Source organism: Muscardinus avellanarius (genome assembly GCF_963383645.1).
Source record: "Muscardinus avellanarius genome assembly, chromosome: 10".
In the NCBI taxonomy this organism is placed as follows: domain Eukaryota; kingdom Metazoa; phylum Chordata; class Mammalia; order Rodentia; family Gliridae; genus Muscardinus; species Muscardinus avellanarius.
This window is the reverse complement of record NC_137796.1, coordinates 53,201,665-53,272,080: the sequence shown is the minus strand read 5'-3', so window position 1 is coordinate 53,272,080 and position 70,416 is coordinate 53,201,665. Positions and strand designations below refer to the sequence as shown.

The 70,416-nt window shown below is 49.1% G+C and overlaps 3 protein-coding genes across 4 annotated transcripts in view; 1 reads left to right on the top strand and 2 right to left on the bottom strand.

Moving 5' to 3' along the window:
- Positions 1–11,835, bottom strand: part of LOC308267977 (uncharacterized protein C19orf47) — a gene marked incomplete at both ends in the record, with an annotated part of 22,634 nt that extends 10,799 nt beyond the window's left edge. The window contains 5 exons of the mRNA XM_080702946.1: positions 2,364–2,445; positions 4,791–4,905; positions 5,013–5,100; positions 8,754–8,805; positions 11,791–11,835. Coding sequence (XP_080559072.1) covers positions 2,364–2,445; positions 4,791–4,905; positions 5,013–5,100; positions 8,754–8,805; positions 11,791–11,835 — 382 coding nt within the window. The remainder of the gene's footprint in view (positions 1–2,363; positions 2,446–4,790; positions 4,906–5,012; positions 5,101–8,753; positions 8,806–11,790) is intronic.
- A 29,939-nt stretch (positions 11,836–41,774) lies between these two features.
- PLD3 (phospholipase D family member 3) lies at positions 41,775–55,321 on the top strand (the record flags this gene model as incomplete). 2 transcript variants are annotated; one of them, XM_080702082.1, is made up of 12 exons in its annotated part: positions 41,775–41,832; positions 42,427–42,507; positions 42,637–42,711; positions 42,796–42,938; positions 43,439–43,622; positions 46,123–46,243; positions 46,319–46,446; positions 47,840–48,040; positions 50,524–50,663; positions 54,397–54,562; positions 54,931–55,030; positions 55,134–55,321. In XM_080702082.1, 11 exons carry the CDS (start codon positions 42,481–42,483, stop codon positions 55,319–55,321), a joined length of 1,473 nt encoding a protein of 490 aa, XP_080558208.1. The 2 variants fall into 2 exon arrangements, with proteins under 2 accessions (XP_080558208.1, XP_080558207.1); XM_080702081.1 differs by lacking the exons at positions 41,775–41,832; positions 42,427–42,507; positions 42,796–42,938 and having other exon boundaries at positions 42,680–42,711.
- Positions 55,322–56,522: 1,201 nt separating this feature from the next.
- HIPK4 (homeodomain interacting protein kinase 4) lies at positions 56,523–69,883 on the bottom strand (the record flags this gene model as incomplete). The annotated part of the gene is made up of 4 exons (XM_080704257.1): positions 69,042–69,883; positions 60,689–61,045; positions 57,665–58,513; positions 56,523–56,702 (listed from the first exon to the last, which is right to left on the bottom strand). The coding sequence occupies exons 1-4, from the start codon at positions 69,504–69,506 to the stop codon at positions 56,523–56,525; spliced, it is 1,851 nt and encodes a 616-aa protein (XP_080560383.1). The 5' UTR covers positions 69,507–69,883.
- Between the last annotated feature and the right edge of the window lie 533 nt (positions 69,884–70,416).

Genomic DNA, 70,416 nt, shown 5'->3' with positions numbered 1-70,416 from the left:
AGCTTTCATAATACAGAAAAGTGTTCTTTCCACCATCTATTAAATTTAGTGCAACAAATGTCTCTTTTTCACATGTGTGCCGGGGGGGGGGGTGTATTGGGGACTGAACCCAGAGACATTCTACCTCTAAGCTACAATCCCAGCTCTATTTTATTTATTTATTTATTTATTTATTTATTTATTTATTTATTTATTTAGTACTAGAGAGAGAATCCAAGGGCATTTGACCTCCGAGCTATACCCCCTGCCCTATTTTTTATTCTTTACTTTTTTTTTTTTTTTTTTTTTTTTTTTTTTTGGTGGTACTGGGGTTTCTGGAAGCCCTTCTACCTCTGGGCTACATTCCCAGACCTATTTTGTATTTTTATTTGGAAACAGGGTCCAGCGCGCGTGGCTGGCTTCAAACCTGCGCGATCCTCCTGTCTCTGCCTCCCAAGCGCGGGGATTACAAGCGTGCGCCACCACGCCCAGCTATTCTCTACTTTTGAAACCGGGTCTCATTGAGTTGCAGAGGGCCTCACGAGTAGCTGAGGCTGTCCACAAACCATGATCCTTAGGTCTCAGCCTCCCGAATGCTGGGATTACAAGCGTGCGCCACCACGCCTGGCGTTACTTTATTTTGAAACAGGGTCTCAGTACTTGCAGAGGCTTCCCTAAATTGCTAAGGCTAAGCTGGGTGTGGTGGTGCATGCTTGTAATCCCAGCATTTGGGAAGCTGAGACAGGAGGATCACGATTTGCAGACAGTCTAAGCTACTAAGTTAGGCCCTCTGCAACTTAGTGAGATACTGTTTCAAGATAAAGAATTAAAAATAGGGCAGGGGGTGTAGCTTGGAGGTCGAATGTCCTTGGGTTCCAGCCCCAGCCAGAAAAAAAAAAAATTCCAGTATTTGGGAGGCTGAAACAGAAGGATCACAGTTCACAGCCAGCCTCAGCTACTTAGTGAGGTGCTTTGCAACTCAGTGAGACCTGTTTCAAAATGAAGAATAAGCCAGGCGTGGTGATGCACTCTTGTAATCCCCGTGCTTGGGAGGGTAAAACAGGAGGATTGCACAGGTTCAAAGCCAGCCTCAGTTACTTAGTGAGGCTCTCTGCAACTTAGTGATATCCTGTTTCCAAATAAAATATAAGACAGATCTGGGAGTAGAGCTCAGAGGTAGAAAGCCCCTAGGTTCCACCCCCAGTACCACCAAAAAAAGAAAGAAAGGGAAAAGGAAAAAAAGAAAGAATAAAAATAGGGCTGGGTGTGTAGCTCAGAGATAGAGAGATAGAATGCCCTTGGGTTCCATCTCCAGTACCACCAAAAAAAAAAAAAATGAGGTATAGTGCTGTTGGCTGTGAGTTCAATGTCAATGAGTCAATGGTATATAGTAAATAGAAACACGTATCCAGGGCACAGTGGCCCACACCTGTAATCCCAGCAATTTAGGAGGCTGAGACAGAAAGATCAAAAGTTCAAGATCAGAGCCAGGAGTAGCAGTGCATGCTTGCCATCCCAGCATTTGGGAGGCTGAGACAGGAAGATCAGGGTTCGCAGCCAGCCTCGGCTACTTAGTGAGGTCTTTTGCAACTCAGTGAGACCATTTCAAAATAAAGAATAAAGCCGGGCGTGGTGGTGCACGCCTGTAATCCCTGCACTTGGGAGGCTGAGACAGGAGGATTGCACGGGTTCGAAGCCAGCCTCAGCTACTTAGTGAGGCTTTCAGCAACTTAGTGAGACCATGTTTCCAAATAAAATATAAAAAAGGTCTGGGAGTACAGCCTGGAGGTAGAAAGCCTCTGGGTTCTACCCCCAGTACCACCAAAAAATAAAAAAATAAAAAAAATAAAAAATAGGGGGTGGGTGTGTAGCTCAGAGGTAGAATGCCCCTGGGTTCCATCCCCAGTACTACAAAAAAAAAAAAAAAAAAAAAAAGTTCAAGATCAGCCTGGCAACTTAGTGAGACTCTGTCTCAAAAATAAAAAAATAGAAAGACCTGGGGTATACCTCAGTGTAGAGCTGGGTTCAGTAGTGTGCTTAATCCCTAGTGCGAAGGAGGAGGGGTATAGATGACTTTGCTCTCACCTCTACAAACTACAGGAGGGATGGGCCAGGAATGGTGGGTATGCCTATATTCCCAATACTTGGGAGGCTGAGACAGGAGGAGTGCAGGTTCGAGGCCAGCCTCAGCACTTAGACCCTGTTTCAAAATAAGAAAATAAAAAGGGCTAGTGGTATCACTCAAAGGTAGAATACCTTTGGATTCAATTCCTAGTACACAACAAACAAATAACCTCCAAAACTCAAGGAGGAGTGGGATGGCCAAGTGTGTCCCCTTTGCTGACAGTGTGACGACAGAAGGGGCCTGCACGGAGGAGACTCACCTCTAGAAGCACCACGGCGGAGCTCGCCCGGGAGGGGACTGGGACCACAGGGCACCGACTCAGTGGCAGCTTTGCACATGTCCTGTAAAAATAGGCACCTGTTTACCCCAACACAGAGAGGAAATGTACCTGACTGCTAGAGAAGAGATATTTAAACATTTCATTCCTAGCCAGGCGTGGTGGCGCTCACTTGTAATTCCCGCGCTTAGGAGGCTGAGACAGGAGGATCACACAGGTTCAAAGCCAGCTACTTAGTGAGGCTCTCAGCAACTTAGTGAGACCCAGTTTCCAAATAAAGTATAAAATAGGTCTGGGAGTAGAGCCCGGAGGTAGAAAAGCCCCTGGGTTTCCACCCCCAGTAATACAAAAAATAAAACATTTCATTCCTGACTAGGAGAAAGCATCAGGCACACCCAAACTGGGGGACAGCCTACAATACCTAGCCAGTATTCTTTAAAACTGTCAAGGAGCCGGGTGTGGTAGCGCACGCTTATAATCCCGGCATTTGGGAGGCTGAGACAGGAGGATCCCAGTGCACAGACAACCTCAGTTACATAGTGAGGCCCTCTGCAACTCAGTGAGACCCTGTTTCAAAATAAAGAATAAAAAATAGGGCTGGGGGTGTAGCTCGGAGGTCGAATGCCCCTGGGTTCCATGCCCAGTAACACACACACACACACACACACACACACACACACACACACACACACACCTGTCAAGGATAAGCTGGGCACAGTGACACGCACCTGTAACCCCAATACTTAGAAAGCTGAGACAGGATGATTATGATTTCGAGGACAGCCTCAGCAACTTATTGAGACTCTTAGCAACCTAGCAAGAACCTGTTTCAAAGTAAAAAATAAAAAGGTGCTGGGAAGTCAGGCACAATGGTGCACACCTGGAATCCTAGTACTTGGGAGGTTGAGACAGGAGGAGTACGCATTCAAGGCCAACCACTGCAGCTTACTGAGAAACTGTTTTTTTGTTTTGTTTTTGTGGTACTAGGGATGGAAAGCACGGGCCTTCTATCTTCGGGCTACACTCCCAGACCTATTTTATATTTTGTCTGGAAACAGGGTCTCACTAAGTTACTGAGAGCCTCACTCAGTAGCTGAGGCTGGCTTTGAACCTGTGCGATCCTCCTGTCTCAGCCTCCCAAGCACCAGGATTACAAGCATGCGCCACCATGCCCAGCTCGAGAAACTGTTTTAAAATAAATAAAATAGGCTGGGGGTATAACCCAGAAGTAGAATGCCTCTGGGTTTAATCCCCAGTGCCATAAAAAAAAAAGTGGGGGAGGCTAGGGTTATAGCTCAGAGCTAGAATGCCCCAGAGTTTAATCCCCAGTATCAAAACTAAAAACACTATTAAGGATAAGGGCTGGAGGTGTACCTCAGGGGCAGAGAGCTTGCTTAGCATGCAGAAGTCCCTGGGTTCAGTCCCTAGCACTAAAAAGAAAAGAAAAGAAAAGAGAAAAGGAGCCAGGTATAGTGGTACACTCCTATAATCCCAATACTTGGGAGGCAAAAACAGGAAGATCACAGGTTTGAGGCCAGCCTCAGCAACTTAGTGAGACCCAGTTTCAATTTTTTTGTGTGTGTGGAAACCCTTCTACTTCCGGGTTACACTCCCAGACACCTATTTTTTATATTTTTATTTGGAAACAGGGTCTCTTAAGCCATCGCGGCTGGCTTCGAACCTGAGTGATCCTGTCTCCGCCTCCCAAGCGCGGGGATTACAAGGGTGCACCACCACGCCCGGCCAATTTTTTTTTAAAGGGTTGGGGGTGTGTAGCTGGGAGGTATAATGCTCATGAGTTCAATCCTTAGAAATACACATGCGCGCGTGCACACACACACACACACACACACACACACACACACACAGCTCCTCTGTACCCTCAGGTACAGAGGGATGATAATTATGATGATGAGAATTCACAACAAGCCGGGCGTGGTGGCACACGCTTATAATCCCAGCATTTGGGAGGCTGAGACTGGAGGATCGTGGTTCGTGGACAGCCTCAGCTATTTAGTGAGGCCCTCTGCAACTCAGTGAGACTCTGTTTCAAAATAAAGAATAAAAAATTAGGCAGGGGAAGTAGCTCGGAGGTAGAATGTCCGTGGGTTCCATCCCCAGACCCGCAAGAAAAAAACCATTTTTCACAACAACAAAAATGGTTCCAGAGAGACTACAATGAGAATCTACTTCAGGCAGCTTACAGTAGGCTATCTTGATACCTTTCTGCTTTTTAGAAGCAGAGAACATAAGGCTCAGAGAGGCTGGGCCACATGGCACACAGCAAATGTCTGAACCAGCCTCGAGACCCAGGTCTACCTGCCTTTGCCACCAGGTGCCGAGCTGGCTCTGCAACTGCCCTGCCACTGCTACACTAAAGCCAGGGACGAGGCAAGGCAGAGCACCCACCTGGCGGTGCACCACCTTGGCGTGCTTGAGGATGGCAATGATGTCGCCCACCACGGTCACGCCCAGCTCGTTCATGATTTCCTTGTTGAGATCCAGCAGCATGCTCTTCTGGATCCTGAAAGGGAGAGTTGGCAGTGAAGCCCCAGGTAAGCCAGGGTGGGTGGGCCAGCCAGCTCTCCGCTTCCCCGGCCCAGGCCGAGCCCTGTCCCTGGGTCACCTCACCTGTTATCCACAAACATCACGGCGTAATTAACGGCAGGCCCGGGAGGAATGCCGGCTTCCTTAAAGAACTGGATCCACTCGGAGGTGGCTGGGGAGTTGGACAGGGCTTGTTATTCACATCCTTCTCTCCAGGGAATGAATAGCAGTAGCAAAACCTCCACAGCAGGGACTCCCACAGATTAGGTGCTCATCAAGTCAGGCCGTGGGCACTCACACCAAGGAAGGAAGCCCTCTGACCATCCTGGAGGTAAGCGGTACTGAGGAAACTGAGGCAGAGATAGGCTGGGCAACTCCCACAGCACGATGCTAACAGGGGCAGAGCTTCCAGATGCTTAACCTTCTCCTTCCAGTTTTAACATTATTCCACTTAGCCAATGACTGATTTGAGAAAACGTCTACTCTGTTCTTTCTGCCCTGGCCTCGACAGGAAGCCCAGGTACAGAGGAAGGGTCACAGAGCCAGTCCACGGGCTGCCGAGTAGCACCCCTGCCTCAGAGGCCCAAAAGTAACTAACATAGGCCAGGCATGTGTTATCCCAGCATTCACGAGGCTGAGACAGGAGGATTGTGGTTCGCAGACAGCCTCAGCTACTTAGCGAGGCCCTTTGCAACTCAGTGAGACCCTGTTTCAAAATAAAGAATAAAAAAAAGGGCTGGGGTGTAGCTTGAAGGTAGAATGCCCCTGGGTTCCATCCCCAGTACTGAAAAAACAAATTTTAAAAAGAAACATGCTTTGAAACCTGGGTTCAAAATCAAACCAAAACAGCAATAACAGCTGGGCGTAGTGGCGCACGCTTGTAATCCCCGCGCTTGGGTGGCTGAGACAGGAGGATCGCACAGGTTTAAAGCCAGACTCAGCTACTTAGCGAGGCCGCAACTTAGTAAGACCTTGTTTCAAAATAAATAAACATAGGGCTGGGGGTGTAGCTCAGAGGTAGAATGTCCCTGGGTTCAATCCCCCCACTGCAAAAAATAAATAAAAAGAAAATATGTGGCCAATTAAACTAGCATAAGCCACTGGTTAAGATGTAGCCCACTTCAGAAATGTTAACGTTGTGCAACAGTGTGTCTTAGATCAGTGAGATGGGGTTTGCTGTGCATCCCAGGGAGATTCACAAGTGTATTCACTCCAGCATGTCTATCTGAGCCTCAACTCAGAGCAAAGCAGTATCAGCCGGTTGTAGGCTTATAGTGGCATGTGCCTGTAATCCCAGTATTTGGGAGGTTAAGACAGAAGAATCACAGGTTCAAGGACATCCTCGGCAATGTAGTGGACAGCCTAGCAAGACCCTGGTTCAAACAAAAATAACAAAAGCTGGGGATGTAGCTCCGAGGTAGAATGCCCCTGGGTCCAGTCCCCGTATACCACATGTACTCATATTTATACACACACACAAAGAGAGAGAAGAAGAAAAAAGGAGGAGGAGGAGAAGAGAAAGAGAAGAAGAGGAGAAGGAGGAGGAGGAGGAGAAGAAGGAGAAAAAAGAGAAGAGGAAGAGGAAGAGAAGGAGAAGAGGTAGAGAAGGAGGAGAAGAGAAGATGAGAAAAGATGAGAAAAGAAGAGAAAGGAGGAGGAGAAAGAAGAGGAGGAGGAGAAAGGAGAAGGAGGAGGAAGAGGAAGAGGAAAAAGAGGAAGGGAAGAAGAGGAAGAGAAAGAAGATAATGAGGAGGAAGAGGAGGAGGAGGAGGAGGAGGAGGAGGAATGCAAAACAAGGTATGATAGCACACACTTGTAATCCCAGTAGTTGGGAGGCTGAGACAGAAGGATCACAGGTTCGCAGTCAGCCTCAGCTATTTAGTGAGGCCCTCCGCAATTTAGTGAGATCCTGTTTCAAAATAAAGAATAAAAGCTGGGCATGGTGGCACGGGCTTTTAATCCCAGTGCTTGGGAGGCTGAGACAGAAGGATCCCACAGGTTCGAAATCAGTCTCAGCTACTTAGTGAGGCTCTCATCAACTTAGTGAGACCCTGTTTGCAAATAAAGTATAAAATAGGTCTGGGAGAACCAAATGTGGTGGTGCGTGTTTGTAATCCCAGCATTTGGGAGACTGAGACAGGATTGTGCAGATTTGAAGCCAGCCTCAGCTACTTAGTGAGGTCCTTTGCAACTCAGTGAGACCCTGTTTCAAAATAAAGAATAAAAAATAGGGCTGGGGATGTCACTCAGAGGTAGAATGCCCCTGGGTTCCATCCTTAGTACCGCAAAAAAAAAAAAAAAGTAGGTCTGGGAATATAGCCCTGAGGTAGAAAAACCCCTGGGTTCCACCCCCAGTACCACACACACACACAAATAGGGCTGGGGATATAACACCGAGGTAAAATGCCTCTGGGTTCAATTCCAGTACTACAAAAATACATACATACATACATACATACATACATACATACATACATACAAACAAACAAAATAGAGCTGGGCGCGGAGCTCAAAGGTGAATGCCCCTGGGTCCAATCCCCAGTGCCACACACATGTGCAATATTCCTGGACAGATTGTGTCACTCACTTGGTGGCATACTATATAGCAGTGAAAAGAAAAAACAACAGCTATACATGACCACAGAGTGGTACAAAAGAAACCAGACACAAAAGGACACATGGCAGGATTTTATTTGTATAAATTCAAAATCCAAGTCTTAGCCGGACATGGTGGCACATGTCTGTAATCCCAGTACTTGGGAGGCTGAGACAAAAGGAATACAGGTTCAAGGCCAGCCTCAGCAATTTAGTGAGCCCCTATTTCAAAATAAGAAATAAAAAGGGTTTGGGGTGTAGGTGGAAGTTAAAATGCCCCTGGGTTTAATCTCCAGTACCACAGGGAGGGAAAAAAAAAAAAAGAGTTGGAGATGCTCCTGGGTTCCATCCCCAGTACTACAAAAGAAAGAAAGAAAGAAAGAAAGAAAGAAAGAAAGAAAGAAAGAAAGAAAGAAAGAAAGAAAGAAAAGGTTGGTTGGTTTTGCTTTGCTTCTGTGCTGTATATAAATGTGATTATAAAGGAAATACTCAGATGTTTGCTTTATAGTTGTCCTTAAAAATCATGCATATACATTTTAGGTACTTTGCTATTTATACAATACATCTCAAAATTCTCCAAAGTGATCAATTAATTTCTGTACCTTTCTTGTTGTACGACCCTCCCCTGCCCCTCCCAGGGTTCTGTAAAAGAAGAACTGCAAAAACCACTAGGACTCTGACTCTCGTTCTCTCACATTCTTGAGGTGGCCTGTGTTCTCCCTTGAACATGTCTTCACTTTTCTAAATAAACCTGTCTTTTTCTCTGAAAAATCTAAATAACTAATTTCTGTACCTTGGCAATCCTGAAATATCTAAAGAAAGGCTGGTAAGATCACAATAACCTTATCATGACAAGGCTCATGAAAACCATGGATAGTAAACATTTATCAAGAATGATGCCCAAGCTTTCACAGGCAGCAACCTCCATGATGCCACTATTAAGAGCTCCATTTTGCAGGTGAGAAAACCAAGGCTGAGAGGCTGTGTGGGAGCTGTGCAGGGCTTCAGAGCTCAAGTTCTTCATGGCTAAAGTGCGCAATCAGGAGGCCCAGATACAGAGGGGCAGGTGGCCTTGAGCAGGCCCCAGCCCCACCCCTACCTCCATCCGTCAGAGCACAGCTGTTCCTGCCAGTGTCCAGTCCTCCCTTCCCGGGCCCCATTTTCCCCCACCAAGGTCATACCTCAGGAAAGGGCAGTGGAAAGGGGCCCTGCCCAGAGGGCCAGACTCACCCATAGTCACCGAGACCATCGTCTCCCTGGCCCTGACCCTGCTCCCCGGAGCCTGGAAGAGAAAACGAAAGGAGAAGGCCCATAAGTCGCGACTGCCGAGAGCGTGTCCGTCTCCCTGTGCCTATCTGTCTGCCAGAGGAGCATTCCTGGGCTAGGGGATCACCAGCCAGGAATAGACAGGAGCAGCTGGCAGGACACATCAGCCTAGGACAGAGCTGCCACCACAGCTATCGCTGCTGCTGGGGACAAGTCACAGGGATGGCAAATGTCCACAGCTCCCATCCCACATGCCCCAAAGGGTCTGGCTGAAACAGGAATGGGATGGTAAAAAGACGCTTCCTGCCCAAACTTCCACCATGAATACCCACCCGTGCCTTCACCCACTTGTCCACTATCTAATAAGTGCCTGATATGTGTGAGGCATTTAGGGATACCGGGGGAACAAAACAAGGGGCGCCAGCATGTAGTCGGAAAAGGGAAACGGAGACAGAGAGGAGACAGCCAAACACGGTGCGTGTGTTACAAACTGTGTCTCAAAGAAAATATGCTGGGCCTTAGAAGGGAGGATGACAGTTTTCAACAGGGTAATCCAGCTGACGTGTGCAGCTATAATCCAGGTAACTCAGGAGGAGACTGATGCAGGATGATCAAAAGTTGAAGGGCAGCCTGGCAACTTAGCAAGACCCTGGCTCGAAGTAAAAAATTAAAAAGGCTGGGAAGCCAGGGATGGTGGCACCTGTCTGTAATCCCAATACTTGGCAGGCTGACAAGAAGATCACAGGTTGGAGGCCAGCCTCAGCAATACAGTAAGATCCTCAGATACTCAGTGAGACTGTTTCAAAACAAAAAATAAAAGAGGGTGGAGGTGTAGCTAGGAAGTAGAACCCCCCAAGTTAAAAAAAAAAAGTGGGGGCTGAGATATAGCTTAGAGTGCCCCTGGTTCAATCCCCAGTATCAAAAGATTAAAAAAAAAAAAAAAAGTGGTCAAGGAAAACCTAAAGTGACGTGTAGAGACCAAAGGGGGGAAGGAGGGAGGCGTGTGCTTTTACAGAAGGTACAGCAAGTCCAGCTCCCTGAGCCAGGAGCTCCCCTGGCATGTGTACAGCCAATGAGGAGCCAGAGAGGCTGCAGTGGAATAAGTGAGCGAGGAGGGCAGGGCAAGACAGGTCAGAGACATGGGGAACAGATCAGGAGGGGCCCCAGAAGAAAAGGAAATTCCACTTAGAGAGGATGAACAGATGCTGGGAGGCAGAAAAGACAGCAGCACCCGCGGGAACGTCTCCAGACAGGAGCGGAGGAGATGAAGGAGCACTAAAGGACTGGTGGCCTCTCTCCACCTCCCTGCCCTCTCCTTTACTTGTCGTCTCCCACCAGACCCAGGCCCGCCCCGGTGCTGACCTTTCTCTCTTCCCTGCCCAGCCCCTCCACAGGGTGCAGAGGCCCTTGCTCCCAGAACCTTTTGTTTACTATCCCATAAGATCTGCCCCACCCCTCGGCCCATTTTGATGGTTTAACAGAAGGGCTAAGAGCATGGACTCTGGCTGGGTGTGGTGGTGCACACTTGTAATCCCAGTATTTGGAAGGCTTTCACAGGAGGGTCACAGTTTGAGGACAGCCTCAGCTACTTAGTGAGGCCTTATTTCAAAAAAAAGAATAAAAAATTCAGCTGGGGGTAAGCTGGGCATGGTGACGCACACTGATAATCTCAGTACTTGGAAGGCTGAGACAGGAGGATCGCAGGTTCGCAGCCAACCTCAGCAACTTGTGAGGCCCTTTGTAACCTAGTAAGAACCTGTTTTAAAATAAAGAATAAAAAATAGGGCTGGGAATGGAGCTCAGAGGTAGAATGCCCCTAGGTTCTATTTTTGATACCACACACACAAAAAAAGAGTATGGACTCTGGAGCCAGGTATAGAGGCATATACCTATAATCTCAGCCTCTCAGGAGGCTGAGGCAGGAAGATTCCAAATTTGAAGCTAACCTGGGCAACTTATGGAGACTCTATCTCAAAATAAAAAAAGCTGGGGATATAGCTCAGTGGCAGAATACTCCTGGGTTCAATCCACAATACAAAGGGGGGAAGAAAGAGTAAGACTCTGGAACTAAACTGCAGGGTTCAATCCAGCTCTACCACTTACTAACCATGTGACCTTGACCAGTCCAACCTCTGTGTCCCCATCTGTGAATTGATACGGTATAGACATTACTGACCTTGGAAGACTGCCATGAGAGCAGGTGAGTTTCTTTGTATGCAGTGCGTGGAGCATACTATGTAGGCTAGAAATGTTACACATGGCCTCATCCCCAGGCCTCCCTCCCACCCAACCTTTCTGCTCCATCAGGTCCTCTGCCTGCCTCTCAGCTTTGTTTTGTTTGAAATAGGGTCTCAGCCAGGCGTGGTGGTGCACGCTTGTAATCCCCGCGCTTGGGAGGCTGAGACAGGAGGATCGCACAGGTTCGAAGCCAGCCTCAGCTACTTAGTGAGGCTCTCAGCAACTTAGTGAGACCTGTTTCCAAATAAAATATAAAAACAGGTCTGGGAGTATAGCCCGGAAGTAGAAAGTCTAGCCTCTGGGTTTCACCCCCAGTACCACCAAAAAAAAAAAAAGGTCTCAAACCTAGCGTGATGAAGTATGCGTGCTATCCCAGTATGTGGGAGGCTGAGACAGGAGGATCGCTTTTCACAGTCAGACTCAGCTACTTAGTGAGACCCTGTTTCAAAATAAAGAATAAAAAATAGGCCTGGGAAGCCTATGCTTGACACTCTGAGATTCACTTTTCCGTCTGGATTATACTGCTGGACAAAAACAATACAAACGGCATTTCTCAAAGAGCAAGGCATGGAGAGGCTTTAGTATGTCAGACAGAAGAGGAACTCACAGACCAAGCACCAACTCTGCACCAGGACCAGAGCCAATGGTCATGAGTAAAGACCATTATTATGTGTGAAGACTATTATTAGCCCCATTTTAATCAATAAAAAACCTGACTCACTGAGGAACAGTCATTTGTCAAATGTCACATCTAGCAACTCACCTTACTGGGATTCAAAAACAAGTTCTCCCTGATTCTGATGCCCATGGAGTAGGCCCTTTTGAGTGTTTACCACATGCCAGGAACTGAGTATGTACAGTTTTCAGTGACTTTTCACAACCAACCTGGGAAAAAAGTAAAAATGAGCAAAGTTAAAACAGGTAAGAATAGCAGGTTCAAGGTCATGCAGCAAATAACAGCAGAGCCAGGACTTGAACTCAAGTCATTCTGATGACTGTGGTGAATGCTGAGTGAGGGATTACTATGAGCTGGGGACAGTGGCCAGTTTTTGCAAGGTCTCAGCTATTGCTTATTAGAATCCTTTAAGTACTAAGCCAGGCGTGATGGGGCACACTTTTGTAATCCCAGCATTTGGGAGGCTGAGACCGGAGGATCGCAGTTCATGGACAGCCTCAGCTACTTAGGCCCTTCGAAACTCAGTAAGACCCTGTTTCAAAAATAAAAAGACGAAGCCGGGTGTGGTGGCGCACGCTTGTAATCCCAGCATTCGGGAATCTGAGACCTGGAGGATCGCGGTTCGTGGACAGCCTCAGCTACTTAGTGAGGCCCTCTGCAACTCAGTGAGACCTGGTTTCAAAATAAAGAACAAAAAATAGGGCAGGGGGAGTAGCTCGGAGGTCAAATGCCCCTGGGTTCCATCCCCAGACCCGCAAAAAAATAAAAATTAAAAATAAATAAATAAAAAGATGATAAAAACAGGGCTGGGGGTGTAGCTCGGAGATACAATGCCCCTGGGTTCCATTCTCAGTACCATAAAAAAAAAAAAAATCCTTTAAGTACTGATATTTTTCTCCACTGCTGGGCTCAATTGCCTTTTTCTACCACTTGAAAGCCCATCGCCAAGACTAGAGATAAAGCTTAGTGATAAGAATGATTGTCTAGCATGCTCCTAACCCTGGACCTAATTCCTAGCAATGCAAGCAAAAAATAAATAAATAGCTGGGCCATTATGGTGAAGGCCTATAATCACAGTACTTGGGAAGCCAAAACAGGATTATAGGTTCAAAGCCAGACTCAGAAATTTAGCAAGGCTCTTAGAAACTTAGCGAGACCCTAAATAAAAAATGAATTTCCAAATAAAAAATAAAATAGGGCTGGGGGGCTTAGATCAGAGATAGAATTCCCCTGGTTTCAATCCCCAGTACCACACAAAAAAAGGGGCCACTCCCAAATCTCAAGTAATTACTATTTAATGTATCAGAGGCTGTGCATCAAATCCTTAGAAGACTTGGATCCAATATCAGTTTTTCCACTTCCTATCCCTGACCCTGTGTAAGTGGCTTAAGCTTTCTGGAACTCATTTCCCTCAATTGTACAGTAAGAATAATAAAGCCAGGCATGGTGGTGCACACCTGAAATCCCAGTACTTGGGAGGCTGAGACAGAAGGATCACAAGTTCCTGGCCAGCCTTGGTAACTTAGCGAGACCTGGTTTCAAAAATAAAAAATAGGCTGGGCATGGTGGCGCATGCTTGAAATCCCAGCATTTGAAAGGCTGAGACCAGAGGATAGTGGTTCACGGACAGCCTCAGCTACTTAGTGAGACCCTTTGCAACTCTGTAAGACCCTGTTTCAAAATAAAGAATAAAAATATTGGTCTGGGCATGTAGCTCAGAGGTAGAATGCCCCTGGGTTTCATCCCCGGGTCCACACACACAAACAAACAAACAAACAAAAAAACCAAAAAACAACACCACCAAAAAAAAAAACCACTCGATGTGGTGGCACACACTTGTAATCCCAATTCTTGGGAGGCTGAGACAGGAGGATTGCAGGTTCACAGCTAGCCTCAGCAAATTAGTGAGACCCTCTGTAACTTAGTGAGACCCTGTTTCAGAATAAAGAATAAAAAATAGGACTGGGGGTATAGCTCAGAGGTAGAATGTCCCTGGGTTCAATTCCCAAGCACCACAAAAATAAAAATAAAAAGGGCTGAGGGATTAGCAGGGCATGGTGGCACAAGGGGGGACAATCACTGAATTAGTCAATGACATGCCACATGCGGTGGGAAGCAAGTGTAAGACTGTAAGCTCAGGGAGGAGGATCACAAGTTTAAGACCAGCTTGGGCAACTGAACTGACTCAAAATAAAAACAAAAAAGGCTCTCAGTGTAGATCAGTGGTAGAGTGCCTTCCGACCACGTGCGATACCCTGGGTTCAATCCCCAGCACTGCCAAGAAAAAAATATTATATTTGATGGCATCCATGGGATTTGACAATAAATTATATATATAAATTATATATAAATTATAATATATATATATTATCTCCTTTTCAATATATATAAATTATCTCCTTTTCAATTATCTTTCATTTACTATCTCCTATTTAGTGGACTGTTCTGTTTCCATTGTATTTCAGAGAAAGTTTTCCTTCTCGTGGCAAGCAACGTTAGTTTCCATTGGAACAGCAATGTAAATATTCCTTTTCAAATTAATTGACTAAGGTACATGCACCAGTCGTTTTCAAGAAAAAGAAAAATCAGCCGGGTGTGGTGTCGCATGCTTGTAATCTCAGCGCTTGGGACGCTGAGACAGGAGGATCGCATAGATTCAAAGCCATCCTCAGCTACTTAGTGAGGCTCTCAGCAACTTAGTGAGACCTTGTTTCCAAATAAATTATATTAAAAAAAAAAAAGGTTGGGAGTGTAATACGGGGGTAGAAAGTCCCTGAGTTCCACCCCCAAGTACCACAAAAAAAAAAAAAAAGAAAAGAAAAGAAAGAAAAATTGATACTATGAGATTCAGCAAAAATGGCCAAATAGTGGCAGGCTGTCGATTCTGGGATCCAATTCCGTTTTTCCTACTGCTGTCTCTGGGCTTCCTCTCCCTTCTACTTTCTGGTAATTCTCAGCAACACCAACCATTCTCGGAATTATTACCATTGTAGTTCCAATCTGTTGAGCTCTTGCTATTCTAAAAGCTTTACATACACATTTCTTCAGAATCCATACAATGACCGTATGATATTCAGACTATCAGCCCTCACTGTAAAGATGAGGAAACGAAGCCGGGCGTGGTGGCGCACGCTTGTAACACTCCCAGTACTTGGGAGGCTGAGACAGGAAGATCGCAGGTTCTCGGCCATCCTCGGCTACTTAGTGAGGCCCTCCGCAACTTAGTGAGATCTGTTTCAAAATAAAGAATAAAATAACAGAGGTGGGGTGTAACTCAGAAGTAGAATGGCCCTGAGTGCAACCCCCAGTACCACAACCATAGGGCCGGGGGAGGGGTGTAACTCAGAGGTACAATGCCCTTAGGTTCACTCCCTAGTAACACACACACACACCACCTCCCCCAAAAAAGACTAGGAAACCGAGGTTCAGAGAGGTGAAGGCACAGGCTCACTGGGGCACACTGAAGATGGGACCTGAACCCCAATCTGTCGGCCTCCACGCCCAACAATCTCTCAGCCCAGCGCCAGTACCATCAATGGTAACAATAATGGGACGGAAACTCAGCGAGCACTAAGTACAGGTACTGAGCTAGGGGCTGCGACGTGCACGAGCTGACTCCTCATTCAACCCGTGAAGGGAGCTACGGTTGGATTTTGACCCCCATTCTAGAGAGGAGGAAACTGAGGCTGGGAGACTGAAATGGCTCGTCGGGAGCCTCGCAGCAGAGCCAGGACTGTGTCTCCAAAGCCCCGGACGCCCCCCGACCCCACCACACCGGCCCAGGCCCGCCTCCCCGGCCCTCGCCTCACCTAGCACGCGGGACCCGCGCCCATTCGCGCTGCCCGCTCGCCCGCCCTCCCTGGGCGCCAACTGTCAGACACTCCTCCTCCGCCCCGGCCGCCCGCCCCGGAAGCACCACCCACCGCACCGGAAGCCGACTGCCCGCCGCGCCGCTCTAGCCCGCCGGCCTCCACCAGCGAGAGCGCGTTCACGTGACCTCTCCGTTCCCGGAGCCGGCCAATGAGAAGCGCGCAGGCCTGGCCCGAGCGGCCCGCGGGCCCGCCGGAGTGCGCCTGCGCGCAGGTGGGCAGGAGGCGGGGCCTCAGCCGAGAAGGTGGCTGCGGCTGGGTCCTGGAGTGGGAGACTTTCGGTGCAGGTACTGTGCGGTGTTGGGGCGTGGCGCATTGGCTGCTCTCCTAGAGCCACCCTCTCGTCCTTGGTCCATTTATGTCGCTTATTTCTCCTCTTACGTCGTATCCACTTAAATCACCACCGCACCTTTTCTGTCGCGGTCATCCTCCTTCGTTCGCCATCAGTCCCTTTAATTGGCTTTCGTTCCCCGTAAGTCTTTATTGCCATCATAGTCGCAGTTGCCTTCTGTAAGTCTCCATCATCGTTTGTCGCCTGCACCCCTCTTTTGTTGCCATTTGTCTTTAATGAAACAATTTCTCTTAAATCGTCATACCCACCGTCACCACGTCTCCCCCTAGACCAAGCTGAAGCTCTCCTTGTGTCATTACGTATCGTCCTCGTCCCTCCCCTGTCACCATTGCTCCTCTGACAGTCGCCACCAGTGCGTCTTGCTCTCACCGTCACCGTGCGGGACGCCAGGGCCCATTTCCTGGGCTGTGTCAGTATCCTGGCTCCACTTCTCAGCCCTGACTACCTTGTCACCTCAGGGATGAGTGTGAAGACTCTGAACTTGTTCTGGCTCCTGGCTCAGCCTGGCGGGGCGTTTGGGGCTACTGTTATTAACCATGCCACCCTCATCCTCGCCCAGCCACCTTCATCAGCGCCTCATAGTCACTGCCCCCTTCCAAGCTGTGCTTATCATTCCTGCGAGTGTCACGACACCCTCTAGCAACAGCTGCCACCCCACTCCAGGATCGCCATGTTGCCCTCACCTCTGCCATGTTACCACACCTGAGGGTGTGGCCCGTCGGCTATCTTGAACCCTGCATCTGTTGTCCTTGAACCTGTGATCCTCCTGTCTCAGCCTCCCAAGTACTGATATTACAAGCATGCAGCCTCAGAGATCCCAGTTCTAGGGAGGCTGAGCAACTTATCAAGACTGTTTCGTGCCGGGCATAGTGGCACATGCTTGTAACCCCCGCGCTTGGGAGGCTGAGACAGGAGGATCGCACAGGTTCAAAGCCAGCCTCAGCTACTTAGTGAGGCTCTCAGCAACTTAGTGAGACCCTGTTTCCAAATAAAATATAAAAAAGGTCTGGGAGTATTGCCCGGAGGTAGAAAGCCTCTGGGTTTCACCCCCAGTACCACACACACAAAAAAACTGTTTCAAAATAAAAAGGAAGCCGGAGCTGGGCGTGGTGGCGCACGCTTGTAATCTCAGCATTCAGGAGGCTGAGACCAGAGGATCGCAGTTCCCCGACAGCCTCAGCTACTTAGTGAGGCCTTTCACAACTTACTGAGACCTAGTTTAAAAAATAAAGAATAAAAAATAGGCCTGGAGGTGTAGCTTGGAGGTAGAATGGCCCTGGGTTCTATCCCCAGTACCACAAAAAAAGAAGGAGGAGGAGGAGGAGGAGGAGGAGGAGGGTGTGGTGGCCCACACTTATATCCCAGCATTTGAGAAAATGAGACTGGAGGATATTGGTTGACAGCCAGCCTCAGCTACTTAGTGAGGCCTTAGTGAGACTGTTTCAAAATAGCTCAGAGGTCAAATGCCCCTGGGTTCCATCCCCAGACCCACAAAAAAATAAAATAAAATGGGCTAGGGGTATAACTGAATGGTAGACCACCCTGGGTTTAATCCCCAGAACTACAAAAAACTAAATAAATAAGAAGTGCTTCGAGGAAAGCCTGGTTCAATAGGCATAGGAGCCTCTCCTCTCACTCCGTGTCCTACACCTTGACAGACTCACACCTCCCTCCGAGTGGCTGGGTCCTCACAAGAGGTAATGAAAGAAGACCTGCTCATGAATTGTTTCAACAGTGTACTATCCTGGAACAGGACTGAGCTCTGGGATTGAATTCCCAGCTGGCCACCCAATGCTATGTTACCTCAGCAGGTGGCTTCCCAGACACCCAGCTGAAAAATGGAGGATGATAATATTTCAGAATTGCGCACTCTCGCGCGCTCTCTCTCTCTCTCTCTCTCTCTCTCTCTCTCTCTCTCTCTCTCTCTCTCTCCCCCCGTGTGTGTGCGCGCGTGCACGTGAGTGCATGTGTAATGTGTATGCGTGTATGTGTGTATGTGTATGTGTGTATGTGTATGTGTGTGTGTTTTACTGAGAATTGGACCCAGAAGAAGCATTCTACCTCCAAGCAAGCCCCCAGCCCCATATACATACATGTGTATACATACATATATATGAAAAACTATACAGTATACTCATTTATTGTCTAATTGCCCCAGGAGAATGTCATTGTTAGAAGGGACATTTTTTCTGTTCTACCTTGTATCCCCAGTTTATAGACCAGAGCTTGTCAACCAGTAGTCACTGAGTAAGCTGAGTTGGATGGACGGGCCCCTGGGCACCTGGCTTGTGGGTCCCACGCTTAGTGCTACTGGGGTGCAGAGGTGACTGAGACAGCCTGGCCATTCCCTCAGAGAGCTCACAGCCCAGGAAGAAAAACGGAATTGTCACCAGACAGCAACACAGTCCAGAGACATTGAGGCTGAGATGAGGGAGGTGCAGGCAGAAGACTGGGGGTGAGGGGTAGGAACGCTGAGGACTGTGGAACCCCAGAGCAGATGCCTAAACCAGCCGGGGAGGTCAAGGAGGGCTTCGTGGAGAAAATAGCCTGTGCTCTAAGGCAGAGGAGAAATACAGAGAGGGAGGAACTGAGCAGGAGAAGCAACCACGAGAGGGTTTGGTGATGGATGTGTGGTTTGGGTTCAAGGAACTGAAAGACATTGAGCATGTCTGGGTTTGTGTAAAGGATGAGAGAGTTAGCAGAAGAGGTCATTGGGGAAGGTCATGCAAGTCCCTGGGAGCACAGTAAGAAGCTGGGACTTTGTTCAAGAGGACACTTTGAGTGCAGAAGGACAAGTCAAATTCAGATGGAGGGAGGATTGGAAGGTGTAATGAAAGCTGGGAGCTGAGGGAGGCGGCTGGAGTGATGCCCCAGGTGGGAGAGGCCGGATAGGAGAGGGGTCAGCGGGGAGGTCCTCTGGAGGCCAAAGTGGACAAGTTGTGGAGGCTCAGGGCTCAAAAAATCAGGTGGTGTTTTTTTTTGTTTTTTTTTTTTTTTTTTTACATACTGGTATGGAACCCAGGGGCATTCTACCTACAAGTGACACTCTCAGCCCTATTTATTTATTTATTTATTTATTTATTTATTTATTGGTGGTACTAGGGATGGAACCCTTCTACGTCTGGGCTACACTCCCAGATCTATTTTTATATTTTATTTGGAAACAGGGTCTCTTAAGCCAGCGTGGCTGGCTTCGAACCTGCATGATCCTCCTGTCTCCGCCTCCCAAGCGCGGGGATTACAAGTGTGCGCCACCACACTTGGCTCACCCCTATATTTTATTCTTTATTTTGAAACAGGGTCTCACCGAGTTGCAAGGGCCTCGCTATGTAGCTGAGGCTGTCCGCGAACCGTGATCCTCCTGTCTCAGCCTCCCAAATGCTGGGATTACAAGTGTACACCACCAAGCCTGGTTTTAGGGAGGGCTTTCTGAGGGAGGTTGCACTTAGACTGAGATTTGAGAATGGGTGAAATAGCTGGGTTTTTTTTTTTTTTTTTTTTTGTACTGAGTATGGAATTCAGGGGCATTCTACCTCCAAGCTACACTCCCAGGCCCCTATTTTTTAGTCTTTTTATTTTTGTTTTTTGAGGGTCTGGGGGTTGAACACAGGGGCATTCTACTTCCGAACTACACCCCCTGCCCTATTTTTTATTCTTTAATTTGAAACAGGGTCTCACTAAGTAGCTGAGGCTGTCCTTGAACCAGGATCCTGAGGTCTCAGCCTCCCAAATGTTGGGATTACAAACATACACCACCATGGTCGGCTAGTCTTTTTATTTATTTATTTATTTATTTATTTATTTATTTATTTATTTTATTTAATTTATTGTGGTACTGAGGATGGAACCCAGGGACTTTCTACCTCCTCATTATACTCCCAGATCTATTTTAATACTTTATTTGGAAACAGGATCTCACTAAGTTGCTGAGAGCCTCACTCAGTAGCTGAGGCTGGCTTCGAACCTGTGTGATCCTCCTGTCTCAACCTCCCAAGCTCTGGGATTATAAACTTGCACCACCGTGCCTGACTAGTCTTTTTATTTTTGATAACAAGATCTCACTGAGTTGCAAAGGGCCTTGCTAAGTAGCTGAGGCTGTCCTGGAACCGTGATCCTCAGGTCTCAGCCTCCAAAGGCTGGTATTACAAGCATGTGCCACTACTCTAGGCTCTTTTTTCTCTTTTTTGGGGGGTCTGGGGATGGAACCCAGGGGCATTCGACCTCCGAATAACAGCCTCTGCCCTATTTTTTACCCTTTATTAATTTTTATTTATTTATTTATTTGGTGGTATTGAGGTGGAACCCAAAGGCTTTCTACCTCCGGGCTATACTTCCAGACTTATTTTATAATTTATTCAGAAACAGGGTCTCACTAAGTTGCTGAGAGCCTCACTAAGTAGCTGAGGCTGGCTTCCAACCTGTGCGATCCTCCTGTCTCAGCCTCCCAAGCACGGGGATTACAAGCATGTGCCACCACACCCGGCTTTTTACCCTTTATTTTGAAACCGGGTCTCACTGAGTTGTGGAGGGCCTCACTAAGTAGCTAAGGCTGTCCGCGAACTGCGATCCTACGGTCTCAGACTCCCAAAAGGCTCTTTATTTTTTGAAACAGGGTCTCACTGAGTTGCAAAGGGCCTCACTAAGTAGCTCAGACTGGCTGAGAACTGCGATTCTCCTGTCTCAGCCTCCCAAATGCTAGGATTATAAGTATGTGCCACCATGCCCAGTTCCACAGCTGTCTTTAAAATGGGGACCTGAAGCCGGGCGTGGTAGTGCACGCTTGTAATCTCAACATTTGGGAGGATGAGACCTGAGGATCACGGTTCGCAGACAGCCTCAGCTACTTAGTGAGGCCCTTTGCCAATTAGTGAGACCCTGTTTCAAGATAAAGAATAAAAATAGGGCAGGGGGTATAGCTCGGAGGCTGAATGCCCCTGAGTTCCATTCCCAGAGCCCCCCCCCCAAATAAAATAAAATAAAATAAAATGGGGACCTGAGCCAGGCATAGTGGCACACTCTTGTAATCCCAATATTTGGGAATGCTGAGACCTGAGAATCACAGTTCACGGACAGCCTCAGCTACTTAGTGAGGCCCTCCACAACTTAGTGAGACCGATATTTCAAAGTAAAGAATAAAAACTAGGGCAGGGGTATAGCTTGGAGGTTGAATGCCCCTGGGTTCCACCCCCAGACCTATAAAACAATAAAAATAAAATAGAATAAAATGGGAACCTGAGCCAGACGTGGTAGAACACACTTGTAAACCCAGAACTTGGGAGACTGAGACAGGAGGATCACAGGTTCACGGCAGCCTCAGCTACTTAGTGAGGCCCTCTGCAATTCAGTGAGCCACTGTTAGAAACTAAAGAATATAAGCCAGGTATGATGGCGCATGCTTGTAATCCCAGTACTTGGGAGGCTGAAATAGGACCACAGGTTCACTGCTAGTCTCAGCTACCTAGTGAGGCCTTCTGCAACTTAGCCAGACCCTGTTTCAAAATAAAGAATAAAAACTAGGGCTAGGGGTGTAGCTAGGAGGTAGAATGCCCCTGGGTTCCATCCCCAGTACCACAAAAAAGAAAGAAAGAAAGAAAGAAAGAAAGAAAGAAAGAAAGAAAGAAAGAAAGAAAGAAAGAAAGAGGAAAAAAGAATAGTCAGGTGAGCTGGGTGTGGTGACACATGCATCTGTAATCCCAGTATGTGGGAGTCTGAAACAGGAGGATTGCAGGTTCACAGGCAGCCTCAGCTATTTAGTGAGGCCCTCCACAAATTAGTGAGACCTTGTTTCAAAATAAAGAATAAGCTGGGTGTGGTGGCGCACACGTGTCATCCCAGCATTTGGGAGGCTGTCGCGTTTCGTGGACAGCCTCAGCTACTTAGGCCCTCCGCAACTCAGTGAGACCCTGTTTCAAAATAAAGAATAAAAAATTGGGCAGGGGGTCTAGCTCGGAGGTCAAATGCCTCTAGGTTCCATCCCCAGACCCGCAAAAAAAAAAAAAAAAAAAAAAGCCAGCTGGGCGTGGTGGTGCACGCTTATAGTCCCAGTACCTGGGAGGCTGAGACAGGAGGAACGTGCAGGTTCAGAGCCAACCTCAGCTACTGAGTGAGGCTCTCAGCAACTTAGTGAGACCCTGTTTCCAAATAAAATATAAAAATAGGTCTGGGAGTGTAACCTGGAGGTAGAAAGCCCTTGGGCTTCATCCCTAGTACCACACACATACACACATACACACACACACACACACACACACACACACACACACACACACAAAATCCTATACATGGTGGCAAACACTTGTAATGTCAGTACTTGGGAATCTGAGACAGGAGGATCTTAGGTTCAGAACCAGCCTCAGCTACTTAGTGAGGGCCTCTGCAACTTAGTGAGACCCTGTTTCAAATAAAAGAATAGAATAGCCAGGTGTGGTGGTACACACTTGTAATCCCACTATTTGGGAGGCTGAGAGAGGAGGCTCGCGGTTCACAGTCAGCCTCAGCTACTACTTAGGCCCTTTGTAGCTCAGTGAGATCCTGTTTCAAAATAAAGAGTAGAGCCGGGCGTGGTGGCACATGTTTGTAATCCCAGCGCCTAGGAGGCTGAGACAGGAGGATTGTACAGGTTTGAAGCCAGCCTCAGCTACTGAGTGAGGCTCTTAGCAATTTAGTGAGACCCTGTTTCCAAATAAAGTATAAACTGGGTCTGGGAGAGCCAGGCATGGTGGTGCACACTTGTAATCCCAGCATTTGGGAACTCAACTCATATATATGCACCACCATGCCCAGATGACAATCCTGTTTTAAACCAACTGGAAAGCCAGGCGTGGTGGCCCACGCTCGTAATCCTAGCATTTGAGAGGCTGAGACCGGAGGATCATGGTTCATGGACAGCCTCAGCTACTTAGTGAGGCCCTCTGCAACTTAGTGAGACCCTGTTTCAAAATAAAGAATAAAAATTATATAAATTGTTGGGCGTGGTGGCGCACGCTTGTAATCCCTGCACTTGGGAGGCAGAGACAGGAGGATCACGCAGGTTCGAAGCCAGCCACGCGCACTGGCTTAGGAGACCCTATTTCCAAATAAAAATGTAAAAATAGGACTGGGAGTGTAGCCCGGAGGTAGAAGGGCTTCCAGGAACCCTAGTACCACCAAAAAAAAAAAAAAAAAAATATATATATATATATATATATATATATATATATATACCAACTAGAAGAGCCAATCATAGTGGTGTGTGCCTATAATCCTAGTACTTAGGAGGCTGAGACAGGAAGATTATAAGTTCAAGGATAGCATCATCAACTTAGTGAGACCCTCAGCAACTTAGACTTTGTTTCAAAATAAAAAATAAAGTAGGGCTGGGGGTATAGCTCAGAGGTAGAATGCCCCAGAATTTAATCCCCAGTACCACAAAACAATAACAAGAACAACAAAAAAAAAAGTGTGTGTGTGTGTGTGTGTGTGTGTGTGTGTGTGTGTTTTGTGTGTGTGATGCTAGGGATTGGACCCAGGGGCATTCTACCTTGAAGCTGTATGCCCAGCCAGCCTTTTTTATTTTTTATTTGGAAACAGTCTCGCTAAATTGCTAAGGACCTTAGTAAGCTGCTGAGGCTGGCCATGAACCTGTGATCCTTCTGTGTCAGCCTCCTAAGTACTGGGATTATAGGCGTGCACCACCAGGCCCAGCTGGCCTCAGACTATTGGTTGATCAGTCCAAAAGGGATGCTGCGCCACACTTCACCTGTGTTTAGAAGGTACACTTCACCTGTGTTTAGCAGCACCCCACTGTGCATTCTCTGATGGCTGAATCCACCTTGAATTCCCCGCTCAGTCCCTACTCTCAGGCTGCCACGCCATTATCTGCACTCACCAGATCTGCTTTGGGATTGGAACACTAGTTGGTTACCATTGTGAATAAAACAAGAGTTACTAGGTTTAGAGCGACCGCTAAGAAGGTCTTTTCTCAAGCTTTCCGTTCTGCTGCTGTATTTATTTCTAGACATCTGTGGAGTGATCCCATTGTACGAGGCACTAAAGTAGAGGAATCAGTCACACACAGACTTGAGCAATTTGAGGGTCACATGGGAGTGTACTGTCTGCCACCGACGTGTGCACTGGGGGCCACGCAGTCACTAACCAGCATGTGCTGGTGGTTTACTGGGCTCCGTGCCCACTGTAGATGATCTCGCTGACTCTTCCCAGCAAATATGTCATTCATTGGTTGGTTGGTTGGTTGGTTGGTTAGCTGATCTTCCCATTGCTCAGAGAACGAAAGTGGGACTCAGAGGAGGGGTGCGTCTTCCCCAGAGCAGCACTCTGAAACCGGGAGGGCTCTGCAACTCACCCACATAGCCATGCAGAGAAGTAAAGCCCGTGCCTGAGGTTGCTCAGCAAGGAAGCCGCAGAGGGAGGAATTGATCCAGTACAAAGCGCTGCTGGTGAAGAACAGTCAGATCTTCCCCCACCGCCCTCACCTGGAGATGGGGTGTTGAGGAAGCCCGTGTCTCAAATGCGCACCAGGTTTTGCTTCCTCGTTTTCTGTGGGCTGCGGTATCACACCCAAGGCAGGCATGACCACAAACCAAGGACATGAGGGTACTCTGTGGGCTGGGAGGGGGGTGCTTCCTGGCCGAGGTGTGCTCCACATTCTCAAGAAAGCAGAGCAGAAACATCAGCTTGAGTGGTTTTGCTGGAGCCTTGGGGCGGGGCGATGCTAGGGTCCAGTGAACACAGGCAGGGAGATGGGCTGGGGCGCAATGCCAGCACTAGCTGGCGTCTACCTCCTTTTTTTTTGTTTTGTTGATGTTGATGTTGTTTGTTACTGGGATGGAAGCCAGAGGCATTGTACCTCCAAGCTACACACCCAGCCTGCTTTTTACTTCTTATTTGGAGGCGGTTTCACTAGGTTCCCGAGAGCTCCTCTACATTGCCAAGGCTGGCTTTGAACCTATGATCCTTCTGTCTCAGCCTCCCAAGAACTGGGATTACAAGTGTGCACCACCACACCCTGCAAACCCAGAGGCATTCTACCTCCAAATTGTTTTTTTTAATTTTTATTTTTTTGCTTTGAAACAGGGTCTTGCCAGGTTGCTGAGAATCTTGTTATGTTGCTGAGGCTGAGCTAGAACCTGGGCTGAACCTCCTGTCTCAGCCTCCCAAGTACTGGGATTATAGGCATGCACTGCCACACCTGGCTCCCTCTACCCCCCACCCTGTATTTGGTGGTACTGGGTATTGACCCAAGGGGCATTCAACCTCTGAGCCCTATTTTTTATTCTTTATTTTTGCATTAAGTTGCAAAGGGCCTCACTAAGTAGCTGAGGCTGGCTGCAAACCTGCGATCCTCCTATCTCAGCTTTTCAAGTAATAGGATTAAAGGTATGCCTGCCAGCAAGGTCTAACTAGGTTGCTGAGTGTCTTGCTAAATTGCTGTGCTGAGGTTGGCCTTGAACCCGCAATCCTCCTCTCTCAACCTCCCAAGTACTAAAATTATATACCTATGTCACCATGCCTAGAGTATTATTGGCTACTCCATTCACTTGCTCTTTTTTCTTTTTCCTCTTTCTTGGCATGCCAGGAATCTAACCCAGGGACTCATGCATGTTAGGAAAGTGCTCTATACCCCCTGCCCCGACATGTTCTGTGTTAATTCCTTTATTTAATCATGTCAAATTTTGTATGTTCAGAACCGTGCTCCTGATCTTTTCCTCAAACATGCTTCCCCCTCAGTCTTTTCCAGACAAGCTGTCAGTGCCTCTGACCTGGTCCTGGCATGGAATCATCCTCGACACCTGTCCTGTTCTCAAACCCACATCCAACCTAGAAATCCTGACCACTCCATCTTCAAAATGTATCTGGAAAGCTGGGGGTGGTGGTGCAAACTTGTAATCCCAGCATTTGGGAGGCTAAGGGGAGGATCATGGTTCGAGGACAGCCTCCTCTATAGTAACTGTAGTGGAAGCTCTTCCGGGGGCCCTGTTGGGCTCCTGAAAGTGTTGCAGTGAGATGTATAGCCGCAGGTTCTTGTTCTGAGTGAGGTATAGAAAACACTAGCCCAGCCAGGCGTGGTGGCGCACGCTTGTAATCCCCGCGCTCGGGAGGCAGAGACAGGAGGATCGCGCAGGTTCGAAGCCAGCCTCGCTGGCTTAAGAGACCCTGTTTTCAAATAAAAATATATATAAAATAGGTCTGGGAGTGTAGCCCAGAGGTAGAAGGGCTTCCAGGAACCCCAGTACCACCAAAAAAAGAAAAGAAAAGACTAGCCCGAACTCTATAAGCTTAAACAATTTTATTATTACAAAGAAGGAAAGATAGGACAGAGTAAAGCACTATGCCATAAAGGGTAACATGTCGCTTGAAAAGTAATCACCCAAGTCTTTCGGAAACAGAGTATCTTTATACCTAGTCTTCTGACCTGACTAGATCCTCCCTTTCTCCAGGGCAGGTCTTTTGAGGTGGAGATTCCTTCCTGTAGACCTGCCCTGTCTCCCACACAGACCTCAAGTTGCTGGTTATACCCCAAAAGGTGTTAGTTGATTATCAGAGGCTCATGGGATCCCCCACATCCTTTCATTTACCTTTAAAATGTAAAAGACCCTGGGCTTTGGGGCTTCCTCTATTCTCTTGCTAATTACCCTTGGTGCCTGGAATACTGCAGCCCTTTCCCTGAAGCTTCTGGCTTTTTTTTAATACAGAAGTTATTGATACATTTTGAAACCATTTCCCAATACTGGTACATTCATACATTTTAAAGCCCTTTTCCAGTACTGGCACATGAATACATTTTGAAGCCATTTCCCAATACTGGTACATGTACTACTTAGTGAGGCCCTTTGCAACTCAGTGAGACCCTGTTTCAAAATAAAGAATAAAAAATAGGGCTGTAGGTGTAGCTCAGAGGTAGAATGCCACTGGTTCCATCCCCTGTTGCGGGGGATAGGTTGAGGGGGGAATGTGCGTGGGGAGAAGTAATTCCCCCCCCCACCACCACACACACAGACAGACAAACAGAAAAACCGTGGATTCTTGTCCTAAGCTAAGAATAAGTATTCATTGCTTGGACAGTTGCTGAAGATTTAAAGAAGTTTATTAGAAAGATAGAAATAGAGAAAATAGAAATACAGCCCCATGCCAAGATGGCATGAGGGGATGACTCGAATGAGTACACCAAAGGGCTTACACGTGGACCAGACTTTTTATATCCATGACCTCCATCTTGTTTGCGTGGCTCTGACGTAGTGAACGTCCCTGTAAGGTACCTCCCCTTGCACGGTGTGGTGAGGTGTCTCCTTTCATGGAGGGCAAGGCCAAACCCTGCCCCATCCCCCCTAGATCATGTAGATCTGTCTTTAGAAAGAGGAAGCCCTAGCTCTTCTGGACTTGTTAAGTACTTTGAGCTAGGTTGATTTACACTGGAATAGCTGCCTGTTGTTAGGCCGAAACCAAGTCCTTTCTTTATCCATGTCTGCCTCCATTTTGACACAACTATTTTGAAATATACCAATTATTTTCTTTTGAAATATATTAATCAGAGCTTCCCCAAATCTTCCTAGGTCATTCCCCATACTGGCACATCCCCAGTACCTCAAAAAATATGTATCTGGAACCTGACCATGCGTCTCACTTGGTTGCCCCCACCCTGGTCCCAGGCACCCTCATCTCTTGCCTGGGTGCCCCTAGTAACCTCCTCCCAAAGCCCTCCCAGTTTCTTCCCCACACAACCAGGAGAGCTGCAAACACCTGTGCCAGTGTCCTCAGGCTGGCCTAACCAAAAACTCGGCAACTGAAGACAACAGAAATATATTCCCCCAGGGTTGTTTTGTTTGTGTGTTTTTGTTTTTTTGGTACTAGGGGTTGAACCCAAGGGCATTTTACTTTCCTTTTTTTTTTTTTTTTTTTTTTTTTGGTGGTACTGGGGGTGGAACCCAGTGGCTTTCTACCTCCGGGCTATACTCCCAGACCTTTTTTTATATTTTATTTGGAAACAGGGTCCACTAAGTTGCTGAAAGCCTCACTGGATAGCTGAGGCTGGCTTCCAACCTGTGTGATCCTCCTGTCTCAGCCTCCCAAGTGCTGGGATTACAAGCGTGCGCCACCACACCCGGCTTACTTTCCTTTTTATTTATTTATTTATTTGAGGAACTGGAGATTGAACCCAGGGGCATTCGACCTCCAAGCTACACCCCCAGCCCTATTTTTTATTCTTTACTTTGAAATAGGGTCGCACTAAGTTGCAGAGGGCCTCACTAAGTAGCTGAGGCTGGTTGTGAACCTGCAATCCTCCTGTCTCAGCTTCCCAAGTCCTGGGATTACAAATGTGTACCACCACGCCTGGCTCTTATTTTTTATTTTTTAAACAGGATGTTACTAAGTTGCTGAGGCTGCCCTTGAAATTAATCTTCCTGTCTCAGCCTCCCAAGTACTGGGATTTAAGGCACAAGCCACATAGGTCTTTGTTGTTACTGGTTTGGGGTTTTTGTTTTGTTTTTGGTACTGAGATTGAACCCAAGGGCATTCTGCTTCCAAACTACATCCCCAGTCCTATTTTATTTTTTTTATTTTGAAACAGGGTCTTGCTAAATCTCACTAAATTACTGAGGCTGGCCTAGAACCTGTAATCCTCCTGTCTTAGCCTCACAAGTACTGAGACTGTAGGTGGTCACCGTGGCACCTGCTTCTCTCTCAGTTCTGGCGGCCAGAGTCTCCGCTCAAGGTGGGGCTGGCAGGGCCACACTCCTACCAGAGGCTTTGGGGGAGATCCCAGTCCTCGCTTCTCTCAGCTTCTGGTGCTCCAGGCATTCCTGAGCTAGGGGCCATGCCACCTCACTCCAGTCTCAGCCTCCCAGGTCTTGGGGCCTTCTATGTATCTTCTCTTTTTAAGGACACTTGTCTTTGTGTTTAGGGCCTACCCAGATACTACAGGGTGATCTCAAGATCCTAAATTTAATTACTTCTGCTCACGTACACAAATTCCTGAGGTTAAGCCTCACTAGAGGATTCTTTTTCTGAGGCCTCCTTTCAAGCCATCACCACGCCCAAGGTCACTCTCCTGCTGTGCTAGGAACTGGCCTGTGACTGTCCTCTCACCCCACTGTAGACACTGGCCTCCTGGAACTTCCCATCCACACTGGACAAAGTCCTGCCTCTAGGGCCTTTGTGTTGGTTCTTTCTACCCCAGAAGTCCAGATAGCTCCCTCCCTTCCCTTCTCGAAGTTTTCCTCTGGTGTCTCCTTAGCCAGCCAGTCCCTGACTTTTTTGTTTGTTTGTTTGTTTGTTTGTTTGTTGTTTTTTTGCAAGTCTGGGGATGGAACCCAGGGCCATTCGACCTTGAAGCTACAGCCCCTGCTCTATTTTATTTTATTTTATTTTATTTTGTACTGGAGGGTGGAACCCAGGGGCTTTCCACCTCTAGGCTACACACCCAGCCCTATTTTATAATTTATTCGCAAACAGGGTCTCACTACATTGCTGAGAGCCTTACCCAGTAGCTGTGGCTGGCTTTGAACCTATGTGATCCTCCTGTCTCTGCCTCCCAAGTGCTGGGATTACAATTGTGCACCAGCACTGTGGCTGGCTTCTTATTTAAAATTGCAAACCAGCCTGGTGTGGTGGTGCACGCTTGTAATCACCGCACTTGGGAGGCGGAGACAGGAGGATCGCGCAGGTTCAAAGCCAGCCTCACTGGTTTAGGAGACCCTGTTTCCAAATTTAAAAAAATAAAAAAATAGGTCTGGGAGTGTAGCCCGGAGGTAGAAGGGTTTCCAGGAATCCCAGTACCACCACCACCACCCAAAAAAAAAAGCAAACCAAGGTGGGGGGGTATGGTGGTACAGGCTTATAATCCCAGTACTAGTACTTGAGAGGCTGAGACCAAAGGATCCAGGTTTTTGGCCTCAGCTACTTAGTGAGGCTCTCTGCAACTTAGTAAGACCCTGTTTCCAAAAATAAGAGTAAGCAGGGCATGGTGGCACACACTTGTAATCCCAGCATTCGGGAGGCTGAAACAGATAGTGGTTTGCAGACAGCCTCAGCAACTTAGTGAGGCCCTTTGCAACTCAGTGAGACCCTGTTTCAAAATAAAGAATAAAAAATAAGGCTGAAAGTATAGTTTGGAGGTAGAATGTCCCTGAGTTCATCCTAGTACTGCAGAAATATATAAAATAAAGTACTATTTGCATATAATCCACTTACATCTCAAGAGACATTACCTATTACAAGGTAAATACTATGTAAATAGTTGTTGCATACTATATTGCTTAGGAAATAATGATAAAAAGCCTACATGATCAGTGCAGGTGTCATTTTTTGTAATTTTCTCAGTTCACAGTTGTTTGGAGGTTGGATCTACAGATGAATATGGACAGCTGAGTTACTATTACTGAAACGGGGGTTTCTTCTGAGCCCCCCAAGATAAAACAGGGGTTTCCTGAGAAGAAACCTGGAGTTTCATCATAGATGAAACAGAGTTTCTTGAGAAGAAACTCAGCATCTCCTTACAGGGTTCTTGTCTACGGTGAGCGAAGAATGATACCCGCAGACCTCAGGAAGGAGAGTAAAGGTTTATTGGAAGCAGCAGGGAATGGGGAAGGGTGGCTGAACACCCCAAAGGAGCTGGAACTCAGTCCAGCAGCTGCCTTCAGGATAATACTTGAGAGTAGCCCAAGCTGAATTGCCTTCAGTTGCAGGCTGCTTTCTTCCAGAGTCCACACGATCTGCCAGAAGAGAATAGGAAAAGAGGCAGAATACCACTCGGGCTGTTGGGTCTTCTGGTGTCCAGTAGTTGCCTTTAGGTCATTACCCGAGTGTCGCCCGAGCCAAGTGCCGTCAGTCGCAAACTACTTTCTCCCAGAGTCCACACGATCTGCCAGAAAAGAGGTGCAGGTCACCCCTAGGGGCCCTGGTCAGCCTTGATGTCCAGCAGAGGCCTTCAGGTCACTACCCAAGAGTAGCCTAAGCCACGTGTCCTCAGATGCACTCTGCCTTCTCTCAGGGCTAACACGACCTGCGAGAGAGAGAACAGCTCCCCAAAAGGGGAGGGGATCCTGAGAGGGAAAAGCCCCAATTTGCCTTCTGACTAAAGCAAAGGCCTGACCATTTGCAACCTCTTTTGGTTAGGGTGACTTTGGGAATTCTGGGAAGCAGCTCTCAGGATTTGCATAGGGTATTTGCAAGTCCTTGAAGAATCTCCTTTCAGCAGTTAGGTGGGTTTGTTGATTAGTAAACAGATGGCTTTGTGAAGCTCTGGTCCTTTTTATCTCTGAGCCTTTGGAATTTCAGGTATTTGTCGCCCCTCAGGAAACTCAGGAAATTAACATTTTCTACTGAGGCCTTTTCCCTATCTGCCTATTTCCTTTCTATCTCCTCACTACCTTATTTATTATGTTTTCTCTTGAGTCTGGTTTTTTGTTTGTTTGTTTGCAGTACTGGGGGTCGAACCCAGGGGCATTCTACCCCTGAGCTACACCCCCAACCCTGTTATTTATTTATTTATTTATTTATTTATTTATTTATTTATTTATGTGTGTGTGTGGTACTGGGAGTGGAACCCAGACAGGGGCTTTTCTACCTCCGGGCTATACTCCCAGACCTGTTTTATATTTTATTTGGAAACAGGGTCTCACTAATTTGCTGAGAGCCTCACTAAGTAGCTGAGGCTGGCTTCGAAACTGTGCGATCCTCCTGTCTCAGCCTCCCAAGTGCGGGGGTTATAAACCTTTGCCATCGCTCCTGGCTGGTCTTTTACATTTTATTTTTATTTTTTATTTATTTTGTGTGTGGGTGGGTCTGGGGATGGAACCCAGGGGCATTTGACCTCTGAGCTACACCCCCGGCCCTATTTTTTATTCTTTATTTTGAAACCAGGTCTCATTGAGTTGCAGAGGGCCTCACTCAATAGCTGAGGCTGTCCGCAAACCGTGATCCTCCAGTCTCAGCCTCCCTAATGCTGGGATTACAAGCGTGCGCCACCACCATGCCGAGCTGGTCTTTTACATTTTAAAGACAAGCAAAATTCCCCAAGAATGTGGGAGGATGCTGTAAGCCTTCAAGAGATCCCAGACTTCTGATTATCAAATAACAAAAGGCTTGGGGTCTGTACCAGAGACAGGGCAGGCCTACAGGAAGGAATCCCCACACCCAAAAGACCTGCCATAGAAGGGGCGGATCTAGTCGGGTCAGAAGGTGATTGATATAAAACTGTTCTGTATCCAACAACTTCAGTGACTTATTTTCAAGTCACTCCCCTATACTTTCTGGTATAGGACTTTATTAACTTATCCTTTCCTTCTGTCTTCATAATAACAAAATTGCTTAAGCTTACAGGCAAAAAAGAGGAGTTCTGGCTATTGATTTCTACACATAGCTAAGAACAAGAACCATAGCTACATCTCACTGTTAAACTTAGTGAGGCCCTCCTCAACATAGTGAGCCCCTGTTTCAAAATACAGAATAAACTAGCCGGACATAGTGGTGCACGCTTGTAATCCCAGCGCTTGGGAGGCGGAGACAGGAGGATCGCGCTGGTTCAAAGCCAGCTTTGCTGGCTTAAGAGATCCTGTCTCCAAATAAAAATGTAAAATAGGTCTGGGAGTGTAGCCCGGAGGTAGAAGGGTTTTCAGGAACCCCAGTACCACCAAAAAAAAAAAAAAAAAAAAAGAAGCCAGGCGTGGTGGCACATGCTTGTAATCCCTGCGCTTAGGAGGCTGAGACAGGAGGATCGTGCAGGTTCGAAGCCAGCCTCAGCTACTAAGTTAGTGAGACCTGTTTCCAAATAAAATATAAAAAAATAGGTCTGGGAGTATAGCCTGGAGGCAGAAAGCCTCTGGATTCCACCCCCAGTACCACCACACACACACAAAAAAAGAATAAAATAGGCATGGTGGTGCATGTTTGTAATCCTAACATGAGGCAGTAGGGTCTCAGGTTCGAGGACAACCTCAGCTACTACTTAGTGAGGACCTTTGCAACTCAGTGAGATTCTGTTTCAAAATATAGAATAAAAAATAGGGCTGGGAGTGGAGCTCAGAGATAGAATGCCCCTGGGTTCCTTCCCCAGTACTAAAAAAAAAAAAAAAAAGAAAGAATAAAAACAGAGGTGGGTATACAACTTGGAGGTAGAATGCCTCTGGGTTAGATCTCTACTACACCACACGCATGCGTGCTCACACGCGCGCGCGCGCACGCACACACACACACACACACACACACACAAATGCTGGGGGTAGCTCAGAGGTAGAACACCCCTGGGTTCCATCTGCAGAACCCACACACACAGATACATACATATGTAACTAAGACCCATCTTTACAGACCTGCAATCACTGTACAGTGAGAGGCGAAAGTCATACAATTTGAACGGCTCATCCATTTCTATCTGCTCTTGGCTTATGTGAGCTATCCCAGTTCTCCAGCCTCCACACCCGTCTACTTATATCTTCACACCCTTCTGCTGTATTTTTATTCCTCTTGGCTCCCTGATTTTTTTTTCTTTTCTCAGTACTGACTGAGGCTGGTACCCAGGGGCAATCTTCTAGAACGCTGAGCTACCCCCAGCCCTATTTTTAGTCTTTATTTTGACAAAGGGTCTCACTGAGTTGCGGAGAGCTTCACTAAGTAGCTGAGGTTCAGCCTCATATTCTTAAATGAAACCTTTCTGACCAAGGCCTTCAAAAAAAAAAAAAAAAAAGCCAAATGTCTCCTGCCTCCCCTGCCAGCCCTCCAGGCAACGCCCTTTCTCACACTGTTATCTTCTGCTTTAGATCTCAGGGGCTCCAGATAACCTTGATCTGTTGTCCTTTCTTGCTGGGCCCTTTTTACCCATGCCTGTTTTCTTGCAATGAAAGGAAGAAACCTGGCTTGCTCTGCATTCCAGTATCTGGGATTAGATTGTGGTAGGGATTTCCATTATCTCTCTTGATTTGGGCTGGAACCTGGAGTGAGCAGAGAACCTAGCTACCTCTTGAGATTTTCTTTCTTTCTATCTTTCTTTCTTTCTTTCTTTCTTTCTTTCTTTCTTTCTTTTTTTTTTTGGGTGGTACTGGGGTTCCTGGAAACCCTTCTACTTCCGGGCTACACTCCCAGACCTAATATATACACACACACACACACACACACACATATATTTTTTGAAACAGGGTCTCTTAAGCCAGTGCGGCTGGCTTCGAACCTGCGTGATCCTTCTGTCTCCGCCTCCCAAGTGTGGGGATTATAAGCGTGTGCCACTACGTCCGGTGAGATTTTCTTCTTTAAAACAAAATTATTGCCGGTGTTTAATCCCCAGGCTTGGGAGGCTGAGACAGGAGGATCACACAGGTTCGAAGCCAGCCTCAGCTACTTAGACCCTGTTTCCAAATAAAGTATAAAATAGGTCAGGGAGTATACCCCAGAGGTATAAAAGCCCCTGGGTTCCACCCCCAGTACCACACACACACACACAAATTATTGAGTCAGGCATGGTGGCACACACTTGTAATCCCAGCACTTGGGAGGCTGAGACAGGAGGATTGTGCAGGTTCGAAGCCAGCCTCAGCTACTTAGTGTAGCTGACCCTGTTTCCAAATAAAATATAAAATAGGTCTGGGAGTAGAGCCCAGGGGTAGAAAGCCCCTGAGTTCCATCCATCCCTAGTACCACACACACACACACACACACACACACACACACACACACACACTTATTAGCCAGGCGTGGTGGCGCAAGCTTGTAATCCCACCATTCGGGAGGAGAGTGGTTTGCGGACAGCCTCTACTACTTAAGGCCTTCACAAAAAAGTGAGACCCTGTTTCAAAAACAAAAAGACTAAAAACTAGGGCTGGGAGTGTACCTTGGAGGTACAATGCCCCTGGGTTCCATCCCCATACCGCAAAAAATAAAATAAAAATAAAAAACAGGAGCCGAGCATGGTGGCGCACGTTTGTAATCTCAGCATTTAGAGGCTGAGACAGGAGGATCCAGGTTCTCAGTCAGCCTCAGCTACTTAGTGGGTCCTCTGCAACTCAGTGAGACCCGGTTTCAAAATAAAAGAATAAAAAATAAGGCAGGGGTGTAGCTCGGAGGTTGAATGCCCCTGGGTTCCACCCCCAGACTCGCAAAAAAAAAAAAAAAGAACATAAAATAGAGCTGAAGGTGTAGCTCCAAGGTAGAATACCTCTGTACTTTCCAGTACCCACCACCCAATTTATAGTAATTTTTATGTGTGTGTGTGTGGTGGGGGGGGGGTTCAGTACTGAGGACAGAACACAAGGGCATTCTACCTCTAAGCAATGCTCCCAGCCCTATTTTATTCTTTTTTTATTTACTTATTTACTTACTTATTTATTTATTTGGTACTGGGGGTGAAACCCAGGGGCTTTCTACTTCCGGGCTATCCTCCCAGACCTATTTTATATTTTATTTGGAAACAGGGTCTCACTAAGTTGCTGAGAGCCTCACTCAGTAGCTGAGGCTGGCTTCGAACCTCTGCGATCCTCCTGTCTCAGCCTCCCAAGCGCTGGGATTACAAGCATGCGCCACCACACCTGGCTTTTTTTTTTTTTTTTTTGGTGGTACTGGGGGTGGAACCCAGAGGCTTTCTACCTCCGGGCTATACTCCCAGACCTTTTTTATATTTTATTTGGAAACAGGGTCTCACTAAGTTGCTGAGAGCCTCACTAAGTAGCTGAGGCTGGCTTCGAACCCGTGAAATCCTCCTGTCTCAGCCTCCCAAGCGCGGGGATTACAAGCGTATGCCACCATGCCCAGCTTTTTTTTTTTTTTTTTTTTTCGGGTCTGGGGATGGAACCCAGGGGCATTTGACCTCCAAGCTATACCCCCAGCCCCATTTTTTATACTTTTTTTTTTTTTGGTGCACTGTATTCATACATCATAGTGGGATACAAACTTTTGTAGATATACATGCACACATCGCCCAGTCAGCCCCCACCCGATCCCCACCCCATTCTCTCCCCATCCCTCCCTCCCATGCTTGGCTTAGTGGTTGACATCTAGTATTATAGCAATTTATCCAAAATTAAAAATTATAATCTCACATAACAGTTTCATTTGTCTGATACCAAGCTTTTGATGGCTTAAAGATAACATTTCAATATTTCTTTTTACTTTCTTTCTTACCAGAGAATATTTTTTTTCTATTTTTTTAGGTGAAACTATCATATATTTATATATTTATTTTTCAGAAAAAAAAACTCTATCCTAATATAGAATATGGACTCTAGATACCCAAAACGATCTTGAAAAAGAACTAAGCTAGAAGATATTTTTCTGATTTCAAACCATATAAAGCTACAATAATTGAAACAGTGTAGTACTATTCTAAAGGCAGATATATAAACCATTGGAGTTAAATAAAAGCCTAGAGCTAAATTCTTCCCTATATTGTCAAGTTATTTTTGACAAGGTTTCCACGAACATTTGGTGGTAGAAATAATAATATTTTAACTAAATATTGTTGAAACATATTACATGGAAAAGAATAAAGTTGGACCCTTACCTAATCCCATATACAAATATTAACTCAAAATAGATAAAAGACCTAAATATAAATCTTAAGACTATAAACTTTTAGGAGAAAATCTGGGTCATAAAACCTCACAACATTGAAATTGGCAGTGATTTCTTGGATATGATTTCAATGGCACAGGCAACAGAAGAGTATACAAACTCCCTAAAAAATAAAAAAAAAATTGTATATCCAAAGACAATGTAAACAGAGTTAACAGTTACTAATAGAATGGGATAAAATATTTCCAAATGCTATATCTGAAGGTATATTAATATTCCAACTAGAAATCCTAAAAATTAACAACAATAAAGGCAAACAATACCATTTAGAGATAGGTAAAAGACTAACATAAGTAATGAATCTCCACAGATAACCAATCTTAGTTGACTGTTGGATGGAAACTCTTGTTTCTCTGGTTCTGGTGTGTGTTACCTATTTCTTCTTTGTAGTTAATCTCTTTGAGTATTTTCTCTAGTGCTGGTTTTGAAGACAAAAATTCCTTCAGTTTCTGTTTGTCATGGAAGCTTCTTATTTCCCCATCTAATTTGATAGAAAGTTTTGCTGGGTAGGAAATTTTTGGCTGGAAGTTGTTTTCTTTCAGAGTTTGAAATATGTTACTCCAAGCCCTTCTGGCTCTCATGACTTGGTTTGGGAAGTCTGAAGTGATTCTAATTGGCTTGCCTCTGAATGTCACTTGGCCCTTTGTTTTTGTTGCCTTTAAGATTCTCTGCTTGGCTTCCACATTGGTCATTTTGACAATTATGTGGCGTGGGGATCCTCTTCTCCAATCCTGTCTAAAGGGAGTTCTATAAGTTTCCTGGACCTGTGTATCAACCTCTTGCTCTATGTTTGGAAAATTTTCTGCTATTACTTCCTTGAAGAGATTGTTGATCCCTTTGGTTTCACTTTCTTTTCCCTCCTCTATTCCAATTATTCTTAGGTTAGCTCTCTTAAAATGGGCCCATATTTCTTCAATATCAGATTCCTGCTGTCAGATATTTTTTCCTAGATTAGAAACTATGCGTTCATTTTTGGAATGATCATCTTCTAAGAGCGAGATTCTGTTCTCCATGTGGTCTAATCGGTTGTTTGTGCTTTGAATTGAGGGATTTACTTCATTAATTGCATCCTTTATCTCTTTTTGGCTCTCTCTGAGTTCTTTTCGAAGCACCTCTATTATTTCTACAGTTATTTTTCTGATTTGATCTTCTAGAAATCTCTGATTTTCTGTTTTATCGGGTTTTGATGTTGTGGGGTTGTGGGCATTCATTGCTCCAGTATTATTCCTCTTTCCCATGATTTCGGAAGTTTGTGCCTTCTCTGGGTTCTTCCCTTGGGTCACTATGACTTCACTTAAGGTGTTCTGGATCTCGAGTCAGTAGTATCTCAGACCCCACTACTCCTTTACTGGGTTGTATCACAGAGTCTCCAACCCAGAGAGTCGATAGAGGCTGCTTTAGACTGTGGGGGGTGCCAGGTTGCACGTTCTCCTATGGTGTGATATCTCTGCCACCGCCCCTCCCCCACTGGGTCAAGTCCCAGGGAGTACAGTACTGGGATTTCTCCTCTGTGGCCCGCAATTTGACTCACTGTTCTTGAGTACGCAGATGTAGCTGTACTGGATTCGGTGAATTCTCTGCTGCTGCCGCCGGTGGCAATATGGCGCCGCTGCCACGCCCTCGGCCGTGAGGCTGGCGTATTTCTTCTTGGTTTTGATTTCCACTCTGAATCTCTGCGGCGTGTGCTGAGCTCAGCCACTGGGAGCTTTAGATTTTACCTGCGGCGAGAAATCCTGCCTGGCTGTCCCGCAGCGGCTCACCTCAGCTTGCTGTAGCCGTCTGGTGAATTCGCCGCTGCCGCCGGCAGTATGGTGCTGCTGCCGCGTCCTCGGGCGTGAGGCCGGTTATCTCCTCTGTGGCTCTGAGCTCTGTTCTCAGTCTGCTTTCTCTCTGGAGCCTGGTGATTTTTTTGTTTCTCTGGTGATGGTGTTTTCTGGCTATGAAAGGCGCTGATTTTGTGGTAATGGAGATTGGTTGTTAGCGGGGCTCTTAAGCCCCGCTTTTCTCCGTCACCATCTTCCCGGAAGTCTTATACTTTATTTTTAAACCGGGTCTCACTGAGTTGCAGAGGGCCTCACTAAGTAGCTGAGACTGTCCGCGAACTGTGATCCTCCGGTCCCAGTCTCCCGAATGCCAGGATTACAAGTGTGCGCCCACCAGCCCTATTTTATTCTTTATTTTGAAACAGATCTCACTAAGTTGCAGAGGGCCTCACAAGTTGCTAAGGTTGGCTGCAAACCTGCGATGCTCCTGTCTCAGCTTCCCAAGTACCGGGATTACAAATTACAAACCTGCGCCACCAGGCTCAGCCCCTGATTTTTTTTTTAGTTGACATAACTAGCAACACCTGTATTTGCTTTATAGTTATTTCTTAACCAGCACTGAGATGTTTTCTATACTTATCGGTAAGTAGCTTCTGTTTCACAATTAAAAAAAAAAAAAAAGAGCCGCCAGACTAGGTGGCGTGTGTTTGTAATCCCAGTACTTGGGAGACTATGACAGGAGGATCACAGGTGTTCACAGGTGAGGTCCTCTGCAACTTAGTGAGACCTGTTTTATTTTTTATTTTTATTTATTTATTTTGGTGGTACTGGGGTTCCTGGAAGCCCTTCTCCCTCCGGGCTACACTCCCAGACCTATTTTATATTTTTTTATTTGGAAGCAGGGTCTCTTAAGCCAGCGTGCATGGCTGGCTCTGAACCAGCTCGGTCCTCCTGTCTCTGCCTGCCGAGCACGGGAATTACAAGCATGCTCCACCGTGCTCGGCTGTGAGACCTGTTTTAAAATAAAGAATAAAAAATAGGCCTGGTGGCGTTCAGGGGTAGAATGCCCTTGGGTTCAATCCCCATTAGAGGAAAAAATAATAACAGGCCAACTCTGGTCACATATGGCTGTAATCCTAACAGGACTCTGGAGTCTGAGCCAGGAGTATTAACAATGGGACCCTGCCTCAGACTTAAAAAGGGCTGGAAGCTGGGTGTGGTGGTGCACCCTTGTAATCCCCGTGCTTGGGAGGTGGAAACAGGAGGATCGCGCAGGTTCGAAGCCAGCCATGCTTAAGTGACCCTGTTTCCAATTTTTAAAAAATTTACAAAATAGGTCTGGGAGTGTAGCCCTGAGGTAGAAGGGTTTACAGGAACCCCAGTACTACCAAAAAATAAAAATAAAATAAAAAGGGCTGGAGTCGGGCGTGGTGGCGCACACTTGTAATCCCAGCATGTGTGAAGCTGAGACAAGAGGATCATGGTTGAGGACAGCCTCCGCTACTACTTAGTGAGGCCCTTGAAACTCAGTGAGACCCTGTTTTAAATTAAAGACTAAAAAATAGGTCTAGGTGTATAACTTGGAGGTAGCACGGCCCTGCATTTCATCCCCAGTACTGTGTTAAAAAAAAAAAAAAAGAAATTAAGAAGGCTTATGGCAAAAAGCAATTCTGAACTCCTCCTCCACTTCTACTCCTATTAGGCAACCACTGTGTGCCTGTGTGTGTTTCTTTTTTACTAGGAATGGAACCCAGGGGCCTTCCACCTCTAATCTATACCCCTAGACCCTAGACCTATTTTATTTCTTATTTGCAAACAGAGTCTCACTAATATGTTCAGGCTGGCTTTGAACCTGTGATCCTGTCTCCGCCTCCTAAATACTGGGATTACAAGTGTGGACCACCATGCCTAGCTAGGCAACCCTTTTTTTTTTTTTTTTTCTTTTCAGTACTGGGGACAGAACCCAAGGGCATTCTACCTGCAACCTACACCCCTAGCCCTATCTATTTTTTATCTTTATTTTGAAACAAGGTCTCACTGAGTTGCAAAGTAGCTGAGGCCATCCGTGAACTGGGATCCTCCTGTCTCAGCCTCCCAAGTACTAGGATTACAAACGTTCACCACCATGCCCAGCTTAAGCCTTTTTAGTTTTGAAACAGGGTCTTACTGGTTGAGAAGGACCTCTGCTAAGTAGCTGAGGCGTTCCCCAAACTGCTGCAATCCTCTGGTCCTCCCCTGCCAAATGCTGGGATTCCAAGGGTGCACCACCACACCTGGCAATTAAGCAACCCCTTCTGATGCTGCCACTTCTCTCAACAATATTCTTTTCTGCAGGTCATCTGTTGGCCTCCTGTGTGTTTGGGTGCTGGGATTGAGGGAAGAGAGCAGAAGGGGAGAGGAGGAAGTCTCTGATTTATTTCTCCAGTTATGGCTTTAAATCTTGCTTAGGAGATATGAAATGGTATCCAGAAGCTTAGTTTTTAAAAAATTATTTTTTAGGGGGGATTGGGCATGGTGGCAGACACCTGTATTCTCAGCACTTGGGAAGCTGAAACAGGAGGATCCAGGTTCAGGGACAGCCTCTGTTACTTATTGAGGCTTTCTGTAACTTAGTGATACCTTGGTTCAAAACAAGAATAAACCAGGCCTGGTGGCACACACTTGTAATCCCAACACTTGGGAGGCTGAGACAGGAGGATCGCACAGGTTCGAAGCCAGCCTCAGCTACTTAGTGAGGCTCTCAGCAACTTTGTGAGACCCTGTTTCCAAATAAAACTATAAAATAGGTCTGGGAGTATAGCCCAGAGGTAGAAGGCCTCTGGGTTCCACCCCCAGTACCACCAAAAATAAATAAATAAATAAATAAATAAATAAATAAATAATAGCGCTGGGGTGTAGCTCCTGGGTTTCATCCTAGTACTGGGGGGGAGGGGGAGGAGACGGGGTGTAGCTCAGAAGAAGGACCCAGCGTTATTTAACCCAGAGATTTCGCCAGTACCACCAAAAAAATTTTTTTCTCTTAATCTCTATCAAAATATCAGTTGTCTTTAAAAAAAAATCAAATACAGTAATCCAAGTAAATTCCAACAGAAAAGTCACTGTCCCCTCCCCACCTCCCATCCCAGTGCGGGGGCTGTGTCTTCTGCTGATTTTGTCGATTCATCTCTACATTATGTTATCCAACCTTGATCTCCTTGTCTTATTTTATAAGCGTTTTAATTAACTTCACTTATGTATTTGTCTTTGAATAGGTAATGCATGCCCATGGTACAAAAATTCACAAGGTGTGTAGACCAGAAAAGATGTGGAGTTCCTTTTTTATCTGTGAGCCTCCTTGCCCCTAATCGGGGACCTGGGGTGAAATGTGACAAAGCCCATCCCCCAGCCCTGTACTCCCCGAACCCCGCCAGGTGGGCGGATGATATTTAGGGGAGCCGACCCCCCTTCTGCAGTGAGCTGGGGCTGACAGGCACACTGCGCAGACTCCCCGCTGCAGTGGGCGGGGCCCTGCAGGACCCGCCCTCCCGCCCCTGCTCAGCCTGTTGGGGCAGAAGCTGGGGCCTCGCGGAGGTAGCAGCAACCGCCTGCCGGAGTGAGGCCGAGGTCTTCTGGGGAAGGGTGTCTGGGTGGGGGATGGGGCGAGGGGGGATGGGCGAGGGGGAGCGGGGAGGCCCGGGTGGCCCTGGGCTCCGAGCCTTGAGGCCGCGCATCTGGTGTGCACCTGAGGGTGAGAGTGAGGGCAGAGGAGCCACCTGGAAATTGCCCCCAATAGTCCCAGAGCATAGGAAAAAAAAAAAAAAAAACAGGCCCAGAGAGTCGCGGCTCCGTTCACCCCGCGCGAGCTGTCTTGTGGGGAATGTGTGGATAGCCCGGTGGAGAGCCACAGGAAGGTGCTAATGGGGAACAGCGTGGGTGCTAATGAGGGCCTGGGGTGAGCGCTGAGGGGGCGGGGTGCTGGCCAGTGATGTGAAGGAAGCAGAGGGCTGGAGCTTAAGGGATTTCGAAATCCTTGCTGACCAGCAACCAGCTTCCTCCTTTGGGGTGCAGGCACAGTGCCAAGGCCCCCCGTGATCAGGGGCATGAGGAATCGGTGGGTCCCATAGCCCAAGACTACTCTGCTTTCTGTGCTGTCCCTCCCGAGCCCAGAACACCCCACACAGTGCCTGCTTTTGTTCCCCCAGTTCAGCGACCCTGACACACCCACTCTCCGGCTCTGCACATCCCCCAGCCACCAGGCAAGATGAAGCCTAAACTGATGTACCAAGAGGTAGGTGGATGGGCCACGCCAAGGAAGGACAGATGAGAGAGGGAGGGAGGGAGGGGCTGGGCACAGGGGAGGGCAGGAGACCCGGGGAGCCCCCCAGTGGCCCCTAACATCCCTTTCCCCATCTCCCAGCTGAAGGTGCCTGTGGAGGAGCCAGCCAGTGAGCTCCCTGTGAATGAGATTGAGGCATGGAAGGCTGCAGAGAAGGTAGGAGCCCTCCACCACCCTTCCTCTATCTCAGGGCCCTTGGCTGCCCCCCTTGGGCAAGCTGACCACCCCCTCCTCCCACAGAAAGCCCGCTGGGTTCTGCTGGTCCTCATCCTGGCGGTGGTGGGCTTCGGCGCCCTGATGACTCAGCTCTTTCTTTGGGAATATGGGGACTTGCATCTCTTTGGACCCAACCAGCGCCCGGCCCCCTGCTATGACCCCTGCGAGTAAGTGGAAGGGGAGCTGGACGATGGGGGACTGCTGAGCCAGGGACACTTAAACACACAAGGGGCTGGGGGCACTCAGCCACACCCTGTAGGGTGGCCCAAGAAGAAGGTTGCAGGCACTCAAGTGCATGCCCACCCCCATTCTCACCCCCCCCATATTGTTGCCATGGCAGCCATAGCGTCATCTCCTGTGCAGGTCTCTGAACAAATAGATGCAGGCATGGTATCTTCCGTCCATCTGCATCTGTGGGCTGACACACGCGCATCCACACACGACCTTCCTACCATGCTCTGGACAGGTTCATGCGTGTGCATACACACATACACACACACACACACACACACACACACACACACACACAGAATCCAGAGCAGAGGCTGCCACACAAACATGCCCAGCCTCCAGCCTTCCATCCACGTTCATGGACAGGCAGGTGAGCACTCACGTCCCAGCCGGTCCTCTCCAGCCTCCTGTGGCTGATACTGCCCCCTGTCCCCAGAGCAGTACTGGTGGAGAGCATTCCTGAGGGCCTGGACTTCCCCAATGCCACTGTGAGCAACCCCTCCACCAGCCAGGCCTGGCTGGGCCTGCTCGCCGGTGCTCACAGCAGTCTGGACATCGCCTCTTTCTACTGGACCCTCACCAACAATGACACCCACACGCAGGAGCCCTCTGCCCAGCAGGTACCTGGCAGCCTGGGCCCTGGAGGGTAATGGAGGGGCTGGTGGCGATGGGGTGGGGGAGGAGTCAGGGGGCTTCCCCTGCAGCCCTGGAGCTGGGGACAGGCAGGTGGGCATGTCTCATGTAGCAGATGGTCACACGTGTTTGGAAGCAGCTGTCTTCATACCCTCAGGACCAAGGGCGTTTGTCATGATCACCTGGAAGCCTCTGAATGTCAGGGCACGGGTTTGGTTACTAGAGAGGGATTAGACTGGCAGATAGATGTGCTTGCCCACAAGCTGCCCTGACCCCGTCACACAAAGAGATGGAAGGGAGGAGTGTGTAACCATCCAGCCTTGAGCCAGGCTGCCACTTCCCAGCTGTGCGACCTTGTGTAGGTCGCTGTCCTCTCAGGCCTTAGTTTCCTTATTTGAAGTGGGGCCAACATATGGCACTTACCCTGCAAATTTTAGCATGGTGCCTGGGCTGTACTCCCAGACCTATTTTATACTTTATTTGGAAACAGGGTCTCACTAAGTTGCTGACAGTCTCACTTAGTAGCTGAGGCTGGCTTCGAACCTGTGCAATCCTCCTGTCTCAGCCTCCCGAGAGCTGGGATTACAAGCGTGAGCCACCACGCCCAACACAAGATGTCCTTCTTGTGGTTTACAGGTGTGTGTGTGTGTGTGTGTGTGTGTGTGTGTGTGTGTGTGTGGCTGGGGATTGAACCCAGGGGCATGCTCCCTCCAAGCTACTTCCTCGGCCTTATTTGTTTTATATTTGAAACAGGGTCTCACTAAGTTGCTGAGATTTGTTTTGAACCGGTGGTCTTCCTGTCTCAACCTCCCAAATACTAGGATTACAGACATGCACCACCTGCTCAGCCTGCAGAAGACTAACTTAAAATACAAACATTTCATAATTTGAAAAGGAACACAGTTGGGCATAGGGGTATACACGTGTAATCCCAGCATTTGGGAGGCTGGGACAGGAGGATCGCAGTTCCCAGACAGCCTCAGCTACTTAGTGAAACCCTTTGCAACTTAGTGAGACCCTGTTTCAAAATAAAGAATAAGCCGGGCGTGGTGACGCACGCTTGTAATCCCCGCGCTTGGGAGGCGGAGACAGGAGGATCGCGCAGGTTCGAAGCCAGCCACGCGCGCTGGCTTAGGAGACCCTGTTTCTAAATAAAAATATAAAAATAGGTCTGGGAGTGTAGCCCAGAGGTAGAAGGGCTTCCAGGAACCCCAGTACCACCAAAAAATAAATAAATAAATAAATAAAAATAAAGAATAAAAAATAGGGCTAGGGGTGCAGCTTGGAGGTACAATGCCCCTGGGTTCCATCCCCAGTACTGCAAAAAAAAAAAAAAAAAAAAAAAAAAAACAGAAAAAAAGAAAAAGAAAAGAAAGAAAGGAAATGCCTAGGTAAATAATTCTGCCATTAAAAAATAGGATGAAGTGGGGTGTGGTGGCACATCCTTGTAATCCCAGCATTCGGGAGGCTGAGACTGGAGGATCGCGGTTTGTGGACAGCCTCAGCTACTTAAGTGAGGCCCTCCGCAACTTAGACCCTGTTTCAAAAAAAAAAGAAAGAAAGAAAGAAAGAAAAAATAGGGCAGAGGGTGAGAAAGAAAGAAAGAAAAAATAGGGCAGAGGGTGTAGCTCAGAGGTTGAATGGCCCTAGGTTCCATCCCCAGACACACACACACACACACACCCTAAAACCACATGAACTCACATCACTTGCAGGTTCCCACAGAAGGGATAAAAATGCCAGCATAGGGAGGAGCCGCCGGGGTTCCAGTCTCCTTACACCATGAGCTCTCCAACCCTAGTTTTCTTATGTGCACCATGGGGCCTGTATCAGCCCTGCCTCGTAGGGTTGAGACTTCAGTGCGTTCAGGTGTGAAGGGGCCTAGCACAGGACCTGGCACACAGTAGGTACCAGGGAATTATTGGCTCTTAACAGTTATTGGTGTTGTGACTCACTCCATACCTTCCTGGGCTCCAAGGGTTACCTGGAGGCCTCTGCATTGACAGTCAGTCTCTGGAGGGGCAGAAGGGGCGGAATCCTGAAAGGGCAACCAATCCTGAGAACAACCAATTATTCCACAGGTTAAAGTTTAAAACAGATAAAGAGCCAGGTGTGGTGGCGCATGCCTGTAATCCCAGTACTTGGGAGGCTAAAACAGGAGGATCGCAGGTTCGAAGCCAGCCTTAGCAACTTAGCAAGACTCTCATTAACATAGTGAGACCCTGTTTCAAAATATAAAGGGCTTAGGGTGCAGCTTGGAGGTAGGATACCCCTGGGTTCAATCTCCACTGCCAAAACAAAACTAGATAAAAGGTTTTAGCAACTTAATTTGTAAAACCTTTAATCTATAAAGAAGTAGTGTAAACCCTGTTTGTTCTTAATCATGTCACAAAGCCAAGTCTCAAAACCCCCCTTTGAGGTGCCTGGGGCGGGGGGGGGTTGGGGCCTGGCTGGTCCAGCCCCTCCAAAGTCCTTTCCTCCCTTTAGGGTGAGGAGGTCCTCCAGCAGCTGCAGAGCCTGGCTCCCCGAGGTGTGCAGGTGCGCATCGCCATGAGCAAGCCCAGTGGGCCGCAGCCACAGGCAGACCTGCAGGGCCTGCTGCAGAGCGGTGAGTTGGGGTGGCAGGGGTGGAGCCTTGGGGCTGCCCAAGTTGGCCTCTCACCGCTGCCTCTGTCGGTCACAGGTGCCCAGGTCCGCATGGTGGACATGCAGAAGCTGACCCATGGAGTCCTGCACACCAAGTTCTGGGTCGTGGACCAGACCCATTTCTACCTGGGCAGTGCCAACATGGACTGGCGCTCGCTGACCCAGGTCTGCCTGCCCCTGCCCGCCATCCCTCCAGGCCACTCCCTGCTTCACAGAGCATTCGGCCACCAGCTGCACTCCTCGACCTGTTCTCTGCAGTAGTTTCCTTCCTGCCTGCTACCAGGACTCCCTACACATCCCCAAGCCAGTCCTCTGTTGCCTTCCCACATTCATGGGAGCCTGGGGTTCCCTCTGATCCCTGACAGCAGCTGCCCTGTCCATCCGTCTGGCCCTCAACATACGTTCCCTGCCTCCCTGTTCTAAACCCAGCTCTGTCCTGAGTGACGCTGGGAATGTGGTAGTAACAGGTGGGCTTCCCTGGAGCGCCTAGTTCATTGTGCAGCCTGGCCTTTCAGCAGGCTGTGGCAGCCCAGAGAGTCAGGGCTGGGACAGGGGGAAGATAGTGGGCTGTGGAAGTCCAAAGGAGACATACCAACTGGGCGTGGTGGCACACACATGTAATCCCAGTACTTGGGAGGCTGAGACAGGAGGATCACAGGTTTGAGGACAGTCTCAGCAATGTAGTAGACTCTCATCAACCTAGTGAGTCCCTGTTTCAAAACAAAAATAAAATATGGCTAGGGGTGTAAGACACCTGAAGGCTCCACCGGAATTAGCACCAGATAGGGAGGGCCGGGCCTGGTGATGCACCCCTGTAATGACAGTACTTGGGAGGCTGAGAAAGGAGGATAGCAGGGTCAAGGCCAGTCTCAGCAAAATAGTAAGATCCTGTTTCACAATAAAAAGTGAAATAGAACCAGGGGTATAATTTAGAGATTGAATGCCCCTGAATCCGCAGTACCAAAAAATTTAAAAAGATGGGGAAGAGGGAACAGCTGAGCACTAATGTGAAGGTAAGAGAGGACAGGACATTGACTCATTGATTCATTTCAACAGATACTTTCCCAAACCCCTAGTCTCACCTGTTCTTCAGAGAGATGCTGAGATACAGCTGTGGCTGAGACATCCCCGGTGCCTGTCCCCCCGCCCAATGGGTAGATGGGTTTGTCACCAGAGAGAATGATAAGGGAAGCCCAAGGGTGCTATGAGAGCCTGGGAGGATTCCTGCCACCGTGCAGAAGGGAGGATGCCCGGAGGAGGAAACGCATCGGCTTAGACCTAACAATGAACAGGAGCCAGCTTGGTGCAGGGTAGAAGCTACAGGGTACGCAAAGGTTCAAGAAACCTAAAGATTTGGAGTAATGATTTCCTCGAAACCCGAGTCCAGCTCATGCCCATGAACGTAAGCTTCAGCTCTAGGACATTAGGTATGTAGGGCAGGGGTGGAAGACAGACAGAGGGGCAGGAAGGAAGTAGACCAAGGGGTAGAGAGAGGGACTGGGGTCCTTGCCATTGGCTTCCTGGCTGCAAGCCTCACCTCAGAACTGTGGTCCCACAGGTCAAGGAGCTGGGTGTGGTCATGTACAACTGCAGCTGCCTGGCCCGAGACCTGACCAAGATCTTTGAGGCCTACTGGTTCCTGGGCCAAGCAGGCAGCTCCATCCCGTCAACCTGGCCCCGGCCCTATGACACCCGCTACAATCAAGAGACACCAATGGAGATCTGCCTCAATGGCACCCCGGCTCTGGCCTACCTGGCGGTGAGTCTGGGGAAGGCAGGGCCTGTCAGTCCGGGTTGTATGCTTCACCCACGGCTTCCATCCAGCCCTGCAGGGCAGTTGCTGGGGAGGGGCATTTGATCACCAGCCCTCACTCCGCTACCTCTTGCTTGGTCAGCGGCCTAGGCTGTCTCAACCTCCCTAGGCCTCGATTTTACCCAGAAAAAAAATGGATATCCTAATAGTCCCACTATCTGGTTGAAGTACAGCCAGGGTCACATATTGGCATTTTCCAGAATAACCACTACGATTCTTTCCATTCAATTAAAATGAAACAGCTAGAGCCGGGTGTGGTGGCGCACACTTGTCATCCCACGCTTGGGAGGCTGAGACAGGAGGATCACACAGGTTTGAAGCCAGCCTCAGCTACTTAGTGAGGCTCTCAGCAACTTAGTGAGACCCTGTTTCCAAATAAAGTATAAAATAGGACTGGTAGTATAGCCCAGAGATAGAAAAGCCCCTGGGTTCCACCTCCAGTACCACCAAAAAAAAAAAAAAAAAATATTAAACAGCTAGGCATGGTGGCACAGGCCACTGGTCACTTGGGAGACTGAGATAAGAGGATCACTGATAAGAGGGTTGAGGACAGTCTCAACAAGTAGTGAAACTCATTAACCTAGTGAGATCCTGTTTCAAAGTAAAAGTAAAATATGGCTGGGGATAGATCTCAGAGGTTAAATGCCTCTGGGTTTAATCCTCAGTACCACAAAAATTAAAATTAAAAATGGTAGAAGCTGGGTACAGTGGCACATGCCTATAATCCTAGTACTTGAAAAGCTGAGACAGGAGAACACTGTATGTTTGAAGCCAGCTTCAGCAACTTAGAGACATCCTGTTTCAAAATAAAGGGCTAGGTTTAGCTGAAGATAGAATGCTCGTGGGTTTAATCACCAATATCAAAAGATAAAGAAGGGCTAGGCATGGTGGCGTACACTTGCTCCCAAATCCCAGCATTTGGGAAGCTGAGAAGGAGGATCGTGTTTGCAGACAGCTTCAGCTACTTAAGCCCTTTGCAACTCAGTGAGACCCTTTTTCAAAATAAAAAATAAAAGGCTGAGTGTAGCTTGGAGGTAGAATGCCTCTGGGTTCCATTCCCCAGTACTGAAAGAAAAAAAAAGAAAAAGAAAGGAAAGAAAAATAAGGAAGGTGTGGAGCCGGGCATGGTGGTTCATGCCTGTAATCTCAGTTCTTGGGAGACTGAGACAGGAGGATTGCAGGTTTGAGGTCAGTGCATAGTAACGTAGAACTTGTTTCAAATAAAAAGTAAAACAGGGCTGGGGGTATATAGCTCAGTGGTAGAGCAGCCAGGGGATCAGTTCCAGCAACACACACACACACACACACACACACACACACACACACACACACACACAGCTCATATAGCGTGAATGACTCAGATCCTGTCGCACCAGCCACACTAAAGGCCGAGTAGCCACAGGGGGAGAGTGGTGGCCACATTTCTGTCACTGCAAAGGCTGTCTCCAGGAGCTGACTCTCTGGCAGACGCTGAGTGCTTGAGGTAAGGTACTGCTCTTTGTAGCTGTTGCCATTAGACTGGTGTTGGGCCACCGACTCCCACACTGTCACCTGGCCAGGCCTGGAATAGATGCCCCTAAGCCACGGTGCAGGGAAGCATGGCTCTGTGGGGTCCCACAGGGGCCACCGGCTTCCCCCCGACCATGTCCCCTTTCAGAGCCTCAGTTTCCTCATCTGTCCTGAGGATTGAAGGGGCTGGGGCGGGGCCTGGTGGAACACTGGACACCTGTGAGTGAGGCGGGGAGGAATGTGAGCCGAGCAGAGGCCCTCGAACCTGAGTGTGCCTCGTGATCAGCTGGAGGGCTTTTTAGAACCCAGATTCCTGGGCTCTGCCCCAGCATTCTGCTTGGGGTACTGTGTACAATGGGACACAAGAATTTGGCATTTCTCACAAGCTCCAGCTGGTGCTGTTATTACTAGATCAGAGTACTGCTGGGTTAGAGCGTAAATTCTTTTCTTGTTTTGGTGGTACTGGGAGTGGAACCCAAGGGCTTTTCTACCTCCGGGCTACACTCCCAGACCCATTTTATATTTTATTTGGAAACAGGGTCTCACTAAGTTGCTGAGAGCCTCACTAAGTAGCTGAGGCTGGCTTCGAACCCGTGCGATCCTCCTGTCTCAGCCTCCCAAGTGCAGGGATTACAAGTGTGCGCCACCACGCCCGGCTAGAGTGTAAATTCTATAGCCTTACAGCCTAGGTTCAAGTCCTAGCTCCATCTGTCAGCTCTGTGGCCTGGAGCAAGTTGCTTACCCTCCCTGCGCCTGTTTCCTCGCCTGCAATGGACATGGGGATTGTCCCTCCCCTGTATGAAGGCTGAGGGTTGAGCAGGATCCACAGGACCTGGCTCACGGTGAGCTGTCCATTCGTGGGGTCCACTGTGAAGGTGCCCCTGGCAGGGCGTTTGGCTTGACTCTCCCCTCACCCCCAGAGTGCACCCCCATCTCTGTGTCCGAGCGGCCGCACCCCAGACCTGAAGGCTCTGCTCAATGTGGTGGACAACGCCCGGAGCTTCATCTACATCGCCGTCATGAACTACCTGCCCGTCATGGAATTCTCCCACCCGCGCAGGTACTGCTGGGTGCACGGATAGGGTCTGTGCCAGGGAGCCCCTGCAAGGTAACAGGGTGCAGGGCCTCCAAGAGAGGCTGTGAGGCCGGAGCAAGGGGACAGGAAGGAAAAGCAACCGGGAGAGGGCTGGGTGCCTGAGGAAGGAGCCTGAGGGATCGCCAGGGAGGGGACGAGGTTGGGGAAACAAAGCAGATGAAAATACTGGTACTAGGGAGGGAGGAATGAGGACCTGACCATGCATGACTGGGATGTGGGTTTGGGGAGGTGGAGAACACGGGCCGAAATGGGATGAGGGGCCAGGCGTGGTGGCGCACGCCTGTAATCCCAGTACTTGGGAGGCTGAGACAGGAGGATCACCAGTTTGAAGCCAGCCTCAGCAATTTAAAGAGGTCATCAGCCACTAAGTGAGACCCTGTTTCAAAATAAAAAAATAAAGCCAAGTGTGGTGGCGCACGCTTGTAATCCCAGAGTTTGGGAGGCTGAGGCAGGAGGATCTCACAGGTTCGAAGCCAGCCTCAGCTACTTAGTGAGGCTCTCAGCAACTTAGTGAGACCCTGTTTCTAATAAAATATAAAAATATAAATAAAAAGTCCCTGAACCGGGCGTGGTGGCGCATGCTTGTAATCCCTGCGCTTGGGAGGCTGAGACAGGAAGATCACACAGGTTCAAGGCCAGCCTCAGCTACTTAGTGAGGCTCTCAGCAACTTGGTGAGACCCTGTTTCCAAATAAAATATAAAATAGGTCTGGGAGTATAGCCCAGAGGTAGAAAGCCTCTGGGTTCCATCCCCAGTACCACAAATAAACAAACAAACAAACAAACAAACAAATAATAAAATAGGGCTGGGTGTATAGCACAAAGGTAGAATGCCCTTGGGTTCAATCCCCAGCACCATATACACAAAAATAAATAAAGGGATGAGGGGCTTAGTAGAGGGTGATTAAAAGAACTAGGGATAGGCTGGGCATGGAGGCACATGCCTGTAACTAAAATGGGGAGAGCTGGATGTGGTGGCACATACTTGTAATCTCAGAATTTGGGAGGCTAAGATAGGAAGATCACAGGTTTGCAGCGGCCAGCCTCAGCTACTTAATGAGGCCCTTTGCAACTCACTGAGACCCTGTATCAAAATAAAGCATAAAGCCGGGTGTGGTGGCACACGCTTGTAATCCCAGCATTCGGGAGGCTGAGACCGGAGGATCGCGGTTCACGGACAGCCTCAGCTACTTAGTGAAACCCTCTGCCTCAGTGAGACCCGGTTTCAAAATAAAGAATAAAATATAGGGCAGGGGGTGTAGCCTGGAGGTCGAATGCCCCTGGGTTCCATCCCCACACCTGCAATAAATAAATAAATAATAAATAAAGTATAAAGCTGGGCTTGGTGGCACATGCTTGTAATCCCCGCACTTGGAAGGCGGAGACAGGAGGATCGAAGCCAACCTCACTGGCTTAAGAGACCCTGTTTCCAAATAAAAAAAATATAAAATAGGTCTGGGAGTGTAGCCCGGAGGTAAAAGGGTTTCCAGGAACCCCAGTACCACGAAAGAAAGAAAAAGAAAGAAAGAAAGAAAGAAAGAAAGAAAGAAAGAAAGAAAGAAAGAAAGAAAGAAAGAGGGAAGAGAGAAAGAAAAGGAAGAGAGAAAGAAAGAAAGAAAAGGAAGAGAGAAAGAAAGAAAGAAAGAAAGAAAGAAAGAAAGAAAGAAAGAAAGAAAGAAAGAAAATTAGGGCTGGGGGTGTAGCTCAGAGGTAGAATGCCCCTGGGTTCCATCCCAACTACTGCAAAATAAAATAAAATGGGGATTGGAGGCTCTGGTTTAATTCCCAGTACCAAAGAGAGAGAGTAAGAGTGTGAGTACTAGAGATGGTCTGGGCGTTGTGGTGCACACCTGTATCCCAGTACTTGGGAGCTGAGACAGGAGGATTGCAAGTTTGAGGCCAGTCTCCACAACGTAGTAAAATAAGTAGCTGGGCATGGTGGTGCACACCTGCAATCCCAGCACTTGGGAGGCTGAGACAAGAGGATCTCAGGTTTAAGGACAGAAGTAGTGAGACTCTCATCAACCTAGCGAGACCCTGTGTCAAAAGAAAAATAAAACTGAGCTGGGGGTGTAGCTCAGAGATAGAATGCCCCTGGGTTCCATCCCCAGTAAGACAGAAAAAAGGAAGAAAGAGAGAAAAAAAGAAAAAAAGGAGGGAGGCTAGGAATGTAGCTTGGTAATAGAGCATTTGCCTGACATGTCCAAGACCCAGGATTCAATACACAGCACCACAAAAAAAAAAAAAAAAAAAGAGAGAGAGAAAGAAAGAAAAAAAGGGTTGGGAGCCGGGCGTGGTGACGCACACTTGTAATCCCAGCCTTCGGGAGGCTGAGACAGGAAGATCTCAGTTCACAGACAGCCTCAGCTACTTAGTGGGCCTTTGCAACTCAGTGAGACCCTGTTTAAAAATCAAGAATAAAGCCTGGTGTGGTGGCGCATGCTTGTAATCCCAACATTTGGGAAGCCAAGACAGGAGGATTGTGGAGGTTCAAAGCCAGCTTCAGCTATTTAGTGAGGCCCTTTGCGACTCAGTGAGGCCCTGTTTCAAAATAAAGAATAAGCCAGGCGTGGTGGTGCACGCTTGTAATCCTAGCTTTCGGGACGCTGAGACGGGAGGATCATGGTTCGCAGACAGCCTCAGCTACTTAGGCCCTCCGCAATTTAGTGAGACCCTGTTTCAGAAATAAAGAATAAAAATATGGTTGGGGGTGTAGCTCGGAAGTAGAATGCCCCTGGGTTCCATCCCAGTACCACAAAAACATAAAAACATAAATAAAATAAAGAATAAAAAATAGGGCTCCTTGCCGGGCGTGGTGGCGCACGCTTGTAATCCCCGCGCTTGGGAGGCTGAGACAGGAGGATCGCATGGGTTCAAAGCCAGCCTCAGCTACTCAGTGAGGCTTCCAGCAACTTAGTGAGACCCTGTTTCCAAATAAAATATAAAAAAGGTCTGGGAGTATAGCCCAGAGGTAGAAAGCCTCTGGGTTCCACCCCCAGTACCACCACCAAAAAAAAAAAAAAAAAAAAATAGGGCTCCTTGGTTCCATCTCCAGTATCGGGAAAAAAAAAAAAAAAAAAAAAAAAAAAAAAAAAAAAGCCGGGCTTGGTGGCACACACTTGTAATCCCTGCGCTTGGGAGGCTGAGACAGAGATTGTGCAGGTTTGAGTCAGCCTCAGCTACTTAGGCTCTCAGCAGTTTAGTGAGACCCTATTTCCAAATAAAATATAAAATAGGTCTGGGGGTGTAGCCCGGAGGTAGAAATCCCCTGGGTTCCATCCTAGTACCATAAAAACATAAATAAAATAAAGAATAAAAAATAGGGCCCCATGGTTCCATCTCCAGTATCACAAAAAAAAAGAAAGAAAGAAAGAAAGAAAGAAAGAAAGAAAAGTAAAGAAAAAGGCTGAGAATATAGCTCAGAGGTAGAGCATGCCAGGAGTCTAATTTCCACATTTAAAGGGGGGGGGGCTTTGAAGAAGATAGTACGGGTCAGGAGATAGGATGGGAGGACTAGGTTTATGGGAGCCGGAACAAGAGATGAGGGCCAGGGTCTGGGAGCCAATAATGGGGTACCCTTGAGATTTAGTGAACCTCAAGCCAATGTAGGGCCCAGGTTGGCTCCCTGGGGCTGAAAGCTAAGCCTGTGGCTAAAGCTGGCCCCTTCCTCCTACACCCCCTACTCGCCTCGCCCCCAGGTTCTGGCCGGCCATTGACGACAGCCTGCGCCGGGCCGCCTACGAGCGGGGCGTCAAGGTGCGCCTGCTCATCAGCTGCTGGGGACACTCGGAGCCATCCATGCGGTCCTTCCTGCTCTCTCTGGCTGCCCTGCGTGACAACCATACCCACTCCGACATCCAGGTGGTGAGTGCATGGCCCCTGTGCAGGGCGGCTCTGGGGCACCGCTGTCCTGGGGCCCACGTGTCGCCCAACACAGAGGACAGGAGTGAACTGTACTGCGATGGGGAAGCTGGCGGTAGGGCTGGGATGGGAGGCTGCGAGAGGCATCTACTCTAGCGCCAGGGCTCAAGGAAGCCTTTCTGGAGAAAGAGACATCTGAAACCAGCCCTCAGGGACGAGTAGGAGCCATTCCAGGGGAATAGGGCTGCAGTTGGGGTGCAAGGTCCTCCCTGAGGATCCGCAGGCCTGGCTGCACACCCACCCTCCGACCCCGGGCTCCTCTGGCGCCTCCCTTGCACCTCACACTCCTTGCCATCCTCCCCTCCTGGCAGAAACTCTTTGTGGTCCCTGCGGATGAGGCCCAGGCCCGAATCCCGTATGCCCGTGTCAACCACAACAAATACATGGTGACCGAGCGTGCCACCTACATTGGTGAGTGCCCTGGGAACTACCAGTGACATGGTGGGAGAGAGGGTCGGCGCACGGGGCCTGCCCAGCCCTCATACCCTCACTCTCTCTGCCCTCACCACCCCAGGAACCTCCAACTGGTCCGGCAACTACTTCACAGAGACGGCAGGCACCTCACTTCTGGTGACACAGAATGGGCACGGTGGCCTGCGCAGCCAGCTGGAGGCCGTGTTCCTGAGGGACTGGGACTCCCCATACAGCCATGACCTCGACACCTCAGCGGACAGTGTCGGCAATGCCTGTCGCCTGCTCTAAAGCCCAGTCCAATGGACAGGCCAAGGCCTGCGAGGCCCCAGTGGACCCAGACCCTCTGGGGCCTGGTCCCCGTCCCATCCCCTGCTTCTGTCTGCCCCATTGTGACTCCGCAGACTCCCCTGTGCTCCCACCTCTACCTCCACCCACAGTGGCCTGACGCTCTGGCCCCGGGACATAGCAGGGCTGAGAAAGGGATCAGCCCCCAAAGAAATGGGGGTGCATGCTGGGCCCAGACAGCTGGCCTACCCCCCTTTCCATGGCAAAGAGGGCCCAAGATTATAAAAAGCAGTAAAAAATTATCTGTACAACCTGTGCCTGCTGGAGTCATGGGTGGAGGGGTAGGGGATGGTTGGCGGGGACATCCTAACATACTGAGTCCTCAGTGTACCGCCCGGGTGGGCTGGGTGTGTAAGGTCCTCATCGTGTGCTGAGTCCTCGGCGTGCAGTGCGGGTGGGCCAGGACTGAGCACCCTCGTAGCCGTGTGCGACACCCAGCACACTCCTGAGGAGCTTCGCTGGGCTGAAAGCACAGCCGTGTTCCCAGGATGTAACTGTCCTCGTTGCACACCGAGCACGCGCCTGTCCTCCGCGGATCTCCACCTAGCGTCTGTCAGGGGCACGGGAGAATTCAGGCCAAGTCCCTTGGCCCGAGCATGCGGGAAGGACGAGTCAACGATGAGCGCTCACTCTCTGGCGAGATCAGATGAGCATGCACCGAGCCCCGAGTGCTGGGGACTCTCAGCACTTGCTCATCCAGGGCGTGGATTGGGGTGCCAAGCTCGGCCCCAAGCCATAGCAGCTGGCCTCTGGAGAGCCAGCGGCCAACAGGCCAGAGCATCGCAGAGCCTGGAAGCCCACCCTGGGCCAGCCCAGGCCCTGGACAGTGAGGACGGGCAAGAGGCAGGACTGCTGAACAGTTCTTTATTGAAAGAGGCACAGGCAGCAGGGCCAAGGGTCAGGGCCAGTGGGGTGCAGCCCTATTCCTGCCTTCCCTGGCCGAGGGGCCACGGGCCAGACCCCAAAGGCCTCCCATGGGTGAGCACAGGCATGCGCTGTGGGGGTGGGGATAGGAAATTTCTGGATAACTTTCTGTAAGAATAATTTGTGGATTTGGGGGTGGCTCTGTGGAGCAACTCGGGTTGGGAAGGGATGCCAAGCCCAGCTAGTGCAGCTCCCAGTGACGGGCAGGGGTGGGTGGCCATCAGTGGTGCCCGCCAACATGCTGCAAGAAGCTGGCGGCCCGGGGGGGAGCATGTGGATGGGGGTGGCGGGGTGGGAGCCCCTGAGCCCGCGGCCCCCTGATGCCCTCCAGGGTCCAGTCGGGCTCGCCCAGCCACTCTGTAGGACAGTTGCTGTGGTCAAAGAGCTCAGGGCCTGACCTCTGTGGAGGAGGAGAGAAGGGGCATCGTCAGCAAGAAGTGTCCATGGCTGCTGGGCCTCCCTGAGATCTTTCTGAGGGAGTCAAGCCTGCACTTAGGGTGAGCCTTTGCCGAACTTTATTATGGTGTGTGTATGTGTGTGTGTGACTGGGGATTGAACCCAGGGATACTCTACCTCTGAGCTACCGCCCAAGATCTACTTTTTTTGAAAGAGTATCTTGCTAACTTGCTGAGGCTGGCCTCCAACCTGTGGTCCTCCTATCTCAGCCTGCTAAGTAATGGGATTACAAGTGTGCACCACCATGTTTGACTTGAATCTGATATCCTTTAGGGTGTGTGTCTGTGTGTGTTTGTGTTATTTACTGGGGACTGAACTCAGGGGCATACTATATCCCCCAGGCCTCTATTTTTTAATTTAATTTAATTAATTTATTTTTTGTGGGTTTAGGGATGAAACCCAGGGGCATTCGACCTCTGAGCTACACCCCCTCCCCTGTTTTTATCCTTTATTTTGTAACAGGGTCTCACTAAGTTGTGGAGTGCCTCACTAAGTAGCTGAGGCTGTCCACGAACCGCGATCCTCCTGTCTCAGCCTCCAGATGCTGGGACTACAAGCGTACGCCACCACACCCAGCTTATTTTTTTATTTTAAGACAGAGTTTTGCTAAATTGCTAAGGCTGGCCTTGAACTTGCCATCCTCCTGTCTCAGTCTCCCAAGTACTGAGGTTACAGGCGTGCACCACTGCTTCCCAGTGAACCTTATATCCTGAATATGGGTTAGTGTGTGCCAAGCCTTACCACATCGTGATGGTGGGTTACTGTGTGTTGGAGCCTGTGCCAGCTGCAGACAATGCAGATGTATGGGGGCACAAGGCCCGGTTGTCTGTGCCCTCAACTCTGGAGCAAGGTCTAAGGGGAGGCCCTGACCCAGAGCCACCTTCTGCCCACACCCACCTGGCTTACCTCAGCATCCATGGTCATATCCTTGAAGTTGGGTCCGTCTCCCTCCCGCTGTGGGATTGGCGGCGGCTCAGCAGAGGCCCCGCGGCACTGTCCTTCCTCCCAGCCACTGCCCCGGTGAGGGCCGGCATCTTCAGGTGAGGCCTGGCTCAGCCGGATGAGGTTGCTGAAGCTGGAGTCAGACTTGGAGCCTGCGGGTGGCTTGCGGGCCTTGTGTCGGCCAGCCAGGCGGCTGCCGTAGAAGGCCAGGATGGGCTCTGGGCCAGAATCAGGAACCCGGCGACCCCCAGTGGCTGCCTTGAGCGGGGCCAACATGTCAGGAACCCCGTCCACCCGGGTCTCGCCCCACAGCCCGCGCCCAGCCTCCTGTAGGCTCAGGTCATCCAGCTGGTCGATGGCCCTCTGCATGCCCGGTGCCTTCTCCTCCCGGAAGAAAGGCACGCTGCCTGCCACGCTGCCCATGCCCACGGCCTCCTCCTCCTCGGCCAGGCGGTAGTAGGGGGGCCCGTCTTCGGCAGCGGCCACCACGGGCGGGGGTGGTTTGCCCTCTGCCTGCAGCGAGAGGCGGCAGCCACGCAGCGAGAGCTGGTAGTAGCGGGTGGCCTCGTGAGCACTGCGGAGCTGCTGCATGGACACGAAAGGGTGGCGCAGGGCCGCGCTGGGGCTGATGCGCTCGTGCGACTCCCACGTCAGCATGCGCTTGATCAGTTCTACCATGCTCTTGAGGTCAGCATGCTCGGCCAGCGCCTCACGGTCCGGGAAGGTCAGCCGACTTGCCGGCCCACCACCATTCACCGTCTCTATCTGGTCCAGGGACTTGAGCATGTACTTGCGACGCTCCAGAGGGCGCACCTGCAGGGGCCCAGGGTGGGGGACACCGGATTGATAATGCAGCTAGGCCTTGGGCCCCAGACACTCCTTTGAGGTCCACAGATGACCCCTAAATTCTGATTCTGTGATCTTAGAGGTCTCTTGCTGCCTGGAGGGCTGCCCCAGATCCCGCCTACTGAAACTCCTCTGGCCTAATCCAGGGCTCTCCGGCTGCTGCAGGAAGGACACCTGGCTGGGCTCTGGTCCTCTTGTCACCTAACCCAGGGCCCTCACTGACCCAAGCTCCATACCACACTCTCCAGGCCTCTCCAGAGCCATGGGACCAGCCCCTACCAGCAGCCAGCAAAGGGCCCACCTTACACCTTTGGTTCTCCCTGGAGTCAAGTCTACACACACACCTGTGACCCAGTACCTGGAAGACTGAGACAGGAGGATCAATCGCAGGTCTGAGGCCAGCCTTAGCAACTTAGCTAGACTCTGGTTTGTTTTTTGTTTGTTTTTTTGTTTTTTGGTTTTTGTTTGTTTTTGTGGTACTGGGGATAGAACCTAAGGGCATTCTACCTCTGAACTATACCCCTAGGCCTACTTTTTTTTTTTTAATTCTTGGTGGTACTGAGGTTCCTGGAAGCCCTTCTACCTCCGGGCTACACTCCCAGACCTATTTTATTTTTGGAAACAGGGTCTCTTAAGCCAGCGCAGCTGGCTTCGAACCTGCGTAATCCTCCTGTCTCCGCCTCCCAAACACGGGGATTACAAACGTGCACCACCACGCCCGGCAAGGCCTACTTTTTTATTCTTTATTTTGAAACAGGGTCTCACTGAGTTGCGAAGGGCCTCACTACGTAGCTGAGGCTGGCTGCAAACCCCGATCCTTCTGTCTCAGCCTTCTAAATGTTGGGATTACAAGCTTGGGCCACCATGCCCGGGTTAGACCCTGTTTTATTTAATTAATTAGTTTATTTATTTATTTATATTTTTGTGGTACTGGGGATAGAACCCAGGGGCCTTCTACCTCCAGGCTATACTCCCAAAACTATTTTATATTTTATTTGGAAACAGAGTCTCACTAAGTTGCTGAGAGCCTCCCTAAGTAGCTGAGGCTGGCTTCGAACCTGCATGATCCTCCTGTCTCAGCCTCCTAAGTGCTGGGATTACAAGTGTGTGCCACTGCGCCCAGCTTAGACCCTATTTTAGAATTAAAACATTAAAAAAAAAAAAGGCTGAGGGTGTATCTCAGAGATAGAATACCCCTGGATTCAATCCTCAGTTAAAAAAAGCCAGATCCCTCTTGCTGCTACAACCTCCATACCTGATCCCACCCTCCAGGCCTCCCTTCTTACCAGCCCCAGCCATGGAGCTAATCAGAGGAGCTGCCATGAACTTTCTGTCCTACCTTTGGTCTCACTGAAACCCTCCTTGCTGTAAAAGCCCCCATAGGTGGCCCCTAACTTCCCGTCTGCTGTCTAACCCAGATAGTCATGTTCATTCTCATCCACATTCTCATCTCATATCCGACCCCCCTGAACTCAGGATCATTCTACTCCAAGCTACCCTCAGCTCTGTTTTATTTTTTGTTTTGAAACAGGCTCTGGGTACATTGCTCAGAGTCTCACTACATTATCGAGGCTGGTATCGAGCCTTCAAGCCTCGTATTTCAGCCTCCCAAGTACTACATAAACGGCATGTTCGTCACACCCGGCTTGCTGCACAGATTTGATGGCTGCAAACAGGGAGCAGACGGGCTGCTGCCCTCAACCCCTAATGCCTCCTGGGGTCTCACATCCCTCTTTCTGTGCAACTCTTGCACCCAAGCCCACAACTGTTTTCTCTATGATCTGACCCAAATCCCTCCTGCTGCACAAGGTGCTGACCTGAGAGCCCAGGCCAGCTGAGAAGCTAACCTCATCCTGCTGTCACACTTGTGGTATAGCCCAAATCACTCTTACTTTAGGAGCCCGTACCTGAGCCCCCCATCTCCGGCTCCTCCCTGCAGCCGGTCCCAGATAATATCTTGCTGCAACAGCCCCTAGAGACGACCCTCGGCTTTCCAGCCTCACCTTTGGTTTCATCCAGATCTTTCTTGCTGTGACAACCCCCTAACTGACCTCCACTCCTCTCTTGCTCCCTGAGGTCTAACCTAGATGGTTCTCGATTCGGCAGCCCCCCACGGGCAGCACTCACCCCGCCCGCCCCTACCTTGGTCTCGGCCAGGTAATCCGCTGAGGACTTGAGCTGCCAGGGGTTGGTGGCGTCGGGGTGGGGATTGCGCTTGAAGAAGTGGTGAGCCTTGCGGGAGGCGTGCAGCAGGTGTGGCTTGGGCAGGCCCTGGGTCTCACAGATGTAGCGCACCTGGTCGTATTCATTGTTGCCTGGGTAGAGGGGCCAGCCCAGGTGCAGCTCGGCCATGACGCAGCCCAGTGACCACACGTCCACCTTCTCACAGAAGGGCAGCCCCAGCAGAATCTCGGGGGCCCGGTAGAAGCGGGACTGGATGTACGGCTCCTTCACGTAGCGTACCTCGCTGAAAATGCTAGCTGAGCCGAAGTCAATCACCTGTGGAGAGGAGGGCAGGCGACCAGGGGTAAGGAGCCAGGGAGCGCTGCGGGACAGCCGATCTGGCCAGCCCTGGCATCTCACACCTGTTGGCCTGTGAGATTTTATCTTTGTTGTTTCTTTCTCTCTCTCTCTCTCTCTCTCTCTCTCTTTGCGGGTCTGGGGATGGAACCCAGGGGCATTCGACCTCCGATCTACACGCCCTGCCCTGTTTTTTATTCTTTATTTTGCAACAGGGTCTCACTAAGTTGTGGAGAGCCTCAGTAAGTAGCTGAGGCTGGCCGCGAACCGCAATCCTCTGGTCTCAGCCTCCTTAATGCTGGGATTACAAACGTGCGCCACCATGCCTGGCTCTCTCCTTTTCTTTTCTTTTTCCAGAAACTTAGAATTGAACCTAGGAACACTCTACCACTGAATTGTATCCCCACACCTTTTATTTTATCATTCATTCATTCGTTCACTCATTCATTCATTTATTTTTAGTAATGGAGATTCAACCCAGGGGTATTCTACCTCTGAGCTACACCCCCAGCCCTATTTTTTTAAATCATTTATTTATTTACTTATTTATTTTTGCAGTACTGGGGGTGGAACCCAGGGGCATTCTACCTTTGAGCTAAACCCCTAGCCCAATTTTTGTTTTTAATTCTTTATTTGAAACAGAGTCTCACTTAGTTGCAAAGGGCCTAAGTAGCTGAGGCTGTCCACAAACCACGATCCTCCGGTCTCAGCCTCCCAAATGCTGGGATTACAAGCGCGCGCCACCATCCCCAGCCCCCCAGCTATTTTATCATGCGTGTGTGTGTGTGTGTGTGTGTGTGTGTGTGTGTGTGTGTCACTGGGGATTGAACCCAGAGGCATTCTACCTCTGAGCTAAACCCTCAAACCCTAAGTTGCAGAGGGCCTTGCTAAATTGTCAAGGCTGGTTTCAAACCTGTGATCTTCCTGTCTCAGCCTCCCAAGTACTGAGGTTATAAGTGTGAGCCACCACGCCCAGTTTTGTTTTGTTTGTTTTTGTAGTACTAGAGATTGAACCCAGGGACATTCTACCTCCAGTCCTTTTTTTTTTCCTTTTTTTTTTTTTTTTTTGGTGGTACTGGGGATGGAACCAGGTGTGATCAGCCCTTTTTATTTTGAAACAGGTCTAAGTTGCCTTGGGTGGCCTGGAACTTGTGATCCTCCTGTGTCAGTCTTCCAAGTACTAAGTACAGGTATGTGCCACCATTCCTGGCTTAGTTCCATCTCCTGCACAGATTCCCATTCTGCTGGCTCTGCCTCTGGTCTGCCATCCCCACCCAGGTGCTGTTCCTCAGTGTCCCCACCTGGACCAACAGAGGCCTCCTTGTGGTCTCCCTGCTCCTTCCCGCTGCCCTCCCTCGGTCCTTCACATGCATCCTGGGGAATCTTGTGGCCATCTGAGTCACATGTTGGGCCTTCCCTGCCCATAGCCTCATTCCTTGATAAAAACCAAAGTCCTGCCAGGCATGGTGGCGCATACCTGTAATCCCAGTATTTGGGTGGCTAAGACAGGAGGATCTCAGGTTCGCGGCCAACTTCAGCAATTCCGTGAGACATTCAACAATTTAATGAGCCCCTGCTTCAAAATAAAAATAAAGAGCTGAGCATGGTAGCACACATTTGAAGTGGGCTAAAACAGGAGGACTGCAGGTTTGTGGCCAGCCTCAGCATCTTAGTGAGGTCCTCTGCAACTTAGTAAAATCCTGTTTCCAAATAAAAATAAAGTAGGGCTGTGGGTGTAGCTCACAGGTAGGATGCGCTGGGTTCCATCACTAGTAACATATACTTAAATAAACAAATTAACTAAATAAATTAAAAATAAAAATAAATTTAAAAGGCTGGGGGGGGGGGTAAGCCCGATGTGGTAGTGCATGCTTATAATCCCAGTATTTGGAGACTGAGACAGGAGGATTGCAGGTTTAAAGCCAGCCTCAGCTACTTAGTGAGACCCTCCACAACTGTTTCAAAAATAAAAGAGAGCCGGGCATGGTGGCGCACGCTTGTAATCCCATTGCTTGGGAGGTGGAGACAGGATTACACAGGTTCAAAGCCAGCGTTGCTGGCTTAAGAGACCCTGTTTCCAAATTTAAAAAAAATACAAAAATAGTCCTGGGAGTGTAGCCCAGAGGTAGAAGGATTCCATCCCCAGTACCACAAAAAATAATAATAATAAAATAAATAAATAAATAAATAAATATAAAGAAAAGAGATAGCTGGGCATGGTGGCACTGGGGATGGAACACACTTGTGCTTGTAATTCTAGTACTTGGGAGGCTGAGACAGGAGAATTGCAGGTTTGAGGACAGCCTTGGCAAGTACTGAGACTCATCAACCTAGTGAGACCCTGTTTTGATATAAGAAATAAAAATTGGGTTTGGGGTGTAGCTCCAAAGTAGAATGCCTCTGAGTTCAATCCCCAGTACCACAAAAAAAAATAAGAATAAATAAATAAATAATAATAAAGCTGGGTATGGTGGCACACACTTGTAATCCTAGCACTTGGGAGGCTGAGGCAGGAGGATCACAGGTTCCAAGCCAGCCTCAGCTACTTAGTGAGGCTCTCAGCAACTTAGTGAGACCCTGTTTCCAAATAAAATATAAAATAGGTCTGGGAGTATAACCCGGAGGTAGAAAGCCCCTGAGTTCTACCCCCAGTACCACCAAAAAAAAAAAAAAAGCCTGGGGGTATAACTCAGAGGGAGAATGCTCTTGGGTTCAATCCCCAGTACCAAACACAGACACAAAAAAAAGCAAAAAAAAAAAAAAAAACCCATAGTCTTCCTCACCACAGCCCACAAACTCCAACAGCTGTTCAGCCACCTCTGCCTGACTCCATCCACTTGGCCCGGCGCTTACCTTCCCTGGGCCGCAGGTCCTCGCTGTCCCTAGAACACGCCGACGCAGGCTCTGCTCAGCCCGTGCCCTGGCTGCTCCCACCACGTGTGTGGCTTTGCCCACAGCCACGCTGCTCCCTCTGCTCCTGTAGGTCCTTGCTCAGATGCCACCTTGTCAGGGAGGCCTCCCCCGGCCATCCTATGCCCTGCTTTTCACTATGGCTCTAAACACCGATTTCACACACTATTTTGCCTTTTTGTTGAGTTCATCTTTTTTTTTTTTTTTTTTTTTTTTGGTGGTACTTGGGGTGGAACCCAGAGGCTTTCTACCTCCGGGCTATACTCCCAGACCTATTTTATATTTTATTTGGAAACAGGGTCTCACTAAGTTGCTGAGAGCCTCACTAAGTAGCTGAGGCTGGCTTCGAACCTGCATGATCCTCCTGTCTCAGCCTCCCAAGCGCGGAGATTACAAACGTGCGCCACCACACCCGGCTGAGTTCATCATTTTTCTTACCAACAGAAGATGCCAGTCCCACAAGGATAGGGGCTTTTGCTGTTTTGTTCAATGCTACATCTCTAGAGCCCCAGTGCAGAGCCCAGCGCACAGAAGGGACCCAGGGAGGAGGGAATGAACAGACATAGAGGCTTTTTAAATTTTTTTATTGGTGCATTATTATCACACATCTTTTTGTGTGTGTGTGGTACTGGGGTTCCTGGAAGCCCTTCTACCTCCGGGCTACACTCCCAGACCTATTTTTACATTTTCATTTGGAAACAGGGTCTCCTAAGCCAGCGCACGCGGCTGGCTTCGAACCTGCGCGATCCTCCTGTTTCCGCCTCCCAAGCGCAGGGATTACAAGCGTGCGCCACCACGCCCGGCATTTTATCATACATCTTAATGGGGTAGAGGCATACATACACACATCACTCATGCAGGGCTCTATATTCCTGTCCTTTGTCCTTTCTCCTTTGTAGCTCTCTCATGCCCTTTTTTTTTTATATATATACTGAGGTTTGAACTTGGGCATTCTATCTCTGATTTATACCCCCAACCATTTTTATTTTTTAATTTTATTTTATTTTATTTTTGGTGGTACTGGGATTCCTGGAAGCCCTTCTACCTCCGGGCTATACTCCCAGACCTATTTTTATACTTTTTATTTGGAAACAGGGTCTCTTAAGCCAGCGCGGCTGGCCTCGAACCTGTGGGATCCTCATGTCTCCACCTCCCAAGCGCGGGGATTACAAGCGTGCACCACCACACCTGGTTTATTTTTATTTTGAAACAGGGTTTTGCTAAATTGTTGAGGCCGGCTTCAAACCTGCAATCCTCCTGTCTCAGCCTCCCAAGTACTAGGATTAGAGGCATGTACCACCACACCCAGATTGCTTGCTTGCTTTTCTTCCTTTTCTTTCCTTCTTTCTCTTTCTTTTCTTTCTTCTTTTTCTTCCTTTCACTATTAAAGTTTGAATCCAAGGGCATTATTGAGATTACAGGCATGCACCTGGCTATTCTTTTTTTTTTTTTTTTTGGTGGTACTGGGGTTCCTGGAAGCCTTTCTACCTTCGGGCTACACTCCCAGACCTATTTTATATTTTTATTTGGAAACAGGGTCTCTTAAGCCAGCGTAGCTGGCTTCGAACCTGCGCTATCCTCCTGTCTCCACCTCCCAAGCGCGGGGATTACAAGCGTGCGCCACCACGCCCAGCTATTCATTTTTTTACTAATTTTTTGCAGTACTGGCAATGGAACCCAGGGACATTCTACCTCCAAGCTGCACCCCCAGCCCTATATTTTATTCTTTATTTTGAAATAGGGTCTCACTGAGCTGCAAAATGCCTCACTAAACAGCTGAAGCTGTCCGCGAACTGTGCGATACCTTCTGTCTCAGCCTCCCAAATGCTGGTATTACAAGCGTGCACCACCATGCCCGGCTACTTATTTATTTTTATGGTGCTGGGGTGGGAAGCCAAGGCCTCACACATGTACAGCAAGCGCTCCACCACTGAGTCACATCCCAGGCCCTCTTTTTTTTTTTTTTTTTTGGTACTGGGGATGGAACCCAAGGGCATTCTACCTCCAAGCTACACCCCAGCCCTATATCTTATTCTTTATTTTGAAACAGGGTCTCACTGAGCTGCAAAGGGCCTCACTAAGTAGCTGAGGCTGGCTGGGAACCACGATCCTCCTGCATCAGCCTCCCAAACGCTGGGATTACAAGCGTGCGCCACCACGCCCGGCTATCCTGGGCCCTCTTTTTTTTTTTTTTTTTTTTTTTTGGTGGTACTGGGGTTCCTGGAGGCCCTTCTATCTCCGGGCCATACTCCCAGACCTATTTTTACATTTTTATTTGGAAACAGGGTCTCCTAAGCCAGCGCGCGCGGCTGGCTTCGAACCTGCGCGATCCTCCTGTCTCCGCCTCCCAAGCGCGGGGATTACAAGCGTGCGCCACCACGCCCGGCTATCCTGGGCCCTCTTGTTCTTCCTTTGCAATTGTCTCTTCAATCCTTGGCTCTGGTCTCCCAGTGTCCTTCTCTGTCTTCATCTCTGTGTCCGAAGACCAGGTGGTCTTCTGTGTTCACCACCAGGCCCTGCTAACACCCTGCAGGAGCCCTTGCATGGTGGTCACCGTCACTTTGAACGTGCAGTGTGATGGTGAAAGCCTTTCTCTCTCTCCAGGTCTCTGGGATGGCGCTCCCTGCCGTCTTTTCCCTTGGTCTCCAGGCCTCTCCATCACGGTCTCAGTTTCCCTCTCTGCATTCCTTCGCTTTCCCTTCGGCCATCCCTATTCTTCTACTTGCAGAAGATAGTATCATAGAGTGCTTTTTTTTTATGCTGGGGATTAAACCTGGGACATTCTACCTCCATGCTTCTCCCCCAGCCCTATTTTATTTTGTATTTGAAAACAGAGTCTTGCTAAATTGCTGAGAGCCTTGCTAAATTTCTGAGGCCAGCCCTCAACCTGCCATCCTCCAGTCTCAGCCTCCCACGTACTGGGATTAGAAGTGTGCACCAGCCAGGCGAGGTGGCGCACGCTTATAATCCCCGCGCTTGGGAGGCGGAGACAGGAGCATCTCGCAGGTTCGAGGCCAGCCGCGCTGGCTTAAGAGACCCTGTTTCCAAATAAAAAAAAGTATAAAAAATAGGTCTGGGAGTGTAGCCCAGAAGTAGAAGGGTTTCCAAGAACCCCAGTACCATAAAAAAATAAAAAGTGTGCACCACCACACCCAGCTCTGAAATGCTTATTTTATTTTATTTTGTGGTACTAGGGAAAGAACCCAGGGTCATTCTAGCTCTGAGCTACACTCCCAGCCCTATATATTATTCTTTCTTTGGAAACAGGGTCTCACTAAGTTGTAGAGGGCCTCACTAAGTACCTGAGGCTGGCCCTGAACCTGTGATCCTCCTGTCTCAGCCTCCTAAATGCTAGGATTACAAGCGTGTGCCACTATGCCTGGCCCTGAGATGCTTTTTTTTTTTTTTTTTGCAGGTCTGGGGATGGAACCCAGGGACATTCAACCTCCAAGATACACCCCCTGCCCTATTTTTTTATTCTTTATTTTGAAACCGGGTCTCACTGAGTTGCTGAGGGCCTTACTAAGTAGCTGAGGCTGTCCGCGAACCGCGATCCTCAGGTCTCAGCCTCCCGAATGCTGGGATTACAAGTGTGCGCCACCACGCCCGGCTCCTGAAATGCTTCTTAATCTGGACTTTGAGCTGGATATCTGAGGCCTGGGTCCCTGAGAGGCTGAGTGACTCTGAGCACTTGACCAGCATCTGTTTATCCCACATGGTAGGGCTGCCCACGCTGGCCAGGTGCTGGCGATCTGTGCTGCCTGTCCCTTGCTGGGTCTGTGAAAGTCTCTCTTCCCCTGGGTCTCCATCCGTCCATCTCTTGGGGCAGAATGCTCTGTCTTTTCTTGTCTCTGGTTCTGACAGACATGCACTGGGCACTAACCCCAGCTCTGCGCTAGGATCCAGTGATAGTGCAGAGATGCCCCAGCGTCCAGCACAGGTCAGGGTGGAGCGGGCCTGTGGAGGTGATGGCGACCAGCACTCATGCTACCATGGTTGCAGCTGCTCTGGCCAGCAGCTTCATCCCCCTCGAGGTAAGGCCTCTTTTCCTCTCTCCTCTTCATATCAGAACCACCAACAAATCCTGTTGTCTGTAGCTCCAAAATCTACCGAGAACCCACCCACATCTCCTTCTCACGTTGCTCCGTCATGCAGGGCTCCCCCCTGGACCAGAACAGTCTCTGTGTCCTCACTCCCACGCACCACCTCTGGACTATTCCCCGCACACAGCCAGAGGCAGCCTGTTAATACCTGACCACGTCCCTCCCCTCCCCAGAATCCATCATGGCTCCCTCTTCCACAGAACAAAACCAAAGCCTTTGCTGTGCTTTACAAGGCCCTTATTCAGTCAGCGTCAGCCTCAGTGTTCCTCGGATACACGCACTCAGCCAGGTGTGGTGGTGCCCGCTTGTAATCCCGGTATTTGGGAAGCTGAGACAGGAGGATTGCAGGTTCACATCCAGCCTCTCTGGCTTAAGGGACCCTGTTTCCAAATAAAAAATATAAAAATGGGTCTTCTGGGAAGTGTATCCTGGAGGTAGAAAGGTTCCATCCTCAGTACCAAAAAAAAAAAAAAAAAAAAAAACCAGGCTTGGCAGCACACGCTTGTAATCCCAGCATTTGGGAAGCTAAGACAGGAGGATCATGGTTCGCGGACAGCCTCAGCTACTTAGTGAGGCCCTCTGCAACTTATTGAGACCCAGTTTCAAAATACAGAAAGAATAAAACATAGGGCTGGTGGTGTAGCTCAGAGATGCCCCTGGGTTCCATCCCCAGTACTGCAAAAAATAAATAAATAAAAATTAAAAAATTAAAAGGCTAGGGATATAGCTCAGAGGTAGAATGCCCCTGTGCACAATTCCCTAGTACAGAGAGAGAGAGAGAGAGAGAGAGAGAGAGAGAGAGAGAGAGAAAGAGAAAGAAAGAAAGAAAGAAAGAAAGAAAGCAAAAAATTCCCTGAGAAGTGGGCTGGGACAGTGAAAGGAGTTGGAGCCAGCAGGAGGGAGAGGCAACAGGAAGAGGGCGGCGAAGCCCTGGAGTGTCCATCCTGGGCAGCTGCGCTCACCTTGACCCTGAAGGGGCAGCGGGTCTGGTCCACCAGCATGATGTTCTCAGGCTTGAGGTCGGCGTGGATGATGGCCAGCTCCTTGAGCCTGGCCAGGGCTCTGAGCACCTGGAGGGTGACCGTCCGGATGTGGCGGGCCGGGAGGGGCGCAAAGTTGTTCTCCTTCTGGAACTCAAAGAGGTTTTGCTCCAGCAGCTCGAAGACCAGGTAGAACTTGAGGGCGTCGTGGAAGAACTCGAGGAAGCGGATGACGTGGGCCTCGTCGGGGTCCAGGCCCCGCATGCAGCGCAGCAGCTTCAGCTCATTCTTGATGATGCGGCTGCGGTAGGCGTCGTTCTTAAGGATCTTGATGGCCACCATCTCACCTGTGCTCCGCCGCCAGCCCTTGGCCACCTCCCCGAAGGTGCCCTTGCCCAGCACCTCGATGATGTCGTAACAGTCAGTCTCTGACTGGATGGTGTCCATGGCGCCCCTGCCACCTGCCACGGCCCTGTCCGGATCCACAAGCCACAGGCTCTGTCGTCGAGGCCGCCCGCCCCGTCGCCGCCGGCCCCGCGGCCCCCCCAGCAGGGGCAAGAGAACCTCGCTCGTGACGCCCCCTACGAGTCTGGCCCCTGCCTCCTTGGCACCCCTCAGCCCTCTCGGCCACACGGCGAGTCCACGAGGGGCTGCACCCCGCCCCCAAAGCCCTCCCGGCTTGGGACGAGGGCCCCCAGGCCCCCCCAAGTGGGTTCCGGCGTTGCTGAGTGGCTCTGGTTCTGTTGTTGGAGACCTGAGCCCTGGGCTGGAATGGGGGGTGGGGTGCCCAGCTAGACCCCTCCCCCACCCCGTGGTGGAACCCTGGAGAGGTCGGGTGGCTCAGGGGCAAGGGTTGACCGGGAGGGTCTCTAATCAGGGACCTCAGGTATCCAGAAATGGGGACATACATATCCTCCCAAGTTAAAAACAAGCGTAGAAAGGCAGACTTTTTGAGTTGGGGGAGATGTGTGTGTGTGTGTGTGTGTGTGTGTGTGTGTGTGTGTGTGTTCAGAAAACACCTGCCTCAGCCTGTTGCTGGGAGGCATGGCTGGCTAGGGCAAGAGCCAGGTTGTAAAAAGACCTGAATGCAAACTGAGTTTGGACTTTGTTCTGAGGGTGCTGGGGAGCCACAGAAGAGTTTTGAGAGATAGAGTGTAGGGTCATATGTGTGTGTGAAAAAGCTTCTGTGTGAAGAAAGATAAATTGGAAGGGTGAGAGTGCAGGCCCCAGGCCCAAGCAGGAGGCTGGGCAGGGCCCAGGTGGGAGGAGTTGGGAAGGGACTGGAGGAGGTTTGGATGAGACACAGGGAATTCCAGGAGGGTAGGCCATGGGACTGACAGGTTGTGGAGAGGAAGGA